A 72,089-nucleotide genomic window follows, 5' to 3' on the forward strand; every position below is an offset into this window, starting at 1 on the left:
TCATGTCACCATCTCTGTCCTAGCAAAGGTAGTGCCTTGAACTCCAAAGTTAATCCATAGACAATTACTGACCATACATGAACAATGATAGAACCTCTGAACGCTGACTTCACTGGAGAACTATCACTCTAACCCTGACCAAGGATCTTCCAAACAATACTCTTGTACAGATCTCGACAAAGATCCGAAATGATAACGGTACGTGTGGAACCCACTCCACAAGATACGTCCCTCTGTAGGTTCATCAAGGACCTTTCGGCATGCAAAATGGCATATACGGTCCTTGATAACCAAACACTAGCAGAAAACCGACTTATCCAAACTCGCTCACAATTCCAAAGCGATACGTATTCCCAACATGAATCGGGTAGCAGTAAAAGATGACATACTCGCAACATCTGGAGGAACCCTAGTCACCTCCAGTTGACATGATCAACCCTGCCACACCTGTAGCAGACTAAACCCTTGGAGTGATAAACTCCCTCATGTACTCTCTCGTACGCATTGCACTGACTCTGGCCCTGCTGGCCCTCCACCCGATGATCAGAAGTCATTAGTCTCTTCCCGGGATCCTCTACTATACCCGCCTAGCACAATCCTTTCTTTCTAGGGTGCTCCAAATCGATCTCGCATCTACAACCTCTTGGAAATCAGATCCTTCAGGGTCTGACACCCTGTCACACTCACTATCTCGCTTGCCAATGGTTAAGCTGCAACAACTGGAACATCCTCTGTCCCCAAACTAGGTCACACACTCTTCCCTGAAGCTTCTTCGATTCTCAAAGACTCTCACTGATTCGAGTATGGATCCTGTGCTTTCAGTAGTACGGGCCCAATACTACCTTCCATACCTATCCCTACTTTCCTCAACAATCCTCCCGAATGCTCCAAGTCACTTCCTCAAACTGGTACACCCAAGTCTCACTGAACCTCACTACTAACTCACTAGAATATATCCTAGGCTTCCTTAGATTCCCGTACCCACCCAGTCCTCAGCTGCTGAAACATTCCTAGTAATGTCAACTAGCTACCTCATGAATATAGCCACATGCAACAGAGATCAGATAATCCTTCGAGTAATAGACCCATCCCTAGAACGGTTGGACTCAAACAAGAGCTGCGCAATAGGGTCAAATCTATCACTCTAAGATTATCCAGCCTGTGCCACATGTGACTTAGCATATTCACTTAATAGTTATCTCACATTACTAAAAGTCCCACAAAGCACAAATCAAGCAGCATTGGGACAATGGAAACTCTAACCATCATATTCCAATCTAATCATTCTATCCTCTAATCAGGAATCTGTACATGCAATTCAAAGGCTCATACAATCAGGCATAACCTAAACAGGATATGACTGATATGTACTAGCATGCAAGTCTACAAGCACATACAATAGGCATATAAAGCATCCTCCTAGATCCTTAGCCCTAATCTAGCATTCAGTTCTCATAATCATATCATATCATATCATAACATGTATGGGTATCTTGGAGAAAACTTACTTGAGCTCGGTTGATGGCACGCATCACACACTTTGTTCTTCTCAAAGTTCTCTTCTCTTTTTAGATTCTTTTCAAACTCCTTTTATAAAATGGTTTTACTTTTGAAAACTTTCATACCAATCCCTTAGTCTGAGTTCAGACACACCCGAGAGTGTGCCCGAATCCCTCAAACCAAGGCTCTGATACCAACTTGTAACATCCCAAAATTCAAGGCCAAAAATTTCATTTTTAAATACATTATGATATAAAACCATCAGTATAAAAACATTAATATTAATATCTCATGTCAAAACCGAAGTGTCAATAATCAAAACATATTATCATAAAACCATATCAGAGTGTAATCCCAAAGATCTCATGTGCGGAAAACATAGTGTGATGCACTGCGATCAAGTCGGCTCCTTTCCTTAGAAAACGAGTACCTGAAACCAAAAATGTAAACCGTAAGCACAAAGCTTAGTGAGTTCCCCCATCATACCGCATACCATACAATCATATAACATACATATACTGTCAGGCATATCTGGGTGCCCGACCTACCCCTTCGGTCCTCTCGACCGGATACTGCCTAGCATACCTGGGTGATGGGCTCCCCTTCGGTCCTCTCGACCGGGTACTTCCTAGCATATCTGGGTGCTAGCCTCCCCTTCGGTATCTTTCAACCAGTAACCGGAGACTATTTCACCCCCTAACAGTACCACATAAAAGCATAGAATAAACACATAAGTCATATACTGCCTAGCATATCCGGGTGCTGGCCTACCCCTTCGGTCCTGTCGACTGGTAAGTGGGGACTATTTCACCCCCTACTACTACCACATAATATCATCACATATATCATAATCTGTCTAACATAGTTGGGTACTAATCTACCCCTTCGGCCCTATCGACCAGTAACCGGGGACTATTTCACCCCCTACTACCACTATCACATAGCATCATATCATGCTAGCACATTAACATAACAGGTAGTAGCAAACATAGACAATTATCACAAAGACAATCATCTAACAACAACTCCTATTGGTGGGCCGACATTGTGGCCGTAGACCCACCGCTACTGGAAGGTAACTCACCTCACACTGCTGAAGTCCCGTAGACACAATCCCACACTGCTGATTATCACAAAGACAATCATCTAACAACAACTCCTACTGGTGGGCCGGCATTGTGGCCGTAGACCCACCGCTACTGGAAGGTAACTCACCTCACACTATTGAAGTCCCGTAAACAGAATCCCACACTACTGATGTCCCGCAGACTCGACCCCAGCTGCTGGCTGACAGATTCCCGAACTATCAACACCAAAATAACACCTAATTAATAATTGGGTCCCAATACATATCCATAAGTATATTCTTTGGGTAATTGCTACATTACCCCTAACTTGGCTTATTCAAGCCCAAGGCCCAATCAATAGGCCCAAAGTCAATTAGAAATCAAAGCCCAACACATGGCCCAATTTTGCAAATTGGGCCTAGGCCTACACATGGTCTCATTCTAAGGCCCAAAACCATATAATCATTAAGGCCCAAACTATGGCCCATCTATGGCCCAATTTTCCAAATTGGGCCCAAGCCCCTTACATGGGCCTTACCCCAGGCCCATTAAATTATTCTAGCTCATTGGCTTGACTTTGGATGGCCCATTAATCACCCAACCCACAAGGCCCAAAAGAAGGCCCAACAATAAACCCAAGTGAAATTAGGGCTTCACATAAAATGATGATTAGGGTTAGGTTTCCTACTTAACCCATTAAGGACTTAATCCATTAAGTCCATTATCGCTTAGATTAATCTTTGCCAAAGTTTATTATTTAATATTTCAAGTTATTAATAATTCACGTGTGTGTATCCCGATTAATTCTCGAAATTAGGGTTTCATTTCATTAGGGTTTTCAAACCCTAATTAAGGTTTCCAACCCACATTAGTCCATTAGGCTGAATAGCTAAGTCATTAGATCCATTAGAGTTCACTAAGCCCATTAGACACATGTTTGGGCTTTAATGTCAATTAGGGCTTTATTGAGTCCATTAGAGTCCATTAAGCTTCATTGGGCCCATTAGGGTTTCAGGCCCATTAGGGTTTTAGTCCCTTGTCCAGACATCCCCAAACTAGCAATCCCAACACAACTAAGCACACCGCCACCCGACACGGCGGCCGGTGGCGGCAGCCACCACCTAAAGGTGGTGGTTTTAAATTTATTTTCATTATTCTTCTTTCTAGTTACATTTTACAATGATAACTCCAATAATCAACCACACACACACTAATACAAACACATATAGACAATGACATAGCGGTGGCCGACGGTGGTGAATGGCGGCTGCCACCACCTCACGGTGGTGGCGGTGGGGTCTATCTTCAGATCTCTAGCCTAGAATGCTCCTGTAGCCTTATAACATCACAAAAAATGAACACAAACACCACAACACGCCCACAACCACCTTTCACGGTGGCTTGTGGCGGCAGAAAAAGCATTCTCGGCGACAACCACCATGGTTGGCTGCCATGGTGGTCTTCTTGTGTCTTCCATCCAATATTTCACCCACAAATTGAAACACGCACCCCTACACGTCTATCGCTCGGAAAGAGAAGCCAACCACCCATGCCTGACATGATACCACCGCTTCCAACCAACGAATAGGCGGCTGGTGACGCTGGAACTAGCTGAGGTGGAGACCAAGAGCCATCGTCGGCGACAACAACGGTCCTTACATCGAACCCACAAGGAGAAATGAAGAATTGAGATGTTGTTGGCATACTGAGGGTCTTCTGGTTGCTCATGGCCAGCGCAATGTCGTCTTAAGCTCCAATCTCCAGTCTTCAGCGCACCTCTCAGCTGTTCACGACGTTGCCGGCAGGGGGTGGCGTTCCAATGGAAAGTAGCGACGACAGGAGGCTCGGTCTTGCAGTGGCGGCTGGCGAGTTCCTTAAGGGGGGTAGTGGCTGTAGATGCTCCCTTCAATTTAGGGTTTGTGTTTATCCACGATGGGGAAGGGGAAGGGGGTCACCAGGTATATCCCGTGTCCTCATACAACTTTGATACACTTTTCCAGGATCGGCCCCTCCTCACAGATTTTGTTTTCAATTTAAGTCTGAATTTTACCCTTTGGCCCTTGCTTCCATAAATTCATTTCAAATTCAATCGCTAATTTACCATACAACCCCTTAGCCTCGAAATTCTCTTCAAGTGAAGTCCTAGAAGTTACCATTTAGTCCCTACCTTCAATAATACTTATAAATTAAGTACGGATTTTATACTTTTAACCCCCAATATCTTAAAGTGTGACAATTAGCTCCTCGAGACCATCCTTTTACACATAATTATTTATTTTAGGGCTACGAGTTCTTCATTCATTTATTTATTTATGTAATAAATAAACAGGGTATTACAATAAAAGTACCTACTAGTCTTCAATTTATAACCTAGCAACCTCTAACTAACTATGAACCTATAGGCAGTGTACATAGTCAGATTATAATATATCTTAGGTAAGTCGAGTGTCAATCACAAGTAACAAAATTCATTTAAATAAATTAACTACTTCTAATTTTATACTATGAAACAACGATGATTTGGGGGATTTTTTACAGATTTTTCAAGATCATAATAACTTAATATCACCTAACAAGTAAGATTGAAATGAAAATAAAGTAACTTTAAGAATTAAAAGAATACTTCTGCCTGGATCCGATTTCACTTTCTTCGATGGTTGATTTCTAATGGATATATTATATTGATTACCAATTTACTAGCTATTATGATCAAATCTCTAGGCCTACCAATTTATGAATGACAAAGCAATGATCATGCGCAAGCTCAACCACAAAATGGATAATAGCACAATTGGACTATGATTGATATAAGTTACTCTCCTATTATGAAGTTAAGAAACCAAGCACTAATTAAGACTAATTATGCTCTCTAACATAGGTAAAGTTACTAGCTTTAATTACTTAAATTAAGTTACAATTAATCTTATCTCTAACTATTTAATGATTATAAACAATTAGGAGACAAATTCATGCAATTAGTATGATCAGTTAACACACAAAATCTGATTAATAAGCAATATAAACTAGAACTAAACATGTTATGGTTTATAAATGTTAAACACAATTAAAATGAAATATAATCATCTAATATCGAAATCAACACATATAGATCAAGTTCATCTGCACCAAACATAAGTAAAAGGTGTTTAGCCTCTAATTGTAGTAGAAAAACACAATAGATCTAAGTAAAATAAGCTAGAAATGAGTATAATAAGCAAAACAACTAGATCTATGTTGAATTCTTCTAAATCACCTTCAATCTTTGAGCTTCACTTGAATTTCGATCTTCTTGTGGGTTTCTAAGGGTTTTTAATCACAATTAACCTCATAAAACTGAATGCATGCCCCTGATATCAACCTAATGTCGTGGTTTTCATAATTGTAAAAATCTGATCACCATGTCATGGTTAACCACCACTACGATGTGGTATTCGAGTAAATCCCGTGTATGCCAAGTCAGCTTGATGGTTCGCAAATATTCTATTCGCCACGTCGTGGTCATTTCACCATGACGTGGTCTTCAATCGTCTTCTTTTCATCTTTTGTTTTAGCTCCCTTTTCATACTTCCATCTCCTCGTATTATCCTTTTTTGTCCTGAGCAAGCCGCTACAAAACATATTTTAAACATAATAAATATCTTTTGTTCCATATTAAGCATGATTTTAGCTAAAAGTGTTAGAAATATGCATTAAATATGTAGTTAATGATACACGTATCGAAATACCTCACACTTGGCTTTTGCTTTCCCACAAGCAAAACTGATTTTATTATCATTATATCAAGAGTTTAGCTACCAACATCGCACAATGCAATCCATTTGAGCCTCTCCATTACTCCAAGACCGCAATGCATGTATTTGTGTATATATTTTTCCTAAGAAATTCCCTAATCCTAAATACTCACAATATTCATAAACACTTCCCCACTTATTTTGAACAACACTCATTTTACACATCCCTTTAAATCCATCCCCAGAAAACTTTCTTAACCTCAAGTTATTTTTGGTTAAAGCCCCAAACATACATATGGAAAAATAACCTAGAAAATAAAAATACAATAAATAACTTGGCAAAATTTGCCTTATTCTTGAGTCTTTGATAATTTGGAGCTTTTCTTCATGATATTTCTTGATCTCCATAACTTTGTGGACTCTTATTTCTCAAACGTTGGCAACTTTTTTTTTCTATTTTTTCTCCTTTTTATTTTCTTTTTCTCACTTTTTTTTCACTCAAAACTGAAAACCTAAAACAAAAACATATGCTTAAGAAAGAGAACTTAACTTCAAACCTTACTGGTTAGAGGTATTAGTCTAATGTGCAATGACTACATAAGCTCTTTTGGATACATTTCTGGTACACGATGCTAAACATATTGTGGCCCTAAAACTAAGCAAGGTTGTGTTTTTGTTCCATGATTTCACTAGGACGGGGAAGCCACAATTACACTATAACATCTATTGTGTAACGCCCGTAGATCAGGGCTAGTCACTTTACAGACGATAAGCATCAAAAATGACTTTTTGATGGAAGATTATTTAGAAGGAGTAATCTTAACTAAGTTTTAGTATATTTCACAAGGTTTCCATGCATGTAAAGAACGCCAAAATCTGAGTAATAACGAAGAAGTTATGACCTGTCGAAGTTTCGCGACAGAACCGACACGACACAACGCGACGTACATAGTGAAATTATGTTAGAGTGATATTTAGCCCTTGTGATCTAAACGAAATTCATAGAGTTAGTTAAACCGAGAGCGTGCATAAAAATAATGCCTAAATCTAACTTCGTATGAGGAAGTTATGATTTTTCTAAGTTTCAGCTTAGCAGGATGCAGCCTGAAACTCGAATTCGAGATCGAGCGATTGTTGGTCGAAACAATCTAAACGAGAATTCAAGATCTCGTAGATATTAGTCCAATGGTAAAAAGACAGACGAAAACGGACGTCGGAGGAAGAAGTTATGAATTTTTAATGGATGTTTCCTGTCCCGGCCTGTTAAAAATATAATAATAAAAATAAAGTCAAAATTAGCGGATAGAGTCTAAATGAAAATTGTAGAGCTTAGTCTCACCTACGCGTGGATATAAAGAACGTGAAAAACAGAGCTCGTATGCGAAAATTTTGCTAGTTTGAAGTCTGCTTAATCGAGTACGCCCAACGTAATTTTGGAGTACGCCCAGCGTACTCGGAACCGCCTCAGCTACGCATGCAATGACATCAATCGAGTACATACACATGCAATGAAGTCACGTACGCCCAACGTTAGGCTTAGTATGCCCAATGTACCAAGATTTACGTTGAACATAATCCTAGATTCAGCACCCTATAAATAGAATGCGAGGCTGCCTTATTTCTTTGCTCATTTTCTCTTCTCTCTCTCTCTCTACCGTTTTGCCTCGATTTTCATGCAAGAAGTATCCTGAAGCCCCGGTATCATTCCCGAGCCCCGAAGCAAGTCCCGAAGCACCGAAGATCCCGAGAAGTAAAATTCCCAAGCAGAAGCTCTGCCCGTGAGAAACCAATTTTTGTGAAGATCTTCTAGATCTACCGAAGAATACCACTTCTACAAGCCATAGTGTTGACCGATCATCTTTTGATCAAGTGAGTGTGTAGTTACTTTCTTCTAACACATAAATATGAAGTATTTGCTACGAAATACTTGCTATATGTATATATATTATTTGTCTATTTTAGATGGGTGTAGAATTGAAGTTTTATACAGGTGTTAAATTATTTAAATTGTGTAAGTGTTTATATCTATGAAAATGTTGGGTAAAACATGGGTAGATGGGATAGTTGGTGACTACGGAGTTAGCGCCTATTGTATAAACCTTGGCAACGATGTGACTTCGTGCCTATTTGATGAACCTTGGCGACTATGGAGTTAGCGCACGTTGAGTAAACTTTGGCGACTATGGAGTTAGCGCTTGTTGAGTAAACCTTGGCGACTATGGAGTTAGCACTTGTTAAGTGAACCTTGGTGACTATGGAGTTAGCACCTGATAGCTATGGATTTAGTACCTGATAGATAAATATTGGCAGCAATGGACTTCGTGCCAATTCCATAGGTAAATCCTTAGGAACGAATGAATGAAGGATAGTAGGTTCTTAGGATAAAACCTGAAGAAATAAAGAAGATAAAGGGGATGGGTAATTGGGTTGGTTGTTTGCTGATTAAATATAATAATTATATTATTGTGGGTTGAAAACCCTATATGCTCACCAGGCTCCCAAGCCTGACCCACTCAGTTTTCTTTGTACCACAGGTATCAATACGAAGTCATATTTCACTGAGGGATTAAAGGAGATGTAAATCATTAGTGTAAATAAATGTAAGTTCTGTTTATGCTTATGTGTCTGTATAGGAACATGACATCCCGAGATTTTGTTATATAATGAAAAATACTTTTCTTTAAGAAATGCTTTGATAAATTTTTATCATATTTTGTTTTGGGAACTAAATCTGCAACAGTTTTCTTTTAACGATTACTCTGATTTTAAAAACAAAGCATAAACAAATTGGTCTTTTCTGGCCGTGAAATTGGGGATGTCACAGTTGGTATCAGAACATTAGTTTAAGCAAACTAGGAATTTTGTAGGAAAGTTATAGACTTAAACTTAGAATGCTAAGTGAAGATTATGGGATGTGTTTATGTTATATTTTAGACACGAGCACTAGTTTATTTTTGGAAAGTTGCCTAAAATTCTTTTATGTGCTAAATGTTATATGTTGTCATATATGATATTATTTGTTCGGATCTATGGTCTGTTGCCGATCGGATCGGGAAACCTTATGTGTTTAGGATTATAAGCGTATGATTTAGAACTAGCATGTAAACGTTTCGTAGTGATAAGGATGATATATGTATCTATCATGAATGAGGATCTTAATTCACCTTATTCGGTGTATAGATCAAGAATGGCAAGAACTAGAAACGGAGTTGGAAACGAAAATGAGAGCATGAATCAACCACCAATGATTGAGCAAATACTTGTTGTAGCTGCAGCACCTGAGCCAATGACGATGGCTGGTGTATAACCGATGATGCAGGAGATATTGGATTGTCAAATGGAGGAGACCAGGCGGTTGCTTCGACAGAATCGTGAAGAACTGTCAACTCAAGTGGAAGAGCCCGAAGTAAATGGAGGGCATTCGGAAGGAGGGAACTACAGTGGGACCGTTGGTCAAGCCAACCCACCAATAGTTCGCCGAAATAACTAGGATGGAGGAAATGACGGACGTGGGTGCAAGTACAAGGATTTCATTGCATCCAAACCACCGTGTCTTTCTGGGAGCCCGACACCATTGCAAGTCATGGACTGGATCTCCAAGATGGAGACAATGGTTGAAAGTTATGAATGTAGCAACATACAGAAGACCGCTCTTGCAATTCCTCTATTAAAATCTGGAGTACTGAGCTGGTGGAAGTTACTGGCTGGTTCGATGCCCAAGGGGGAAGCTAGCAAGATGTCTTGGGAAGAGTTCGTGGTGCAACTGAAAATGCAATACTGCTCTGAGCAGGATCTTTTGGAAATCAACTATGAGTTCCAGAATCTGAAGAAGGGAAAATTGAGCGTCACTGAATACGCTACAAGCTTTATGGAGAAGATGAAGCTTATTACATACCTAATTCCAACTGAACTTTCCAAGGTTAACAAGTTTGTCAATGGATTACCAGCGGACTTTGGTCCGATAGACAAGAAAGCAACCACTCTGAAAGCCGCCATCTGGGCAGCCACGAATGCTGAGACCCAAATAAAAGAAAAGGGTCTGGAAAGAGCTGAAGTTGGAAAGAAATGGAAACGTGAAGGATCTTTAATAATCGACAAAGAATGCAAATTCTCGAAATCTGGGGGAAGAGATGAAGTTAAGTGGTGTGTGAAGTGGAAAAAGAAACACTTCAGGAAATGTAGCGAGGAGATGACTTGCTACTAATGTGGGAAGACAGGGCATTACGCCAAAAAGCGCGCACCTATCAAGAAGGTGTGCTACAAATGTAACGAAGAAGGGCACATTTCTAAAGACTGCCCAGAGAAAAACACACCTCCACAGCCAAGGGCGTTCCACATTCTCCTCGACGAAGCAGAAAACGATCGGAGGATTAAAAGATAAAGACTTCATACCTATATATAAAGTCAGTAGCAGGAAGTGTAGCCTATTAGAGGCATAGTATAGGGTGAACTTGAACCTTTTCGAAATCGTTTCAAGAAATAATATAAACCTTGGTTTTGTTATCTGATGTGTTGAATGATTATATGACTTATGTATGGTGACTTGGTTGACTGCGAGACAATACTTGGGACGAGTATGAGTAGGTGTGAATAGTAGTAGAGATCTATACTACTAGAAGCATAGGACTCACGCTTGGATCAGGGAAGGTCTCAAGGTTACTAAGAAGCTAGTGATTGGTCTCGTTTTATTCAAGTATGTCATTACCATTGTTTCAGTAATGACTAGTAAGATGGTTGTTATTCCGACCCTAGTGGTCATATCAAATTGAGTCCGAATACGATGAATTTGTTACATGAGAACCAAGTTCAATGTAACATCTGACGTAATTCAGAAGATTGGAATCATTTTACAAGTCCTATTTCGTTGATGATTCCGGGACGTAATCATCCTAAGGGGTGATAATTGTAATGCCCGTAGATCACGACTAGTCACTTTAGAGACGATAAGCATCAAAAATGACATTTTGATGAAAGATTATTTAGAAGGAGTAATCTTAACTAAGTTGTAGTATATGCCACAAGGTTTCCATGCATGTAAAGAACGCCAAAATCCAAGTAATAACGAAGAAGTTATGACCTGTCGAAATTTCACGACAGAACCGACACGACACAATGCGACGTAAATAGTGAAATTACGTTAGAGTGATATTTAGCCCTTGTGATCTAAACGAAATTTGTAGAGTTCATTAAACCGAGAGCGTGCATAAAAAGAATGCCCAAATCTAACTTCGTATGAGGAAGTTATGATTTTTCTAAGTTTCAGCTTAGCAGTATGCAGCCCGAAACTCAAATTGGAGATCGAGCGATTGTTGGTCGAAACAATCTAAACGAGAATCCAAGATCTCGTCGATAGTAGTCCAATGGTAAAAATATAGACGAAAACGAACGTCGGAGGAAGAAGTTATGAATTTTTAATGGACGTTTCCGGTCTCGGCTTGTTAAAAATATAATAATAAAAATAAAGTCAAAATTTGCCGAGGGAATTTAAATGAAAGTTGTATAGCTTAGTCACTCCTACGTGTGGATATAAAGAACGTCAAAAACGGAGCTCATATGTGAAAGTTACGCAAGTTTGAAGTCTGCTTAATCGAGTACGCCCAGCGTAATTTTGGAGTACGCCCAATGTACTCAGAACCGCCTCAGCTACGCATGCAATGACGTCACTCGAGTACATACGCATGCAATGAAGTCGCATACTCCCAACGTAAGGCTTAGTACGTCCAACGTAATCCCAGATTCAGCACCCTATAAATAGAATGCGAGGCTCACTTATTTCTTTGCACATTTTCTCTTCTCTCTCTCCCTTTTTGCCTCGATTTTCGTGCAAGAAAATCTCGAAGCCCCGGTATCATTCCCGAGCCCCGAAGCAAGTCCCGAAGCCCCGAAGATCCTGAGAAGTAAAATTCCCGAGCAGAAGCTCTGCCCGCGGGAAGCTAATTTTTGTGAAGATCTTCCAGATCTACCGAAGAATACTACTTCTACAAGTCGTAGTGCTGACCGATCATCTTCTGAGAAGGTGAGTGTGTAGTTACTTTCTTCTAACAAATAAATACGAAGTATTTGCTACGGAATACGCGCTATGTGTATATATATTATTTGTCTATTTGAGATGGGCGTAGAATTGAAATTTTATATAGGTGTTAAATGATTTAAATTGTGTAAGTGTTTATATCTACGAAAATGTTGGGTAGAAATGGGTAGATGGGATAGTTGGTGACTATGGAGTTAGCGCCTATTGTATAAACCTTGGCGACAATGTGACTTTGTGTCTATTTGATGAACCTTGGCGACTATGGAGTTAGCGCACGTTGAGTAAACTTTGGCGACTATGGAGTTAGCACTTGTTGATTAAACCTTGGTGACTATGGAGTTAGCGCTTGTTAAGTGAACCTTGGTGACTATGGAGTTAGCACCTGATAGCTATGGATTTAGTACTTGATAGATAAATTTTGGCAGCAATGGACTTCGTGCCAATTCGATAGGTAAATTCTTAGGAACGAATGAATGAAGGATAGTTGGTTCTTAGGGTAAAACCTTAAGAAATAAAGAAGTTAATGGGGATGGGTAATTGGGTTGGTTGTTTGCTGATTAAATATAATAATTATATCATTGTGCCTTGAAAACCCTATATGCTCACCAGGCTCCCAAGCCTGACCCACTCAGTTTTCTTTGTACCACAGGTATCAATACGAAGTCATATTTCACTGAGGGATTAAAGGAGATGTAAATCATTAGTGTAAATAAATGTAAGTTTTGTTTATGCTTATGTGTCTGTATCGGAACATGACATCTCGAGATTTTGTTATATAATGACAAATACTTTTCTTTAAGAAATGCTTTGATAAAATTTTATCATATTTTGTTTTGGGAACTAAATCCGCAATAGTTTTCTTTAAACGATTACTCTGATTTTAAAAACAAAGCATAAACAAATCGGTCTTTTCTGGCCGTGAAATTTGGGATGTCACATATTGGCTCAAGTAAACATTGATACTCTTATCATATCGTCCCACACAACAATAGCAAGCTAGATCTCAACATAACTGTTTTTTAACTAGATTTAAATTTAAATTATTATTTCAAATCTTTCTAATAATAATAAGTTTTTTTAAATCCTAGTCATTTTTCAATACTATTTTTAATCAGAATGTTTGTTTTCCTATATTCAACCCCCTACCCCACACTTAAATGATGCAATGTCCCTATTTCATGCTTAAATAATTAAAGAACATATAATTTAAAAGGAAGAATTTGAATAGACTCCCCTTGGGTAGTAGTGGCAAGATTGAATTCTGAAATTTGTGTGGTAAGCTTGGAATTCTTGTATAATGGCTGGAAACAATACTTATTGACTCTTCTCATGTGAATGCAAATGTGACAGATCGACATAAATTTAAGAACTATTATTTAATAGTGTTTTGAACCTCAAACATCATGGGAAAGCTATGTCACAACGTGGTATAGAGCTCGAAGTCGTAAATGGTCGCATATTTTAAAATTCCCATGACTTGGTCTAGGGACGCCATGTCGTGGTTCAATCAGATGCAGTCGTGATAAAATCATTTTCCACGACATGGTTATGATGGCCAAGTCGTGGTGTCTTCTCAGATCATCTTGCAAGCTCGCAGTAATGCACTGACGCTTTGTAATATTTAGGACCGTTCTCGATCTTCTCTTCTAGTAATTATTCTTCAAAATGATCTTCTCTTCATTTCGAACCCCACACTTATTCAAAAACACGGTCTTCACTTATGATCTTCAAAAATTTGCATGACTTTTTATCCATTTAGCTCCTTCACCGCTTTTCACGTATCTTCCTTTTCCACTACAAAATAAATTTAGAAGACTAGAGGAACACTAAAAATCAAAAGGAAAATGAAAATGCAAACTCTAAAAATCGAGTTGCCTCCCAAAAAGTGCTTCTTTTTGAGAAGTCATGTGATGTATTCCTTCCCACTTTACGTTGTTGTGGTTAAGAGTGGGATCTCCATTTTATCCCTTTTCTCATTCCATTTTCGTTTATAAGCTTGAACCCTTCTCTTGTATGCCCTTTTCAAATTCTCTTTCTTATTTTTATTGGCACTTTCCTCATGTTTGCGCTTTACCCCTTTTCCTTGCTTCTTTGCCTTGTTAATCTTCTTGTCATCTTCCTTAGGACCTTCCTTGTCTACCTCCATCGTGACCATAGTTGGCTCCTTCAATTCCCCACCCATGTCTTCATCAATTATCTCCACTTCTTCATACGAATCCTCTTCCACTTCGTAAATTTCTTTATCTTCTAGAACCTTAGGTATAGTAAAAGCGATCACCTCAAATGTCATAGGAATTAAGGCTCTTGATTTCAAATGTTTGGCATTTTGACCATGGGGCGCCTCCTAAACCTTCAACTCTTCCTCCATCATTTTTTTCAATTGCAACAAGCTCATCAAAATCTTCTTCCATAGCATCAATATTTGACAATTCATCTTTTGGCGATTCATGACTGATTTTTAGGACTCATCTCAAAGGTAATTGCTGCATCTTCCACACGAAGTGTGAGCTTTGAGTCGTGGATGTCAACTAATTCCCTTGTGGTACTCAAAAATGGTCTTCCTAAAACATTGGGAAGTTCTTCATCTTCCTTTATGTCAAGAACCACAAATTCGACTAGAAAAACAAATTTTGCCACCGTTACTAATAAGTCTTCGATGATTCCTCATGGGTATGTGGTCGAGTGATCTGCCATTTGAATGGTCATCCTTGTGTCTTGGAGCTTTGGTAATCCGAGCTTTTGGTAGAAAGAGTATGGCATGAGGTTAATGCTTTCCCCCGAATCGGCTAAAGAATTAATAGAAGTAGAGTTACCAAATTTAAAAGGCAAGGTGAGTTCACCTGGATCTCCGATCCTGATTGGTAATCCATTAAAAATTATGGTTGAACACAACTCATTAAGAACTATTGTTGAGGATTTTTCCAACTCCTTCTGATTAGTCATCACATCTTTTGCAAACTTTGGAAGTTTAGTCATCGATTTGAGGAATCGGGAATTAATCGACAGTGAGAGCACTTGTTCCATAAATTTCCTTTGCTTGGGCTCCAGAGAATACTAGATTACTCGAGAAGGGAATGGAAAAGGAGGCTGATACGAATGAAAAGACGAAATTTTTTCATCCTCTCGAGACCACGATGTGGTGAATCATCAGAGAACAATTCACTTTTTGAACTTTTTGCTTCAGGCTTCTCTTATTCCAAACACAACTTAGGTTATATTGTAGCTGTTTCATAGGTCATTATTGGCTCATAATGAACCTCTTCTTCGGTGTAGATCGCAACGACATGAGATTGTGACTTTGGGTCTTGATTTTTCGGTGGTAATCTTTCATTGACAAGTGTAGCTAGTTACCCAAGTAAAGTTTCTAAATTATTAGTGAAAGCTTGTTGATTTATCACATTGAAATCAGTAGTATTATGTCTCATTTTAGATGCTTCCATAAGTCTATGCAGTACCGACTCAAAATCCATCTTTTTTTTTCGGGTGGTGGTTGCTCTTTTTGATAGAAGCCTCTACCGGTTTGTCTATACTTTTCATCGTTTTGTTTCTCGTACTCTTCATATGGAAACCACTCCTTCTTGGGCTTCCTCCAGTCTTCAACATACTTGTCACCACTTGAGTAGAACACTTGTGCCTTCTTATTCCCATTTTCATCCAATTCACAATCCTTAGTCAAATGTGGACCACTACAATTATCACTCCCAACTATTATTGCATGGATCCTTGGTTTAGCTATGATTGCAACCAAATTCTCGTTCCCTCCATCTCCTTTTCCTCTTGTAACATCGTCTCGTGGGTTGAGGTACTCACGTGAGTGCTTTGCAAATTCTTCAATTAATTGTTTTATAGTTTTCGGCTCCTTCTTCGTCATTAGCCCTTGTGAGTGAAGAAGTTTTCTAGTGGTTACATTTACCTTATCATAGAAGATGGAAACTTCTTTTTGAACGTTAAGATCATGTTGACGAAAACTTCTAAGCAACTCCTTATATCTCTCCCATGCTTCACATAATGATTCTCCAACCTCTTGTTGAAAGTTAGCAATTTTCTTTTTAAGCTTTGAAATCTTTGAAGTTGGACTAAATTGCTCAATAAAATCATCATAAAGGGTTTCCCATGTAGTAATGGATCCGGGTGGAAGAGACTTCAACCAAACTTTATGTTCACTAGTAAAATTCAACGGAAGCATCCTTAGTAACACTGGTAAAATTCATACTCTTTCCCAGCGAAAGGTATGTCCTTAATGTGACCTTTGATCTTAAATCTTCTCTCAACTAGTATCTCGGGTGGTACTAGACCAGGTCCATGTTCTTCACATATCCTCTTCTTGTAATCGCCAATCGCATTCTCATAATGTTCGTTGTCTCTTCAACCTCGCTTTTTATCGCTAAATCGTCTTATGTACTTTCTTTGGTACATGTTTTTGGATCATATCCTAGTTCTTTCTTACTTGGAGTCTTCTCAAATAGTTCGAATTTGTTGGATTTGAAAGTATTTCTTGATTCACCCTTCTTGTCTTTGTTCTTGTGGAAAGTGGATTATATATCTTCTAGTGGAGTAAAATTTGGGGTTTTAGATCCTCGGGTCATAAATCACTAATACAAAACAAAAACAAAACAAAAATGCATAAAAGGAATAAAAATCACTAAACTAATAAGTTAACTGAAGCGAGACCACGACGTGGTGAAAATAACCACGACGTGGTTGTACCTCGGAGAGAAAAGAAAAATTAACTAGGTGCAGAAAAGTAACTTCTTGTGATTCTTACCCCACAAAAAGGATCGAATGAATAAAAGAAATTAAACTATAAACCAAATAAATTGTTCCCCAGCAACAGTGCCAAAACTTGATATGCACAAAAGTACCTATTAGTCTTTAATTTATAACCTAACAAACTCTTAATAATTATGCACCTATAGGCAGTGTACCTAGTCAGATTATAGTTTAGCTTAGGTAAGTCGGATGTCGATCACAGGGAATGAAATTCAATTAAATAAATTAACTACTTCTAACTTAAACTATGAAACAACTACGATTAGGGGTTTTTTTATTGATTTTTTAAGATCAGAATAACTTAATATCACCTAACAAGTAAGAAAGAAATGAAAACAATGTAACTTCAAGAATTAAAAGAATACTTCTGCCTAAATCTGATTTCACTTTAACCTATGGTTAATTTCTAATGGATAGATTATATTGATTACCAATTTACTAGCTATTTTGATCAAATATCTAGGCCTACCAATTTATGAATGACAAAGCAATGATCACGCACAAGTGAAACACCAAATTGATAATAGCACAATTAGACTATGAATGATATTAGTTACTCTCTTATGATCAAGTTAAGCAACCAAGCACTAATTAAGACTAATTATGATGTCTAACATAACTAAAGTTACTAGGTTTAATTACTTAAACTAAGATATGATTAATCCTAGCTCTAACTATTTAATGATAATAAATAACTAGGAGATAGATTCATGCAATTAATATGATCAATTAACACATAAAACCTAATTTATAAGCAATATAAACTAGAACTAAACATGCTAGGGTTTATAAATATCAAACACAAGTAAAATCAAATATAATAATCCAATATCGTAATCAACACATATGGATCAAGTTCATCTTCACCAAATAGAAATAAAAGGTGGTTAGCCTCTCTTTGCAGCAGAAAAATACAATAGATCTAAGTAAAATATGCTAGACATGAGTATAATAAGCAAACCAACTCGATCGATGTTGAATTTTTCTAAATCTTCTTCAATCCTTGAGCTTCACTTGAAATTTGATCTTATTCTGGGTTTCTAATGGTTTTTAATCGCAATTCACCTCAGAAAGTTGAATGCGTGCCCTTAATTTTGACCTAGTGTCTGAGTTTTTATAATTGTATCAATCTAATCACCACGTCATGGTGACTGTCACCACGACGTGGTCTTCGAGTAAATCTCATGTCTGCCAAATCAGCCTGATGCGTAGCGAATATTCCACCCGCCACGTCATGTTCATATCACCACGACATGGTCTCCAGTCATCTTCTTTTCTTCTTTTGTTTTAGCTCCTGTTTCATGCTTCCATCTCCTCGTATGCTCCTTTTTTTCCCGAGCAAGTCTTCATCGCGCAAAACATATTTTAAATATAATAAGTATCTTTTGTTCCATATTTAGCATACTTGTATCTAAAAGTATTAGAAATATGCATTAAATATGTAGTTAATTATGTACATACCAACTACGATCCGTATCTCTTGCTCAAAATGATGTATGCGACAAAGGGATGACTGATTACTTACCTGATACACCAATTGTAGCTTTGTGCTTTTAAGGAACATGATGTTTGTAACAAAGGGATGGCTGATTACTTACCTGATGCATCAATTGTAGCTTTGAGCTTTTGGGGAATTAAGTTAGGGTGCAAAGTCACGCTTGGATGTAGAATGTTAGGCTTACCTTCTTGTATGTGTAAATAGGTTGAGTCTTTTCCTATAATTAGGAAGTGAGTGACTCCCATTATGCAAGGAACCATTTGGAGTGTTAGGCTAGAGAGAGAATTTGTACAAAACCCACTTTGTATGTTCTTTCTAGATCTAATATGAGCTTAACAATATTTATTTACTCCATGTGTTCTTGAGTTCGTATGATGATTCACTAGATATTTTCTTATTTCACACATTCCATCATAAACAACACCACTACAATTGGAATTAGAGATGGTTTTCTTGATTAGATCAAGAATTGACCATGGTGGCATTGTGGATTTGGTGATTCTTCTTTTTGATATTTGATCTTCGTGTTTTAGAGTGTTTGGATTCTAGAAATCGAATTCATCTTTGATTCTATTCATAATTCGATTTTCTTCACTAGAATTCAAGTGATTTTTGATTTCTCTCTCTAGAAAACCCATTCACAATCACTTTCTCTCTCTATAAAAACTCAAGATCTTATCGATTGATCAAATATGGTGGACTTGCCATATGATTCTTGGGTTGTGATCGTTGACGATGTCAAATACAAAGTCAACGAAAATCAATTTTATGGGTTATTGTTAAGCGTGTTGATTTCATGGAGTAATCAAGTTTCTTATGGAGGTTTTAAGGATGATCATGGAAGCTTGATATTTCAATCACTTTTTAGGATTGAATGGTTGGCTGAAATTGCCTTGTCCATGTTAGTCCTTAGTAGAATTCAAAAGGAAGGAAAAGAAAGAGATTAGTTTAATAAGAAATACATTTCTCTTATTGAAAACCCGAATGATCTTCTTGCTCTTAAGTTTGTTGAAGTTCAAGACTATGGAGTTCACTGTGATGTTCTTGATGTTCATGATAAGAAGATTCAAGTTGATTCTCATGAAGATGAAAAAGTTTTTTGCTCCATTGGAGTTCAAACCAATGATATTTTGTGTTCTTGTGATTTGTTTGAAGGAATGATTCCTTATCGGAAGTCGGTGATCCAAGAAATTCACAAGTATCAAACTCCAAAAGATTTGATTCAAACTTTCAAAGTTGAAGTCGTCAATAATGAAGGTGTCCTTGAAATCAAATCTGCAACATGCAAAAAGATGAGAAAGAAAAAGAAGAAGATGATTAAACGAACAAGTGGGTTTATTCACAAAAATCGTCAAATGTTGTTGTGCATCCAAAATTCATGAATCAAATTTGGGTTCCAAAGCTACAATCTCCAAATGTTGCATTAAATTTGAAGTCAAAATCCGAATGTGTTGGTGGTTCTTTTGAAGATGTTCTTGGATTGTTGAAGAACACGAAGAACGAGTTGTATATCACGCATAATGGGTGGTAGAATATTCAAATCAGAGATTTTCTCGTTCCAACAAAAGAACCAATATCTTCTAAATTTGATTCGTTCGTTGAAAGTGGAACTCGGTTCGTCAAAAAGGTATCACAAATTCTCAAATGGATTCCAAAACATTCTTGATTACGATTCATTCTTTATGTTTTTCGTTTTTGATCGATTTGTCTCATTGGATCGAATTCATTTCAACCCCGTTGATTGATCCAATTATTTTTATTTAGATCAAAATTCCAAAAATCAAAATCATTTTATCAAATTCGAAATTCACTGTTCATCATTCTTTTATTTTGAAATTCATTGTTCATTGTTTAATCCAAGCCCATTCCTAATAATTATTTGATCCGATATTGTTGATTCAAAGTCAAATTGTTGAACTCGTCATGTTGGGATCATGATGTTGCATCTTGGGCTCATTCCTTTTAGCCTAGTTTTGTAACCGGTTTGGGCTTGTCCAACCGTGCATTATTTTATTCTAGGGTTTTAGTATTTAAGGTGCATGCATGCATCCTTTGTTAGGAACGCTTTTGATAATTCTCATTATAGTATTGTAAACCCTAGCTTGCCTCTACAGTGGAAGTTCTTAATCGAGCTCTGGTGAGGCATGACTATGTTTGAATCATAAGCCTTATATTGATTCTATATTGTGTTCATTGTCCTGTTTGATTTAATAGTTTGTTCTTCATTGATTTACTTGTGAAAGATCTAAATGATCAAGAGATTATATCTCATCAATTGGTATCAGAGCAGGAGGCTGTGTAATTCATATACATCTCTTTTTTCGAAGAAGTTATTAGGGTTTTTCGCGTTGATTGATATTAATTGAGCCGTCATTCCTCATTGGTGTATCTCATTAATTGTTGATCTTTCCCTAACGATAAATTACAAGTCTGATCTTAAACAGTTTATCAATCAAACATCTTCACAATGTCTATGGACGATTCACAATCCAATCCGATCAATATATCTAATAACATTGGATCAACAACAAGGATTCCAATCCTATATACTCAGGATTATGAAGTCTGGACGCACCACTTCGAAGATTATTGTAACATCCCGAAATTCAGATAAAGCTATTTAACCCTTCTCCCTTTCCAAGTTGTCAAGTTAAGTCCTTTAAGTATATGTTACGCTTGTGAGTACGCTGCGCGTGCTCGCACGCTTATTTTGGACGCGGAGTTGCCTGGGTCCGCTGGGTGTACCCAGGTTACACCGGGCGTAATATGTCCAGATGTAAACCCTGATTTGGGGCTTGAGCACTATAAAAGGAATGCTATAGCTGCAACCTCATCCTCCATTCCAGAGAGAAAAACCCTAATAGAGACAGTGCCTTCGTTTTTAGCAAGTGTGTTGGTGTTCTAAGCTTCTAGTGTCATTTCAAGGTGGTGGAAGGAAAGTAGAGGTCATTTTGGAGGCTAGAAGCTTGTGGGAAATAGTAGATATGAGCTTTTCAGAGGTTGGAGGTTCTTCTTGAGCTAAAATGCTCAAACCTTGCCTTGTTATTTGAGTTATGTGCTTCTTGGACCAATTTCTAGGGTTTTTGGTCCCAAGATGGAGACTTTATGAGCAAATGGTCTCTATTGACCAAGATCTATCATATTTCTGGTCTATAAGTGTTGTATGTTCATAAAAATGCAAACTTGGACGTAAAGATGGAGCCATGCATGCAATCTAGACGTTTGGAGGGAAAAGGAAAGAGGTTTGAGGGTGTAGGGACCTTTACAGCCATGCAAAGGCTTAATGGTTCCGACTTTATGGATTAAGTGGTTGTAAGAGAGTCAGATCTGGAAGTTGAAGGAGTGTCTTAATCGTTTAAGACCAAAATCTAGGAAATGACTGAACTGGGACTTACACTGGGCGTAACTCCCAGTACGCGCAGCGTAATGGGTTGAAGCCCCGATTGTGGTTCGCTGGCGTACGCCCCGTGTACAGAGAAGGTACGCGCCGCGTACTGCCTTCTGTTGAATTTCGTTGACTTGTAGGGTTTTGGTCAACCTTTGGACTTTTGGGTTAGGGAGGGTTAAAATGGTCTTTTACCCTTCTATGGAAATTATAGAGTGGGTTTAATCTAGCCTTTGAGAGCCGTTATTTCTTTGTGAGTATTGTTATGTGTTTAGGCAGGGGCTAGATCAGTCTGATCGAGTACGAGACTATCCGAGATACCGAGGTGAGTCTTCTCACTATACTGTACCTGGAAGGGTACCTATGTGTGACCAGAAGGTCTTGTATGCTATGAGATGTATGTGTTATATGTTATGTGATATGTATGTGTTATGTATGTTATGTATGGTATGGACAGGAAGGTCAAGATGATATGGACCGGAAGTTCAAGAAGGTATGGACCGGAACGTCGATACGGGTAGGACCGGAACATCTATCGGAGTTCGGGACGGAAGTTCCCTGAGACACTCGGATCGGAAGATCCCATAGAGTTATTGCCTGGAAAGGCGTATGTGTGGTATGTGGTATTCTGGGGAACTCACTAAGCATTTATGCTTACATTGTTGTGTGATGTGTTTCAGGTACTAGTGACGACCGCGGGAAGGTGCCGGCATGATCAGTACACAGACGAGGAGTTTTACATGTTATGATCTTGGGATGTAATGTTATGGGTTGGTATGTGATACAATGATATTTTTATAACTATTATGAATGAAAGAATGTTTTTAATAAGTGAAAAATTGTTTCGAAATTTTATGTCGTTACAAGTTGGTATCAAAGCCTTGGTTTGAGGGATTCGGGTGCATCTTTGGATGAATCTGAAGTCAAACTGAGGATTTGAGAAAGTTTTCATAAAATAAACAATTTTTCTAAAAGAGTAAAAGGTTTTGAAGAAGACAGAACGGAGCAGTGTGTGTACGATCAGCCAGCGCCCGAACGATGGTTTCCCAAAATACCCTTACACTATGTGTTATGAGATATGTTATGATATGATATGCATGCTAGAGTTAGCTAGGTATTCATATTAGGACTAGAGTGGCCTGATTTTGTGATGCCTTAGCCTAAGAAGGATTGTGCTGCTATGTGATGCTTGAGAGCGAGTAGGTAGCAGTGAGGGTTGATAAGAGGTCTACCGAAGGGTAGCCTATGCCAGTGAGATATAGAGTACTTTTGATCTGGGATCCATGAAGGAGGACTTAGGGTGAATACTGATGTGGTGTAGTAAGAATCCTTTGGGTACTAAGGAACAAGTAGGGTCAAGGGTAGCGCCCGTACTACCGAAGACACCAGAGTAGTGCGCACTTTAAGTAAGAATCCTTTGGGTACTAAGGAACAAGTAGGGTCAAGTTATCGAGTGCGAGCATGCTCGAGCGAGTCTTTGATATTATTATGTTATATTTCAGAGACATCATGGTTGGGACGCGCCACAGACCTGAGGCGGGTGGTGTGAGTGATGAGGAGCTTCGACAGATGATCCACGATGAGGTGGCGACAGCGATTAGGGCCAAGATTCCGGAGATGTTTGGTCCACACTAATTGACACTTTCGATGAGCGGTACGCTGCGGTGACTGAGGTTGCTGCTGCTGCAGCTACCACAGCTGTGGTTGCTGCCAGGCCTCAGGGAGGTGACTCGTTGTTGTTTCGGGAGTTCAGCAACACGAAGCCACCCGAGTTTGATTGGACGTAGGATCCAATCGCTGCGATGAAAAGGATTGCTAATATTGATGGATGCTTCTATACGTGTTCATGTACGGAGCATCTGAGGGTTCGGTTCATGTTGAACCAGCTTCGCTTGGGAGCGAAGGACTGGTGGAAGTTCGTGACGGCAAGCTTCACAGTTGTAGAGATTTCTGAGGTGACCTGGGAGAGGTTCACCACCATGTTCAGAGATGAGTATGTTCCCCCGGTGGAGAGGGAACGGTTGGTTCAGGTGTTCTTGACCCTCAAGCAGGGTACTGATTCAGTTACTGTGATTACCAGGAAGTTTCATGAGAGGGCGATGTGTTGCCCTGAGCAGGCACGTATGAGCCGGTATTTGGGCATTCCGAGGAGAGACATTCGGGAGTTCGTGTAGAACTTGACGTACTGGACATTTGCTGAGCTCCAGGAAAATGCCCGGAAGAAGGAGATTGAGTTGGAGACTCAGGCCAAGGAGGAGGCCGAGTCTCAGAGGATGGATCGGTGGCCGGCTCAGTCTCAGCCGGCGGCCACGCGGACCAAGTCCGCTTATTTGAGGACTGGAGGCCAGAAGGGCCGCACTTGTGGCAAGTGTGGCAAGGGACATGATGGGGTCTGTCGATCGAGTGCTTTCCTCAAATGTGGCAAGGAGGGGCATATCGCCAAGGATTGTCCCAAGGGATTTATGGTTTGCTTTCATTGCAAAAAGACTGGCCATCGGAAGGCCGAGTGTCCGCAGTTGCATCAGGGGACAGCACAGGGATCTGCGCCTGCTGCTAGGGTTACCGAGGTTCGGCCAGTGAAGGCCGAGGCACCGAAGCCTCGTGGGAGAGCTTTCCAGTTGACAGTGGAGGAGGTCCATGCAGCGCCTGATGTTGTGGCTGGTACGTATTCTTTATTTATTTTTGTTGAGTTCAGATATTGTGCTTATATGATGATGTGCGTAGATACTTTTCTTGTGAATTTTGTACCTGCTTTGGTGTTATTTGACTCGGGTCCGAGTCAGTTATTTGTTTCCTTGACATTTGGTCAGCACATTAGTATCAGATGAGAGGCGTTGAGTCGACCTCTGTGAGTTTCTATAGCTGACAAGCGAGCGATGTATGCTAAGGATGTGATTCGAGGATGTATACTTGAGATCTTCAGTGTGGAGTTCCCGATAGATCTGATCCCGATTTCTATGGGGGACGTATGTGTTATAGTGGGCATGGATTGGTTGAGCCGATTTGGAGCTGTTATAGATTGCGAGCGTCAGTTGGTGACGATACGAGACCCTAGTGGGGGAGTACTTACGGTGTACGGCGAGGGTACCCGGTGCGGGTCAACGTTTTGTCCGGCTGCCAGGGTGAGACAGAGTTTGCAGCTGGGCTGCAGCGGGTTCGTAGCCTATGTGATGGACAAGCGAGTGGTCGCTGGGAGGCCGAGTTTGATTGATAAGGTTCCGATAGTGTGTGAGTTCCCGGGTGTTTTTCCTGAAGAATTGTCGAGCGTGCCTCCCGAGAGGCAAGTGGAGTTCCGTATCGATTTAATTCCGGGAGCAGCGCCTATCGCAAGGCGCCTTATCGCCTTGCGCTGCCAGAGACGCAGGAATTATCCTCGCAGCTTCAGGAGCTGCTGGGGAAGGGGTTTATTCGACCGAGTAGCTCGCCATGGGGAGCGCCGATCCTTTTTGTCAAGAAAAAAGATGGTTCACACCGGATGTGCATTGATTACCAGGATTTGAACAAGTTGACGGTCAAGAACCGTTATCTGTTACCGAGGATCGATGATCTGTTCGATCAGTTGCATGGGGCGTCTTGGTTCTCCAAGATAGGGCGTCTTGTTACCGAGGTCGGGTTATCATCAGATGAGGGTTCGGGATGAAGATATCCAAAAGATGGCATTCAGACCTCGTTATGGGCATTACGCGTTCGTGGTGATGCCTTTTGGGCTCACCAATGCACCAGCAGCGTTCATGGATCTCATGAACAGGGTGTGCAGGCTGATGCTGGATCGGTCGGTGATCGTGTTCATTGATGATATTTTGGTGTATTCGAGATCTAGAGAGCAGAATGAGGAGCATTTGAGGGAGATCCTTGGAGTTCTGAGATCGGAGAGGCTTTATGCCAAATTCTCCAGCTGCGAGTCCTGGTTACGAGAGGTCCAGTTCTTAGGGCATCTCGTCAACCAGAATGGGATTTTGGTCGATCCGGCCATGATTGAGGCGGTCATGAGGTGGGAGGTGCTGAGATCGCCCACCGAGGTCAGGAGCTTTCTAGGATTGGCTGGCTATTATCGGAGATTTATCAGAGATTTCTCCAATATTGCCGTGCCACTCACCAGGTTGACCCGGAAGGGTGTTTCTTTTTCATGGGGTCCGGAGCAACATACCTCGTTTGAGACACTTCGCCATAGATTGTGCGAAACCCCGGTGCTAGCCCTCCTGGAAGGGATGGAGGATTTTGTGGTGTATTGTGACGCATCAATATCGGGGTTGGGTGCAGTACTTATGTAGAGGGGGCATGTGATAGCTTATGCATCAAGGCAGCAGAAGCCTCATGATACGAGGTATCCTACCCATGATTTGGAATTGGGGGCTGTGGTGTTCGCCCTCAAGATCTGGCGACACTATTTGTATAAGGTTCGGTGTACCATCTACACGGACCACAAGAGTTTGAAGTATTTGATGGATCAGCCCAATCTAAATATGCGCCAAAGGAGGTGGCTGGATGTGGTAAAGGATTGTGATTGTGAGATCCTGTACCACCCGGGCAAGGCTAATATCGTAGCTGATGCCTTGAGCCGTAGGGCGGAGAGCTCCCCGATTCGTGATATTTGTATGCGGTTGACAGTGACGACTCCGGTGTTGGACACCATTCGGGAGGCCCAGGCGGAGGCTGTGAGACTAGAGAACCGCAAAAGGGAGAGAGTGATTGGTCAGGTGCCGGAGTTCGTTACCGATAGTCGCGGGCTGATGACCTCTCAGGGTCAAATTTGGGTGCGATATGCAAGCGGAGCGCGCACCACTTTGATGGAGGAGGCGCATAGATCGAGATTTTCTATACATCCCGGGGCCACTAAGATGTATTTGGATTTGAAAAAGGAGTATTGGGGGCCATGTATGAAGAGGGATGTAGCATGGTTTGTTGAGACGTGCTTAACCTGTCGCAGGGTTAAAGCCGAGCACCAGCGACCGCATGGCATGATGCAGCCACTGGAGGTTCCCCAATGGAAGTGGGAACAAATTTCTATGGATTTCATCACCATGTTGCCGAGAACCGCAAGGGGTGTTGACGCAATTTGGGTGATCGTCGACCGGATGACGAAGAGCGCTCACTTTCTTGCTATCAGTGAGAGCTTTTCTGCTGAGAGGCTAGCAGAGTTGTATGCGAGAGAGGTGGTATCGCAGCATAGGGTACCTTTCTATATATTATTGGATCGTGATTTACGTTTTACTTCCAGGTTCTGGAAGACGTTCCACAAGGAGTTGGGCACGAGGCTATATTTCAGTACCGCTTACCACCCACAGACGGACGGACAGAGTGAGCGGACGATTCAGACACTCAAAGACATGCTTCGGGCATGTGTGTTGGACTTCCGAGGGAGTTGGGACATGTATCTGCCTTTGGCTGAGTTTTCCTATAACAATAGTGTCACACCCCCAAAACCGATGAACGGCGTAAACGTTCTGGGGTGGAAGACGTCATGTACATTATCATAACAATGCAAAGTAGTAAACAAGCAATAACATCATCCATTTCATTAATAATTTAATTTCATACAAGTGTGTTCTGTCAAGTTATATAGACACCAAAAATTATATACATCAAAATAAAAGAGGAGTCTTGAACTAGCTCCTTCTTCTCAAAACCTGGCACCTGTACCTGTCTACTGGTGACCTGAGAATACAAGTTATTTTGAAAGCGAGTATCAGCTTTAACGATGGTGAGATCATAAGTATATTAGTGTCTGTGTTTGTATGAAAGCATTTGTTAGATGTTTGTAAGGTGTGATGTATAAGTTTTCTGAAGTTTGTATTTGTTTGAACTCTCCTAGAAAACCCTATGTTTTCTACTAAAAGTAGCCTTCTACCAAGGCATCTAGTATTCTGTGTGTGTGTCTCATGTAAGAGTGTGTACTTTCCCGAATCCAACTATCATTAACCAAAAATATAGTTTTTTTACATTATCGTGCATCGTGTGCATGTTCACGAAGTGAATGTAATGGGAAAAATATTATAGTGTCGTAGTGTTGTATTAAGTAACTACTGCTGTACTAACTACCTTAAGCAATTGTAAATTTTAAGGTAACATGTGATCGGCCTGTATCTTGCTACCGACTCAATAGTAAAACGACAATGTAAGATGCCGTAGAAATGACGTTTGGCACCCGTAGACTTGCAAGTCCTACTATAGCGAGCAGCAAGGTGTAGGATAGTCAATCCAGTATAGATCTATACACAAACTCTTACACTCCCCAATTAAGGAGATTCTGGTACAAAAACATTCACGGAAGGTAGTGTGATGCCCTGTTTAATGGCTCACATAAATGTGTTAATGTATATGTAATGTATATGTTTGCTAGCTGTATTGTGACTTCTCTCTCTGTCTAGCGTGTATGTTTGTTTCTCGACATAGTGTCTATTGTTTGTTTCTGGTCATAGTGTTAACATGTTTGTATACCCTTGCTACCAAAGGGCATTGTATCTTTTGACTCATGTATGAACTAACTCATTGTAGGTTTCATTGTTCTATTAATAGTATTAGTATCTTCCTAAACTACTCCTATAGTAGTTTACTAGGAATGTATGATCATGTTTGTGTACCCTTGCTACCCAAAGGTATAGAACTGATTGAAGGAACTTTTATGACTATGTAAGTATACATGATATACAACTAATATTTAAACGACCTTCGGAGGGATAACCAATGCCCTAAAGCCACATCCAAACAAGGAAAAGGAATTAAAGCGAGCTGGAATTCCTAAGTCTTTTAAACATTTCTTATATAACTATACATACATAGACATGCATTTGACAATATATAAGTTTTTAACTTGTATCCCCCCATAAAAGCATTTAAAAACATTTAAACCATTGATTAAGGGGTTTGAACTCACCTGTAGTGAGTGGTTTGGATGAAAGTGTCGGATAGGCTGCTATGTGTCAAGCTGAGACTTGAACACACATGCAGATCCTATTTAACATATAATGATACATATATGAATATCATTAGTGTTTAAAACAACTAATTATTGAATTGGACCACCTTAGGGACTAGTAAACACTTATATTGAAGTGTTACAACCATATATGATTGTATGAAGGGGGTATATGGCTTTGCAAGGGAGTTTATGGCCGAAATACACACTATATGTGTGTGTGCGGCCAGGTGTGCGGCCATACATGGCGTGTGCGGTTGGGTGTGCGGCCATACATGGTGTGTGCGGCCTAACACCTAGTGTTCTTGGTGTTCTTGGCTAAATATGTTACCTTGTATGAAGATCCTCAAGGAGATTTGGATAATACTTGAGAGGATTTTCGGGTCCTAGCTTTGTTGAAGTGTAGAAAAGTGTTCCAAATGGCTAAGTGTTGAATATATAGGAGGGAGTGTGCGGTTGGGATGGGTGTGTGGCCGCACACTCTTGTGTGCGGCCGCACACACCTTGTGTTGGTGTGATTGGCTCAAATGCAAGGCGATACACCCACAATACTTATCCCACGGCTGAAATGCAAGGCGATACACCCACAATACTTATATCGATCTCGTCGAATGGAATTACAAGAGTCTCATCGGACAGACACTTTTTCAAGTTCGAGACCTGGAAAGTAGAATGTACGTTACTGAGTTCGTTCGGTAAGTTTAGTTTGTAAGCTACACGGCCGATTCTTGCGAGAATCTCAAAAGGCCCAATGTACCTTGGATTTAGCTTTCCACACTTTCTGAAGCTTATCAAGCCCTTCCAGGGTGAGACCTTCAATAGAACACGGTCACCCACCTGAAATTCCAACGGTTTCCTACGTTTATCAGCGTAGCTTTTCTGTCGGTCTCTGGAGGCTTTCAATCATTCGCGGATCTGAACGATCTTCTCCGTCATTTCCCGTATGATTTCCAGACCTGTGAGAGTGCTGTCAGGAACTCATCCTTTAGCTAACTGGGTATCACCCACCTCAGCCCAGTATAGAGGGTATCTGCACTTTCGGCCATAGAGGGCCTCGAATGGAACAGCCTTTATGCTCGTGTGATAATTGTTGTTGTAGGAAAATTCGACAAGGGGTAAATGAGTATCTCATGCTTTCCCAAAGTCTATCACATAGGCTCGCAACATATCTTCCAAGGTTTGGATAGTTCTCTCACTTTGCCCGTCGGTATGTGGATGGTAGGTTGTACTCATGTCCAGCCTAGTTCCTAGGGAACTTTGTAACGACTGCCAGAATCTCGAAGTGAATCTACTATCTCTGTCTGAGATAATGGATAAAGGAACACCGTGAAGTCGTACAATCTCTCTAATGTAAGTTCTTGTAAGTTTCTCCATCTTGTCTGTTTCTTTGATTGGCAGGAAGTGCGTAGACTTGGTCAATCTGTCGACGATGACCCATATATTATCAAGTCCACCCGTTGTCTTGGGCAACTTGGTTATGAAATCCATAGTTATCCGCTCCCACTTCCATTCCAGTATCTCAGGCTATTGTAATAGACCGGAGGGTTTCTGGTATTCGACCTTGACCTTTGCGCAAGTAAGGCATTTACTCACGAAGTTAGCAATCTCTGCTTTCATGTTAGGCCACCAATATAACTTTTTGAGATCCAGATACATCTTATCTGAACCCGGGTGCACGGAATAACGAGTGTTGTGTAACTCGTTCATGACCAAGTCTTTGAAACCACCGAGTTTCGGGGTCCAGATCCGGTCCATGAAATAATAAGCTCCGCCACCCTTAACCTCCAAGTTCTTATCCATTCCTCTTAGGGATTCACCCGCCACATTTTCAGGCTTCAAAGCGTCGAACTGAGCTGCCTTAATTTGTGTGGACAAGTGTGAATGGATAGTCATAGTCAATGATTTGACTCTACGATTAGAATATTCCTTCCGACTCAGGGCGTCAGCTACTATGTTGGCTTTACCCTGATGATAACGAATTTCGCATTCGTAATCACTGAATAGCTCGACCCACCATCGTTGTCTCATGTTGAGCTCCTTCTGGTGGAATATGTGTTGTAAGCTCTTGTGGTCTGTGAAGATAGTGCTTTTCGTTCCATACAAGTAATGTCTCCAGATCTTCAGAGCAAACACAACTGCTCCTAGTTCAAAATCGTGGGTCGTGTAGTTGACCTCATGTGTCTTTAGCTGTCTCGAGGCATAGGCGATGACCTTACCTCGCTGCATTAGAACACATCCGAGTCCTTGATTCGACGCATCACAATAGACGACAAAGTCTTCTATTCCTTCTGGAAGGGATAGTATTACTGCGGTGCACAAGGCTCGTTTGAGCGTTTGGAATACTCTTTCCTATTTCTCTTCCCAGTCAAAGGCCACGCCCTTCTGGGTCAGTGTTGTAAGAGGTTTCGCTATGCGGGAGAAGTTCTGAATGAACCTACGATAGTAGCCAACGAGGCCTAGAAATTAACGAATATCTGTAGGCGTCTTCGGTGCTGACCAGTTCTCAATGGCCTTGATTTTGGAAGGGTCCACGTGTATACCCTCTTCGCTAACCACGTGCCCTAAGAATTCGACTCTTCAAATCCAAAATTCGCATTTCGAGAACTTCGCGTAGAGTTTCTCCGAACGTAATGTTTCAAGGACTTGACGCTGATGTTGACTATGCTCCTCCTTACTACGAGAGTAGATAAGTATGTCATCGATGAAGACGATGACGAACTAATCCGAGTAAGGACGACACACCCTATTCATTAAGTCCATGAATACAGCGGGCACGGTTGTCAATCCAAACAGCATCACTACGAATTCGTAGTGCGCATAACGAGTTTGGAAGGCTGTCTTCGGAACATCCTCCCCTAGCACTCGTAATTGGTGATATCCAGATCTCAATTTGATTTTTGAATAGAAGTTCGCCCCTTGAAGTTGGTCAAATAAATCGTCGATACAAGGCAATGGATAACGATTTTTGACGGTCAGCTTGTTGAGCTCCATGTAGTCGATGCACATACGAAACGATCTGTCTTTCTTCTTGACGAACAAGACTGGAGCTCCCCAGGGTGAGAAGTTTGGTCTTATAAAGCCCTTGCTGACCAGTTCATTAAGTTGACCGGACAGTTCTTACATCTCTGCAGGTGCTAGATGATAGGGCGATTTGGCTACGGGGTTAGTCCCTGGAACTAAGTCGATTCGAAACTCGACTTTTTGTTGTGGAAGTAATACTGGGAGTTCTTCTGGAAAGATGTCGGGAAATTCGCGTACTACTGGGATGTTCTGAATGTCCTTCGTTTCTTGGCTCACATCGACCACATGAGCAAGGAATGCACGACATTCCTTTCGCAAGAATTTTTGAGCTTGAATGCTCGAGATGATACGAAGGTTCGTGCCGGGTTTGTCGCAATAAACTACTAAGGCTTCGCCATACAGCAGATTAAGGCGAACAGCCTTTTCGTAACACATGATATTGGCACGATGAAGACTCAACCAATCCATGCCGATAATGACGTCGAAACTTTTAATGGAGACCGGCATGAGATCGATCAAAAATGAATGGCTATCTAAAGTTAGTGTACAACCTATGAATATACTGCTAGTGCTCTCTGTCCTTCCATTAACCATTTCTACAGTGCACGGTTCATTAAGTGCTCGTGATTCTTGCTTAAGTAAATGAGCAAATTTTTGGTTCACGAAACTGCTCTCCGCTCCACTATCAAATAGAATGCATGCATAAGAGTTATTGAGGAGGAACGTACTAGTGACCACTGTGGGGTCGGCAACCGCTTCCTCATGGCCTATGGCGAGAACTCTTGCCGCTCCACCAGCAAACCCTGCCTTCGGGCAGTTTCTTTTGAAGTGGCCTACCTCACCACATCCGTAGCAAGTTTGGCCCACAACAGTACCGGGGGATTGGTTGATTGGCTTCGCCGGAGCTTTACAGAAACGGGTTATGTGCCCCTTCCCATTGCAGTTCAGACACTGCATCTCCTGGAATGTGCCGACGTGATGAAAGTTGCACTTGTTGCACTTAGGCAAACTTCCAGCGTACTGCTTTACCGGAGCAGCAGCGGCAGGTGCTATCGCAGTATGTATTGCCATGACCTGCTACTTTTTGGCAGCCTTAGCCTTCTTCTTGTTATCCTAAAACTTCCACTTGGAGTCAGCGGTTCTTGCAGGTTCAAAGATGGCCAGGGTAGTTGTTGCGGCCGGGGTACGAACCCCATGGTCTATGAGCCGTTGTGCTATTCGCTTGGCACTATCAAATGTAGTGGGGTGTGATGCCCAAACATTTCCCTGGTATGGTGGCACCAGCCCCCATATGTATCTCTCGATCTTCTTTCCCTCTGAATGAATAATGTTGGGACAGAGGGCCACCAGTTCACAGAACCTGGCAGTGTAGGCAACTACATTGGAGCCCGTCATGGTTAGGCTCCACAGTTCTTCCTCCAGCTTTTGGATCTCGCCCCTCGGGCAGTACTCCTCAATCATGAGGTCCTTTAAAGTTTCCCAGCCTATAGCATTAGCCCCTATAAGAGATAGTGACTTAACATGGTCATTCCACCATGTTAGGGCTTTCGTTTCGAAGGTGCAAGCAGCGAAATTCACCTTGCTCTCCTCGGGACAAGAGCAAATTTCGAAAACCGATTCTGTTTTCTCGAACCATTGCGAGAGGGCAATGACTCTACCAGTCCCCGTGAAGGACAATGGTTTGCAGTTCGTGAATTCCTTGTATGAGCACTCTTTCAAGCGCATCGGGATTTCACCATGAGTTGACAGGACAGGGGTTCCTCCTCTAGTGGAACCAGATGAATGATATTGAGCCATGGCTGTAGCCACAGCTGCAGCTACAGCAGCATTTAAGGCTGTCGTGTCGAACTGAGGAGTGGGTGGTTGAGGAGGCATCTTTGATCTATAAGTTTATGAAGATGAAAACATTGATAAGAATTTAATGGAAGAATTGATGTGAATGACTCATGGACCAACTCTTCATAACCCAACTATACGATTGAATAATATACTTGAACGAAGATGGAAGCATTTCGATAATAATTTCCATTAGATTAGATATCTGCCAAAGGTACTGGGATTACCAATGTAATAAGTTCGGGAAAAGTGACCTAGAAGTAGGTCTTACATCAACCAATATGGAAAATTTTGACATAACTACGACCTAGTCAAGACCTAACAGGTCTAAGATTTACAAGGATAGGAATTTAACTAGGGTTGTTAGCATAAATAAGTTCTATCCAAAAGAGAAGTTGATGATAATCTATCGGCGCCGAGAGCTGCTAGAGTGAGTCCTGGATTCCGACAGAAGGCGTTCAATGTCCCTCACATGCCTATCAGACCTAACTTGTTGAGCTCAAAGTTCTCAGACTTCAGCTCGGGTTTCAGCGAGTTCCCTCTGGAGCATTACATTGCTGACCTGAGTCCTTTCCTGAGCGGACTCTAGTTGGCGAATGCGGAAAGTGTTAACACCAGAATTGGCATCAACCTCCATTACTCGGTCGATAGCTGCTCGACCTTGCTCGGTGTTCCGAGCAATCCTATGTACCATGATGGGTAGGACTTTGTCAGCTGAACCTCCCTCAGTGAGGTTGTAGAAGCTTCTGTCTCCATTGTAGGGAATGGGTTGTCTTTGTTCCTGACTCCACGTATTCAAGTTTGTGGCCCACAGAGGTGTGGGTCCTTGAAATGCTGGATGAGGGTTTGGGTTTTGATTAGCTGGGGGCAGGTTGTTGAGTTCTGGCTCTGAGTCAGAACCATCAGAAAAGCCTTCAGCTTCATGATCATCCAAAGGAATTGGGTGATCATCTTCTGGTTCATCTTCTAGCCATCCTGCATTGCCGTGGTTGGGATAGTACGGGTCTCCGGGAAGGTGGAATCCAACCATTAAATCTACGCGAGAAGGGAGGTATAAGAATCTAGCACATAAGTAACTTACAGTAATGCAAAATACTCCTATAGTATTTTAAGTTTAGTTTCTATTGTTCTCATTGTGGTATTGTGGGAAAGTTTTTAGACTTGTTACAACCTCACAACCACACTTAGGCACATGCTAGTCATCCCTCGGATAATATAGTTGATCAGGCTATATCTTCCTAATTTTGACCATATGTCTCTAAGCCTAATTGTGTTGCCCAACAATCGTAATACTTTTGTATTGTTTTAGTGATACTTATTTTAGTATGAATGCATGCATGTATACTTAATTAAATATTTTAATATTTAAAGTATAAACTCTTAGTCAGAGTATTTTAATCCCAATGTATTTACAGTTAGTATATCTTTTATGGGTTGATATACTGAATTCACTATAAATAATGCTCTGATACCAATTTGTCACACCCCCAAAACCGATGAACGGCGGAAACGTTCTGGGGTGGAGGACGTCATGTACATTATCACAACAATGCAAAGTAGTAAACAAGCAACAACATCATCCATTTCATTAATAATTTAATTTCATACAAGTGTGTTCTGTCAAGTTATATAGACACCAAAAATTATATACATCAAAATAAAAGAGGAGTCTTGAACTAGCTCCTTCTTCTCAAAACCTGGCACCTGTACCTGTCTACTGGTGACCTGAGAATACAAGTTATTTTGAAAGCGAGTATCAGCTTTAACGCTAGTGAGATCATAAGTATATTAGTGTCTGTGTTTGTATGAAAGCATTTGTTAGATGTTTGTAAGGTGTGATGTATAAGTTTTGTGAAGTTTGTATTTGTTTGAACTCTCCTTGAAAACCCTATGTTTTCTACTAAAAGTAGCCTTCTACCAAGGCATTTAGTATTCTGTGTGTGTGTCTCATGTAAGAGTGTGTACTTTCCCGAATCCAACTATCATTAACCAAAAATATAGTTTTTTTACATTACCGTGCATCGTGTGCATGTTCACGAAGTGAATGTAATGGGAAAAATATGTCGTAGTGTTGTATTAAGTAACTATTGTTGTACTAACTACCTTAAGCAATAGTAAATTTTAAGGTAACATGTGATCGGCCTGTATCTTGCTACCGACTCAATAGTAAAACAACAATGTAAGATGCCGTAGAAATGACGTTTGGCACCCGTAGACTTGCAAGTCCCACTGTAGCGAGCAGCAAGGTGTAGGATAGTCAATCCAGTATAGATCTATACACAAACTCATACGCTCCCCAATTAACGAGATTCTGGTACAAAAACAGTCATGGAAGGTAGTGCGATGCTCTGTTTAATGGCTCACATAAATGTGTTAATGTATATGTAATGTATATGTTTGCTAGTTGTATTGTGAGTTCTCTCTCTGTCTAGCGTGTATGTTTGTTTCTCGATATAGTGCCTATTGTTTGTTTCTTGTCATAGTGTTAACATGTTTGTATACCCTTGCTACCCAAGGGCATTGTATCCTTTGACTCATGTATGAACTGACTCATTGTAGGTTTCATTGTTCTAGTAATAGTATTAGTATCTTCCTAAACTACTCCTATAGTAGTTTACTAGCAATGTATGATATTGTTTGTGTACCCTTGCTACCCAAAGGTATAGAACTAGTTGAAGGAACTTTTATGACTATGTATGTATACATGATATACAACTAATATTTAAACGACCTTCAGACGGATAACCGATGCCCTAAAGTCACATCCAAACAAGGAAAAGGAATTAAAGCGAGCTGGCCTTCCTAAGTCTTTTAAACATTTCTTATATAACTATACATACATAGACATGCATTTGAAAATATATAAGTATTTAACTTGTATCCTCCCATTAAAGCATTTAAAAACATTTAAACCATTGATTAAGGGGTATGAAATCACCTGTAGTGAGTGGTTTGGATGAAAGTGTCGGATAGGCTGCTATATGTCAAGCTGAGACTTGAACACACACGCGGATCCTATTTAACATATAATGATACATATATGAATATCTTTAGTGTTTAAAACAACTAATTATTGAATTAGGACCACCTTAGGGACTAGTAAACACTTATATTGAAGTGTTACAACCATATATGATTGTATGAAGGGGGTATATGGCTTTACAAGGGAGTATATGGCCGAAATACGCACTATATGTGTGTGTGCGGCCAGGTGTGCGGCCATACATGGTGCGTGCGGTTTGGTGTGCGGCCATACATGGTGTGTGCAGCCGTACACCTAGTGTTCTTGGTGTTCTTGGCTAAAGATGTTACCTTGTATGAAGATCCTCAAGGAGATTTTGATGATACTTGAGAGGATTTCCGGGTCCTATCTTTGTGGAAGTGTAGAAAAGTGTTCCAAATGGCTAAGTGTTGAATATATAGGAGGGAGTGTGTGGTTGGGATGGGTGTGTGGCCGCACACTCTTGTGTGCGGCCGCACACACCTTGTGTTGTGTGATTGGCTCAAATGCAAGGCGATAAACCCATAATACTTATCCCACGACTCTTACCCTGCTTATACTGAGCTTTAAACACTTTATTTGACTCCAAATAGTGCTAGAAAATAGCAAAAATGAGTTTAACTTTGATAAGAAATGAAGAATGTAAGCTAGAAATTTTCGGGTAGCCACAAACAGCCACCATTCGAGCATTGGTATGCCTCCCTTCGAGTTGTTGTATGGGAGGAGGTGTCGGACTCCCATTTGTTGGGAGGAGGTAGGGCAGAGAGTAATGGGCAGCACTGAGATAGTGCTTCAGACGACAAAGCAAATACAACAGGTTAGACAGAGATTGCTGACGGCCTAGAGTCGTCAGTTTAGTTACGCAGATAGGCATCGTTCGGAGCTCGAGTTTCAGGTTGGGGATTTTGTTCTTCTGAAAGTATCCCCTTGGAAGGGAGTGATTCGTTTCAGGAAGAGGGTCAAGCTGGGGCCCCGGCATATTTGGCCATTTAGGGTAATCGTGAGGGTGGGCAAGGTAGCATATCATTTGGAGCTACCTACGGAGTTGAGCCAGATTCATGATACCTTCCACGTGTCTCAGCTGAGGAAGTGTATAGTCGATGAGTCGGCAGTGGTACCGTTGGAGGATATCCAGGTGGACGTGAGTCCGAATTATATTGAAAGGCCGACAACAATCTTGGTTCGGAAGATCAAGGTTCTGGGGAACAAGGAAGTGCCCCTGGTTCAGGTCCAGTGGCAACATCGGAAGGGGTCCGAGCTGAATTGGGAGCCAGAGTCGGAGATGCGGGAGCAGCATCCAGAGTTATTTTCGGCATGAGACTTCGAGGACGAAGTCTGGTTCTAGTGGGGGAGAATTGTAACATCCCGAAATTCAGGTAAAGCTATTTAACCCTTCTCCTTTTCCATGTTGTCAAGTTAAGTCCTTTAAGTATATGTTAGGCTTGTGAGTACGCTGGGCGTACTGAGGAGTACGCTGCCCGTACTCGTGCGCTTATTTTGGACGCGGAGTCGCCTGTGTACGTTGGGCGTACCCAGGTTACGCCGGGCGTAATATGTCCAAATGTAAACCGTAATTTGGGGCTTGAGCACTATAAAAGGAATGATATGGCTGCAACCTCATCCTCCATTCCAGAGAGAAAAACCCTAATAGAGAGAGTCCCTTCGTTTTTAGCAAGTGTGTTGGTGTTCTAAGCTTCTAGTGTCATTTCAAGGTGGTGGAAGGAAAGATGAGGTCATTTTGGAGGCTAGAAGCTTGTGTGAAAGAGTAGATCTGAGCTTTTCAGAGGTTGGAGGTTCTTCCTAAGGTAAAAAGCTCAAACCTTGTGTTGTTATTTAAGTTATGTGCTTCTTGGACCAATTTCTAGGGTTTTTGGTCCCAAGATGGAGACTTTATGAGCAAATGGTCTCCATTGACCTAGATCTATCATATTTTCTGGTCTATAAGTGTTGTATGTTCATAAAAATGCAAACTTGGACGTAAAAATGGAGCCATGCATGAGATCTAGACCTTTGGAGGGAAAAAGGAAAGAGGTTTGAGGGTGTAGGGACCTTTACAGCCATGCAAAGGCTTGAAGGTTCCAACTTTATGGATTAAGAGGTTGTAAGAGAGTCAGATCTGGAAGTTGAAGAAGTGTCTTAATCGTTTAAGACCAAAATCTAAGAGATGACTGAATTAGGACTTATGATGGGTGTAACTCCCAGTACGCGCAGCGTAATGGGTTGAAGCCCCGATTGTGGTTCGCTGGCGTACGCCCCGTGTACAGAGAAGGTATGTGTCGCATACTGCGTTCTGTTGACTTTCGTTGACTTTTAGGGTTTTGGTCAACCTTTGGACTTTCGGGTCAGGGAGGGGTAAAGTGGTCTTTTACCCTTCTATGGAAATTATAGAGTGGATTTAATCTAGCCTTTGAGAGCCCTTATTTATTTGAGAGTATTGTTATGTGTTTAGTTGGGGGCTAAACCAGTGTGAATGAGTACGAGACTATCCGAGATACCGTGGTGAGTCTTCTCACTATACTGTACCTGGAAGGGTACCTGTGTGCGACCGGAAGGTCTTGTATGCTATGAGATGTATGTGTTATATGTTATGTTATATGTATGTGGTATGTATGTTATGTATGGTATGGACCGGAAGGTCAAGATGATATGGATCGGAAGGTCAAGAGGGTACGGACCGGAAGGTCGATACAGGCAGGACCGGAAGGTCTACCGGAGTTCGGGACGAAAGTTTCCTGAGACACTCGGATCGAAAGATCCCATAGAGTTATGGCCTGGAAAGGTATATGTGTGGTATGTGGTATTCTGGGGAACTCACTAAGCATTTATGGTTACAGTGTTGTGTGATGTGTTTCAGGTACTAGTGACGACCGCGGGAAGGCACCGACATGTTCAGTACACACACGAGGAGTTTTACATGTTATGATCTTGGGATGTAATGTTATGGGTTGTTATGTGATACAATGGTATTTTTATAACTATTATGAATGAAAGAATGTTTTTAAAATGTGAAAAATTGTTTCGAAAATTTATATCATTACAATTTGGTATCAGAGCCTTGGTTTGAGGGATTAAGGTGCATCTTTGGATGAATATGAACTTAAACTGAGGATTTGAGAAAGTTTTCATAAAATAAACAATTTTTCTAAAAGAGTAAAAGGTTTTGAGGATAACTGAACGAAGCAGTGTGTGTACGACCAGCCAGCACCCGGATGATGGTTTCCCAAAATACCCTTATACTATGTGTTATGAGATATGTTATGATATGATATGCATGCTAGAGTTGGCTAGGTATTCATATTAGGACTAGAGTGGCCTGATTTTGTGATGCCTTAGCCTAAGACGAATTGTGCTGCTATGTGATGCTTGAGAGCGAGTAGGTAGCAGTGAGGGTTGATAAGAGGTCTACCGAAGGGTAGCCTATGCCGGTGAGATATAGAGTACTTGTGATCTGGGATCCAAGGAGGAGGACTTAGGGTGAATACTGATGCGGTGGAGGCGGTAGTATAAGGGCCTGTACTACCGAAGACACCGGAGCAGTGCGCACTCTAAGTAAGAATCCTTTGGGTACTAAGGAACAAGTAGGGTCGAGTTATCGAGTGGCCGTGTATGAAGAGGGATGTAGCATGGTTTGTTGAGACGTGCTTAACCTGTCGCAGGGTTAAAGCTGAGCACCAGCGACCGTATGGCATGATGCAGCCACTGGAGGTTCCCCAATGGAAGTGGGAACAAATTTCTATGGATTTCATCACCAATTTGCCGAGAACCGCGAGGGGTGTCAACGCAATTTGGGTGATCGTCGACCGGATGACGAAGAGCTCTCACTTTCTTGCTATCAGTGAGAGGTTTTCTGCTGAGAAGCTAGCAGAGTTGTATGTGAGAGAGGTGGTATAGCAACATGGGGTGACGATCTCTATTGTATCGGATCGGGATGTATGTTTTAGTTCCAGGTTCTAGAAGAAGTTCCACGAGGAGTTAGGCACGAGGCTATATTTCAGTACCGCTTACCACCCACAGATGGACGAACAGAGTGAACGGACGATTCAGACTCTCGAAGACATGCTTCGGGCATGTGTATTGGACTTCGGAGGGAGTTGCGACACGTATCTGCCTTTGGATGAGTTTTCCTATAACAACAGCCACCATTTGAGCATTGGTATGCCTCCCTTTGAGCTATTGTATGTGAGGAGGTGTCGGACTCCAATTTGTTGAAGAGAGGTAGGGCAGAGAGTAATGGGCAGCACTGAGATAGTGCTTCAGACGACAGAGTAGATACATCAGGTTAGACAGAGATTGTTGACGGCCCAGAGTCGTCAGAAGATTTACGCGGATAGGCGTCGATCGGAGCTCGAGTTTCAGGTTGGGGATTTTGTTCTTCGGAAAGTATCCCCTTGGAAGAGAGTGATTCGTTTCAGGAAGAGGGGAAAGCTGGGGCACCTATATATTAGGCCATTTAGGGTGATCGTGAGGGTGGGCAGGGTAGCATATCATTTGGAGCTACCTACGGAGTTGAGCCAAGCACATGATACCTTCAACATGTCTCAGCTGAGGAAGTGTATAGCCGATGAGTCGGCAGTGGTACCGTTGGAGGATATCCAGGTGGAAGGGAGTCTAAATTATATTGAAAAAGGATTATTGGTGGCCATGTATGAAGAGGGATGTAGCATGGTTTGTTGGGAGGTGCTTAACCTGTCGCAGGGTTAAAGCCGAGCACCAGCGACCGCATGGCATGATGCAACCACTGGAGGTTCCCCAATGGAAGTGGGAACAAATTTCTATGGATTTCATCACCAAGTTGCCGAGAACCGCGAGGGGTGTCGACGCAATTTGGGTGATCGTCGACCAAATGACGAAGAGCACTCACTTTCTTGCTATCAGTGAGAGTTTTTCTGCTAAGAGGCTAGCAGAGTTGTATGTGAGAGAGGTGGTATAGCGACATGGGGTGACGATCTCTATTGTATCGGATCGGGATGTACGTTTTACTTCCAGGCTCTGGAAGAAGTTCCACGAGGAGTTGGGCACGAGGCTGTATTTCAGTACCGCTTTAACCCTGCGACAGGTAAAGCACGTCTCAACAAACCATGCTACATCCCTCTTCATACATGGCCACCAATAATCCTCTTAATAAGAGTTCTACCGAAGGGTAGCCTGTGCCAGTGAGATATAGAGTACTTGTGATCTGGGATCCAAGGAGGAGGACTTACGGTGAATACTGATGCGGTGTAGGCGGTAGTATAAGGGCCCGTACTACCGAAGACACCGAAGCAGTGCACACTCTAAGTAAGAATCCTTTGAATACTAAGGAACAAGCAGGGTCGAGTTATCGAATGCGAGCATGCTCGAGCGAGTCTTTGATATTATTATGTTATATTTTAGAGACATCATGGTTGGGACGTGCCACAGACCTGAGGCGGGCGGTGTGAGTGATGAGGAGCTTCGTCAGATGATCCACGATTAGGTGGCGGCGGCGGCGATTATATTTTAGAGACACTGATTGAGACTTTCGATGAGCGGTACGCCGCGATGACTGAGGCTGCTGCTGCTGCAGCTACCGCAGCTGTGGCTGCTGCCAGGCCTCAGGGAGGTGACTCATTGTTGTTTTGGGAGTTCAACAACATGAAGCCACCCGAGTTTGATGGGATGCAGGATCTGATCGCTGCAATGAGATGGATTGTTGATATTGAGGGATGCTTCTATACGTGTTCATGCCCGGAGCAGCTGAGGGTTCGCTTCGCATTGAACCAACTTCGCTTGGGAGCGAAGGACTAGTGGAAGTTCGTGACGGCAAGCTTCACAATTGCATAGATTTCAGAGGTGACCTGGGAGAGCTTTACCACCATGTTTAGAGATGAGTATGTTCCCCCGGTGGAGAGGGAACGGTTGGTTCAGGAGTTCTTGAACCTCAAGCAGGGTACTGATTCGGTTACTGTGATTACTAGGAAGTTTCATGAGAGGGCGATGTTCTGCCCTGAGCAGGTGTCTACTGAGCAGGCACGTATGATCTGATATTTAGGCGTTCTGAGGAGAAACATTCGGGAGTTCATGTCGAACTCGACGTACCGGACATTTGCTGAGCTCCAGGCAAATGTCCGGAAGAGGGAGACAGAGTTGGAGACTCAGGCCAGGGAGGAGGCCGAGTCTCAGAGGATGGATCGGTGGCCGGATCAGTCTCAGCCGGCGGCCAAGTGGACCAAGTCCGCTGATTCGAGGACTGGAAGCCAGAAGGGCCGCACTTGTGGGAAGTGCGGCAAGGGGCATGATGGGGTCTGTCGATCGGGTGCTTGCTACAAATGTGGCAAGGACGGGAATATCGCCAAGGATTGCCCCAAGGGATTTATGGTTTGCTTTCATTGCAACCAGACTGGACATCGGAAGGCCGAGTGTCCGCAGTTGCATCAGGGGACAACACAGGTCCGTGCAGCGCCCGATGTTGTGGATGGTACGTATTCTTTATTTATTTTTGTTGAGTTCAGATATTGTGCTTATATGATGATGTGCGTAGATACTTTTCTTGTGAATTCTGTACCTGCTTTGGTGTTATTTGACTCGGGTGCGAGTCGGTTATTTGTTTCCTTGACATTTCGTCAGCACATTAGTATCAGATGAGAGGCGTTGAGTCGACCTCTGTGAGTTTCTATAGCTGACAAGCGAGCGGTGTATGCTAAGGATGTGATTCGAGGATGTATACTTGAGATCTTCGGTGTAGAGTTCCCGATAGATCTGATCCCGATTGCGATGGGGGACGTATGTGTTATAGTGGGCATGGATTGGTTGAGCCGATTTGGAGCTGTTATAGACTGCGAGCGTCTATTGGTGACGATACGAGACCCTAGTGGGGGAGTACTTACGGTTTACGGCGAGGGTACCCGATGTGGGTCAACGTTTTTTTCGGCTGCCAGGGCGAGACAGAGTTTGCAGCAGCGCTGCAGCGGGTTCGTAGCCTATGTGATGGAAACGCGAGTGGCCGCTGAACGTCCAAGTTTGATTGATGAGGTTCTGATAGTGTGTGAGTTCCCGTATGTTTTTCCTAAGGAATTGCCGAGTGTGCCTCCCGAGAGGCAAGTGGAGTTCCGTATCGATTGATTCCGGGAACATCGTCTATCGCCAAGGCGTCTCATCGCCTTGCGCCACCAGAGATGCAGGATTTATCCTCGCAGCTTCAGGAGCTACTGGGGAAGGGGTTTATTCGACCGAGTAGCTCGCCATGGGGAGCGCCGATCCTTTTTGTCAAGAAAAAGGATGGTTCACACCGGATGTGCATTGATTACTAGGAGTTGAACAAGTTGACGGTCAAGAACCGTTATCCGTTACCGAGGATCGACGATCTGTTCGATCAGTTGCATGGGGCGTCTTGGTTCTCCAAGATAGGGCGTCTTGTTACCGAGGTCGGGTTATCATCAGATGAGGGTTCGGGATGAAGATATCCAAAAGATGGCATTCAGAACTCGTTATGTGCATTACGAGTTCGTGGTGATGCCTTTTGGGCTCACCAATGCACCAGCAGCGTTCATGGATCTCATGAACAGGGTGTGCAGGCCGATGCTGGATCGGTCGGTGATCGTGTTCATTAATGATATTTTGGTTTATTAGAGATCTAGAGATCAGCATGAGGAGCATTTGAGGGAGATCACTGGAGTTCTGAGATCGGAGAGGCTTTATGTCAAATTCGCCAAGTGCGAGTTCTGTTTATGAGAGGTCCAGTTCTTAGGGCATCTCGTCAACCAAAATGGGATTTTGGTCGATCCGGCCATGATTGAGGCGGTCATGAGGTGGGAGGTGCTTAGATCGCCCACCGAGGTCAGGAGCTTTCTAGGATTGGCCGGCTATTATTGGAGATTTATCAGGGATTTCTCCAAGATTGTCGTGCCACTCACCAGGTTGACCCGGAAGGGTATTGGTTTTTCATGGGGTCCGGAGCAGCAGACCTCGTTTGAGACACTTCGCCAGAGATTGTTCGAAGCCCCGGTGCTAGCCTCCCGATGGGGATGGAGGATTTAGTGGTGTATTGTGATGCATCAATATTGGGGTTGGGTGCAGTACTTATGCAGAGGGGGCATGTGATAGTGTATGCGTCGAGGCAGCTGAAGCCTCATGATACAAGGTATCCTACCCACGATTTGGAATTGGGGGTTGTGGTGTTCGCCCTCAAGATCTAGCATCACTATTTGTATGTGGTTCGGTGTACCATCTACACGGACCACAAGAGTTTGAAGTATTTGATGGATCAGCCAAATCTAAATATGCGCCAAAAGAGGTGGCTGGATGTGGTAAAGGATTGTGATTGTGAGATCCTGTACCACCCGGGCAAGGCTAATGTCATAGCTGATGCCCTGAGCCGTAGGGCGGAGAGTGCCCCGATTCGTGATATTTGTATGCGGTTGACAGTGATGACTCCGGTGTTCAACACCATTCTGGAGGCCCAGGCGGAGGCTGTGACATTGGAGAACCACAAGAGGGAGCGGGTGATTGGGCAGGTGCCGAAGTTCGTTACCAATAGTCGCGGGCTGATGACCTTTCAGGGTCAGATTTGGGTGCCGTATGCAGGCGGCGCACGTACCAATTTGATGGAGGAGGCGCATATATCGAGCTTTTCTAACCATCCCGGGGCCACTAAGATGTATTTGAATTTGAAAAAGGAGTATTGGTGGCCATGTGTAAAGACGGATGTAGCATGGTTTGTTGAATCGTGCTTAACCTGTCGCAGGGTTAAAGCCGAGCACCAGCGACCACATGGCATGATGCAGCCACTGGAGGTTCCCCAATGGAAGTGGGAACAAATTTCTATGGATTTCATCACCAATTTGCCGAGAACCGCGAGGGGTGTCAACGCAATTTGGGTGATCGTCGACCGGATGACGAAGAGCTCTCACTTTCTTGCTATCAGTGAGAGGTTTTCTGCTGAGAAGCTAGCAGAGTTGTATGTGAGAGAGGTGGTATAGCAACATGGGGTGACGATCTCTATTGTATCGGATCGGGATGTACGTTTTACCTCCAGGTTCTGGAAGAAGTTCCACGAGGAGTTGGGCACGAGGCTGCATTTCAGTACCGCTTACCACCCTCAGACGGACGGACAGAGTTTGCAGATGATTCCAACACTCGAAGACATGCTTCGGGCATGTGTGTTGGACTTTAGAGGGAGTTAGGACACGTATCTGCCTTTGGATGAGTTTTCCTATAACAACAGCCACCATTCGAGCATTGGTATGCCTCCCTTTGAGCGATTGTATGGGAGGAGGTGTCGGACTCCCATTTGTTGGGGAGAGGTAGGGCAAAGTGTAATGGGCAGCATTGAGATAGTGCTTCAGACGACAGAGCAAATACAGCAGGCTTGACAGAGATTGTTGTAAGCCCAGAGTCGTCAGAAGAGTTACGCGAATAGACATCGATCGGATCTCGAGTTTCAAGTTGGGGATTTTGTTCTTCTGAAAGTATCCCCTTGGAAGGGAGTGATTCGTTTCAGGAAGAGGGGCAAGCTGGGGCCCCGGTATATTGGGCCATTTAGGGTGATCGAGAGGGTGGGCAGGGTAGCATATTGTTTGGAGCTACCTACAGAGTTAAGCCAGATTCATGATACCTTCCACGTGTCTCAGCTGAGGAAGTGTATAGCCGATGAGTCGGTAGTGGTACCGTTGGAGGATATCTAGGTGGACACAAGTCTGAATTATATTAAGAGGTCGATTGCAATCTTCGATCGCAAGATCAAAGTTCTGAGGAACAAGGAAGTGCCCCGGGTTCAGGTCCAGTGGCAACATCAGAACGGGTCCGAGCTGACTTGGGAGTCGGAGTCGGAGATGCAAGAGCAGCATCCAGAGTTATTTTCGGCTTGAGACTTCGAGGACGAAGTCCGATTCTAGTGGCGGAGAATTGTAACAACCCCAAATTCAGGTAAATCTATTTAACCCTTCTCCTTTTCCAAGTTTTCAAGCTAAGTCCTTTAAGTATATGTTAGGCTTGTGAGTACGTTGGGCGTATTGAGGAGTACGTTGCGTGGAGTCGCCTGGGTACGTTGGGCGTACCCAGGTTACGTCGGGCGTAATATGTCCAGACGTAAACCCTAATTTGGGGCTTGAGTACTATAAAAGGAATGATATGGTTGCAACCTCAGCCTCCATTCCATAGAGAAAAACCGTAATAGAGAGAGTCCCTTCGTTTTTAGCAAGTTTGTTGGTGTTATAAGCTTCTAGTGTCATTTCAAGGTGGTGAAAGGAAAGAAGAGGTCATTTTGGAGGCTAGAAGCTTGTGGGAAAGAGTAGATCTGAGCTTTTCAGAGGTTGGAGGTTCTTCCTGAGGTAAAAAAGCTCAAACATTGCCTTTTTATTTGAGTTATGTGCTTCTTGGACCAATTTCTAGCGTTTTTGGTCCCAAGATGGAGACTTTATGAGCAAATGGTCTCCATTGACCTAGATCTATCATATTTTCTGGTCTATAAGTGTTGTATGTTCATAAAAATGCAAACTTGGACGTAAAAATGGAGCCATGCATGAGATCTAGACCTTTGGAGGGAAAAAGGAAAGAGGTTTGAGGGTGTAGGGACCTTTACAGCCATGCAAAGGCTTGAAGGTTCCAACTTTATGGATTAAGAGGTTGTCAGAGAGTCAGATCATGAAGTTGAAGAAGTTTCTTAATCGTTTAAGACCAAAATCTAAGAGATGACTGAATTGGGACTTACGCTGGGCGTAACTCCCAGTACGCGCAGCGTAATGGGTTAAAGCCTCGATTGTGGTTCGCTGGCGTATGCCCCGTGTACAGAGAAGGTATGTGTCGCGTACTGCGTTCTGTTTACTTTCGTTGACTTTTAGGGTTTTGGTCAACCTTTGGACTTTTGGGTCAGGGATGGGTAAAATGGTCTTTTACCCTTCTGTGGAAATTATAGAGTGGATTTAATCTAGCCTTTGAGAGCCATTATTTATTTGAGAGTATTGGTATGTGTTTAGGCGGGGGCTAGACCAGTGTGATCGAGTACGAGACTATCCGAGATACCGAGGTGAGTCTTCTCACTATATTGTACCTGGAAAGGTACCTATGTGCGTCCGGAAGGTCTTGTATGCTATGAGATGTATGTGTTATATGTTATGTGATATGTATGTGCTATGTATGTTATGTATGGTATGGACCGGAAGGTCAAGATGATATTGACCGGAAGGTCAAGAGGGTACGGACCAGAAGGTCGATACGGGTAGGACCGGAAGGTCTACCGGAGTTCGGGACGGAAGTTCCCTGAGACACTCGGATCGGAAGATCCCATAGAGTTATGGCATGGAAAGGCGTATGTGTGCTATGTGGTATTTTGGGGAACTCACTAAGTATTTATGCTTACAGTGTTGTGTGATGTGTTTCAGGTACTAGTGACGACCGCGAGAAGGTGTCGGCATGATCAGTACACACACGAGGAGTTTTACATGTTATGATCTTGGGATGTAATGTTATGGGTTGTTATGTGATACAATGATATTTTTATAACTATTATAAATGAATGAATGTTTTTAAAATGTGACAAATTGTTTCGAAAATTTATGTCGTTACAATTATGTAATCGGTACAGAAGATAATGGGTATTTGATCTGGGAAGCAATCACAGTTGGTCCTTTTGCTCACTCAAGCACTTCAAAAATTGTCAAAACTCAAAAGGAGTACAATCAGCTAGTGAATGATGTGAAGGACATTCCTCAAGACGAGAAAGAGAAGTTTTAGTGCGACATTAAAGCTTTGAGAATGATTAGGTTTTCTTTGCAATCGGACACATTTCGATTGGTGAGTTCATGTGCTACAACGAAAGTTATATGAGATAGGTTAAAGGAATTGTATTCTACTGATGAAGATCTGGAACATTCGATTCAAACTTTGTTACTTTCTGAATTTGGTGATTTCAAACAGAAGCCCGAAGAGAAACTTATTCAGGCTTTTGGTTGACTTAATCATCTTCTCAGTAAGATGATAAAGCATGGGATCGAAAGGAAGGTTATTGAGCAGAAGGTTACCTTCATGAATGGTCTTAGACACAAATAGAAGGCAGTTGTGTTGTAACACTCGTGTTTCTAGGCTAGGCATTAATATTGACATTATAGTCTAGGTTAACCTTTGTAAATCATTTTGAAGAGATGAAAAGGAATTATGTGAATATTATGTGAATTATGTGTTTTATGCTTAATTATTAGGGTTTAATTAATTAAGAATAAAAATAAGCGTCAAAATTAAAGAGTGAGATAAGCCTGATATCTTTAAATAAAGTTGTAGTGGTCGAAACAAGGATTTCGAGGATATAAAGAATACCAAAATCCGAGTTATAACGAAGAAGTTATGAGCTATCAAAGTTTCACGACAAAACCGGCACGGTGCTGAATGTCGTAAAAAGTGAGTTTTTTATAAACTACTTTTTAGCCTTAGTGATCTAAACGAAAGTCGTAGTATTCGTTAAACCAAGAAGTTCGATAAAAAGAACGCCCAAATATGACTTCGTATGAGGAAGTTATGATTTTTCGAAGTTTCAGCTTAGCAGTAGACAGCTAAAAACTAGAATTTTAGATCAAGTGATTTTTAGCCGACATGACCTAAACGAGAATCAAAGGTCTCGTCATTAGTAGCACAGCGGTAAAAAGTCTGACGAAAACGGACGTCAGATGAAGAAGTTATGAATTTTTAACGGATTCCATGTCCCGGTCTGTTAAAAATAATAATATAAAAATCAAAGTCAAAATTAGCCAACAAATTCTAAATGAAAGTTGTAGAGCGTAATTTTACGTACGTGTGCATATAAAGAACGTCAAAAACAGAGCTCGTATGCGAAAGTTATGAATTTTAGAAGATTTTGGCACAAAATTCGAGAAATTTCGCATAGATAAGCTTCACCCGGAAATGCCACGTCACCCTCGCTGCATGCTTGCCACGTATCAAAAATGGTTGAGGCATCCGAGCAACTGGCAGTCCCGTGCCACTTCCGGATTCGACCGAAGTCTCGGCCCTCGTACATCCGACGCGTGCATAGTGACTCATCACATCTGAAGCCTTCGCATGAGCCACGACCCACCCACCTCAGATCCGAAGTTAGGTCCAATCATATCCCTCCAGCGAGGCCCTCGCATGCGCAACCCATGTACGAGCAAGTGCTACCTCCTTCGGATCTGATGCCGCGTGGCTTCTCTCCTGACTGTCCGATCAGCAGCTCGCAGCCTATAAATAGGAGGGTGCGAACCCTCCCGGCTAGAATTTAGAAATTGGCAATTTTGGCCCCTTTTTCACTATTTTGGCTATTTTCACATCCCCCAAAGCCCAGGTACTTATTCCAAAGCCCGGAATACTCCACGAAGTGCCCGAGAAGCTCGGAAATTTTATCTTTTCGGTTTCGAAGCCCGACCTTCGCAAAGCCCGGTTTCTCAATAAAACTCCCGGTTTTATTAGAAACGATCGTTTTAAGCAACGAATTGCTGCCCGATTATCATCAAATCATGTGAGTGTGTAGTCACTCTCATGTTACACCTAGATATGAGGTATTTTCTATAAAATACCTACTATGCGTAATTATATTAAGTGTTTATTTTAGGTGACTGTTGAATAAATGTTTTATACAAGTTTTAAACTATATATGTATTTTATCTACAAAATATGTTGGGTAGAACATGGGTAGATGAAATAGTTCATGTGTGTTAAAATGGTGAGAGGCCTCGATGTTGTTGTTGTTATTGTTGTAGTCATCTATCGGAGTATAGATGACGACCACGGACCTTTCTAGACCGTCCAGTGGAACACTAGCAGGTTCGCAACTTGTAGGTGTTGATGAATTAAATGTTCTTTAGCGTACTCCATCCCCCTCATGGTTGCCTTTAGGATATGTATGGCTGAGGAAACCCCTTAGCAGTAGTGTCCATCCCGATGATATTCTTTAGGCTACGTCCCTTGTGATAAGTGTTTAGGGACGTAAAGTGAGGATAATGGGAACGGGTAATCAGGGTTATTATTGATTGGTGAACTTAATAAGTTTATTATTATTGTGGGTTGAAAACCCTATATGCTCACCAGGCTCCCAAGCCTGACCCACTCAGCTTTTTATGTTACAGGTAGTGGACCCCGAGCATAATCGGAGGACGAGGAGAGATTTTTGGATTATAGGCCAGTAGTTGTAAATAACTGTTGAAAGGCTTATAATGTCTTGTTTATGGTTTTGATCTGTATCGGAACATGACATACCGAGGTTTTGATTTGAAATGAAACTATACATTTCTTAAAGAAAGGTTTTCCTAAACTTTTATCATGTTTTGTTTTGGGGACTAATTCTGCAACATCTTTTAAAAGGATTTATCTGATTTTATTTTAAAAAGCATAAATTAAATCGGTCTTTTCTGGCCGAGAAATTTGGGGATGTCACACGTGTCTATGGTGAAGGCACACGTGTTATTCAAATCCTATTCTCTGGCGAAACTAGTGGGAATACTGAAGTCCCATGAAAGTGCAGTGTCAAAGGAAACGAATGTGGTTTCCATCTGGGGTTCGTTAGCTCTTATCTCCAAAGGAAAAATTGCCTGTTGAAGAAGAAGAAGAATTAGATCTTGCTGAATATGATCTAACTGGTGAAGAGTATGCCCTGATGGTTTCCAATCCAAGAAAGTTTGTCAAAAGGTAGTTCCCCGCCAATAAGTACCGAAACTGGCAGGGAAGTTATAGTTCAAAAAAGGTGAAGGAGGAACCGAAGATGGGTTCAAAGTCTGAAGAATCTAAGAAGGAAACAAAGATTGGTGGTGACTCATGTTTTGATTGTCATTATTGTGGATGCAAGAACCACTTTGCTAAAGACTGCATGCTGAAGAAGAATTATGAAAGAGTTGATGAAGACGATAAGGAAGCGAACCTCCTGAGACGATTGGAGGAGATCAAGAAAAATAAATCAGCAGCTAACAATAACACCATGAATACTTTGGTTGTGCAGGATATAGGTGATAATAATGAATTTGGTGGAGTGCAGGTGTGGTCCATAGATTCAGAGGAGGAAGAAATGAGAAAGCCCACTCATGGAAAGGCTCTGCTAGTGAAAGAAGAAAAGGTTGGGGGAAGATGTTTGATAGTGACGGATGGTGTATCTCAGTTGCGAGGATACACAACAGATGGTGGACTGAATGATGAGAAGGAGCGAGAGGACAGATGTTTCGCTGCGAAACCTGTCAGTGAACAAATCAACGAATGTGATGAGTTGATCAAGAAGGTACAAAATATTCTCATTTCTATGAAAATTCCTATTACTAACTATGAAAAGGAACTAAATGAACTAAAATCTAAATTTTCTTGTTTAATTAGTAGTCTTACCCAAAATCGTGTCACAATCTCTAACCTAACTGATCAAATTAGCAGGATATCATCGAAGATTGATGAGAGGAGAATCTAGATTGAGCAGAAGGAGAAGGAATTAATTAGGTCTAGCGATGAGTCAATCTATTTGCAACGAGATAATCTTAAGCTTTTAAAACAACGAAACGTTTTTTGTTTGATTGCGAAAAAATTATATTTTAATATCACTCAGTTATGTACATCTCGATTGTGAAATAGGAAAGAAGATACATCGCATGATTTTACCCTTCCTCGAGTTGAAGGAGGATGAAGTCGATGCCGAAGCTTACAACTGTGAAAATGTTGTATCTTCTGATGAAATATCTCCTGCCTATAAAATTGGTCTTGACAAAATAGAGTCCTACATTAAGTCAAAAGACCATAAGGACATGCTCAAAAATCTGTTGGATGAAAGCGATAAACTAAAACTGAGAACCGAAATTGTACAGAAATTTGACTCGTTGAATGCCAAATTAAGTTCAGAAAAAAAAATTGATGTTGAAAATTCTTCTGAACTTAATGAGGATGATGAAATGAGAGAAATCTCTGTAGAGGATGTGGTGGACTGTTCTGAATTTGTCAAGAGCAAACCCGAAACAAGTAAAAATCTCATTTCTGAAAACTCTGTTGAGTTCGCTCGCTCATCGATAGACAAGACTTAAATCCTCAAAGCAAAAGCTGTTGTATATCAAAAGGTTCAAACCACTCCAAATCAAGTTTACACAGTTCAAGGAGTCACACCACAACAAACAGCCACACGAAAGAGACCCAAAAGCATGTAGACTTCAAAACCTCATATCCTACATCTAAATCAACTGAGTCCAAGTCAAAGAAAATTAAAGTTTTTACCATAAAAAGAAAAGATGAAACAATGGTTATAAAATGAACTTATCTAGTTAGTGTTTCTCTTACTATTCATTGTCCTGTAAAAGACTCACAAGGACCCAAGAAACTTTGGGTTCCTAAATCTGCTTGATATTTTGCAGGTTATTTGTGCGAGCAGTTTGACGAAGAATGGTACATTGACAGTGGTTGCTTGCGTCACATGACATGAAGGAGGGAAGAACTGAGGGAGTTTCGATCTCTCAAGGATGGTGGAACGGTGAAATATGGAAATAATTCATTTGGAACAATCAAAGGATATGGTATGATTACAAATGGTGACTTCTCGATCAGAAAAGTTGCATACGTTGAAGGGTTGCAGCTGAACCTCATCAGTGTCTCATAGATGGTGGTTGGCACCGGATTGAAGGTCTCTTATGATGACAAAGGCACAGAGATTGTTGAAACGATGTCAAATAATATTCTGCTGAAGTCGAAGTGAAAGTGTAACATCCCCCTTTGGCACGTATCACAATATTGTCCACTTTGGGCCGCTCGGCATGAGGACTTCCCAAAAAGAATGGAAGTTAACACTTTATCAAACATATAAGGACTGATTCTGTAAATTGAAATTTCATGAAAACAAGTGTTGCAAGTCTCGATCTTTGACATGTCCAATGACCCACCCAAATAAAATTAAAACCCATAAACACCTTTTCTTCTTAACCCGGAATTTTAACTCATTTCCACCATTTTTAATCTGTAAAAACTTTTAAATATCCTCCAAATTGTTTCAAATAATTATATAAAAACCAAAATACTTCTTTTCGTTCTTTTCTTCAAGTTATCTATATTCATTTACCAAAATTTTACTCTAAATAAGATGGAGTCAAACATTTGTTTCAAACAAAATTTATTCCTTTAAAATTCTCATGAAACTGTGACTTATTGGCTTGAATCGAGACATGGGATTGAAAAAGACACAAAATGCTTACATATAAACCTATTTTAACAATTATAACGAGCTGAAACTAAAGAATCTTACCTTAATTTTGAGCACCACTTCCGAAAATACTTTACGAACTTCAAAGCCCGATTTCTACTTCATTTCTCCAACCTTTCTTGCAATTTTGGTGGGGTTTCTAGTCGATTTTTCGAGCTCTTTATAATTCCTAAGGCCTTGGAAGTTATAAACCCTTCAAATGCTCGAATTTATTTCCACAATGAAGGTGACGGGTTTGGACATTAAACCTCATAACTCGCTACTAATTAACTCATTAATCCTTGAACTAATTATTTTATTATAATAATATAATCTAATTACATATATATTTATATATTTTAACTTTGAGTTATCACAAACTTCCCCCCTTCGAAAAATTTCGTCCTCGGAATTTCAACTAAATAACCAGAAAAGGGTATTTGGTCTTCTTATCGCATATGTTTCCCCATGTCGCATCTGACCCTTTATGTTAGTTTTATTGAGAATTCATGAGTTGTATCTCCACATTCCCTAACTTCTTGACCAACTAATCCATTTCTCGTTGTAATCTCTTCCAAAATTATGACATGAAACTAAGGTTCTTATCATAAATAGACAAGCGAATGATCTCATTAATAACTTTTCCCACAATTATATTTCACCCGATGACACAGTTTAAGGGAGCATTTTATATATCCAGAGAAAGAACCAATGGTCCGCTTCCCTTCCCACTTGGCACAACCCGTCCGTTGTGCTGGCACAACCCGTCCGTTGTGCTCAAGCATTTAAATATCCAAGGAAATGAGTAACGTCTCAATTTCCTATCTCCCGCCGGTCATACCACACTCGTTATGTTCCTGACTATCACACACCCATGTCCTCATTAAACGTGTCATCATATATTAGGAAAACAATTCTAAAAAATTTTCCACTTCTCCTCTACCGAGGATTCTTCCGACTCCTCTTCAGTCCACCCAATACACCGAAGGTTACATCATCCTCATCAAATAAATCATACTTGGTTCCTTCCTTACATACGACTTAGTGAATAAGTGACAACATTAATCTTCCGTAATTCATAACGATCTTACACCTTCTTTGACTTTTGGTAATCCATGCGCATATATATCGTCCCCTCTTTTTTTCGTGATGAGCACTACTAGTGCACCCCATGGTGATGTACTATATCGAATAAAAACTTTATCAAGCAGATCCTCCAACTGCTAAACAAATTCCTTCATCCTTATCGGTGCTAGTATAATATATCACTGTCACATTTCCTTGTTCCAGTCTCAAGAATGTTTCCTCTAACTACTTGATTGCCGTTCAAGGACAAAACATCTCTTTAAAGATTCCTACAAACTCATCCCATGAGATCCTATTGGTTGTATGCGAGACCCTAATTGCTTTTACCCTCCCCATCAGTATAAAGCCTTATTTCCACACTTACCGGTATCTAATGTTTCCTCTATCTCCGTGATCTACATTGATGATACGATAGGATCAACGTCCCCGCGACACGTTTGTGGTTTACAAGTCATGAACGTCTTGTAACAATTACCTCATCATTTGTCGTTTACATCTTTGCGTGATCGTAGTGCAACACTAGGGTTAGAAATTGAAACTGACATACCATATCCATAGCCTTCCTCTTCATCAACCCTGTTACCACCGTTCGCATTCTATAGTGCATCTCGGTCCTGAACATTTACATTCAACAATGTAGCTTGCATATCTTGAGCAATCTCGTCAATTAATTACTCTCGCGTAACCATATTTGATGCACGACCTTGTCCGCAATCTTGACCCGGACCACAACCTCGATGGGAGTTAGAGCTCAGTTTCACAATTATGCTCGTCCGTTGCTATGATGAATCCTAGACCTCTTCCCTTACACCTGCCTCTACCTGGAACCTAACCGCGCCAACAAATGGAAATAGGGTTTACGGGAGTCTCCAGTTCTTCTTTGGGTGCAGAAACATCGGCTCCAAATTGGAATGTCTTCCCGAACTAGTGTTACCTTAGTAAGCCTCCCTAATATCCCTGAGGATATGATGCCTACAAGTAACATATGGTGTAAATTAGTTGCTAGCTTACTTCTCGCTCCTTCCGTCTAAGCTTAAGTGTTTACGGAAACACCTAATCTACTTAAACAACGCTCTGATACCCACTTGTAACACCCCAATTTTCAAATATCGATTAAATGGCAAATTGTCATTCCAACATCTCTCAAGATCAATTATGAATTTACTTATAGACTAAACTACAGCGGAAGCAAAATAAAGTAATATAATTTCTTCAACCGAAGAGCTTCGGGTGTTACGTCTTTGTGGAAATCCTTTGTCGCCTTGTTGATCAATCCTTCTCCCTAGCCTTCTTACTGCCACTTGTTAAATAGTTCCCTGGGTTGCGCACATTTAAAGTTTCTAAATGGGTAAGCCTAGGGCCTAGTGAGTTCGTGTTGCACATACATGTTCATCACTTAAAAAAAACAAATAGTTTTATCATATATGTTCAATAAATCATACAACAAACATATCACCTGATGACATAATTTAGGGGAACGATTAATTATCCTGAGAAAGAACTAAAGGTTCATTTCCCTTCTCCTTGAGACAACTCATCATCCATTGTACTCAAGTATTTTAAATATCCAAGGAAATGAGTATAAATCTCAATTCCCATCCCCGCCGATCACACACATCCGTCATGCTCACGGCGATTAAACACCCCACCCGTTCCCACTAGACATGTCACCCAAAAAAAACGCACAATAGATAAACAACTCAAATAACATTTTGACACAACCATACTTATCATAAAATATACTATGAATAAATAAATAAATAAACCACATAATAAACGCATGACAAATATTTATGTGCGAGCAACCACAGAACACGAGAAACTCACCTTGCAAACGATAAGTCCTAACTGAAGCTTTGTTGCTAATTTGCACCCTACATTCCACGAACAAATTTTCTAAGGCAATCGTCCTAGAAAATATCCTACACGTCCGTTTCGATTCAAGTATCCACATGTCTCATTTGGCCGACCAAAATAATTTTACATTGACGTTCGCAATTAAACTATGCCTCTCTCTTTCCAACTAATTGATTTCATTTTTAATACTTAAAAGTTAAAACAATTTAAATCTTAAAAACACAAGACAAACTTGTGTCTCTTTTTTTATAAATAAAAGAAAATACATAGAACTAGCAAGTAATCAAAACTCTATACCTCATTTACGTAATTTTTATTAAAATGCAATGGTTTTAAATGTAAGAAAATAAATATTGAGACATCATTAAAACTATAAGGACCTTTTCCATAAATTGATATTCCAGTTTAAATGAAAAGGAAGAAACGTACATTTTCCCAAAAAAATATACTTATATATGTAATTAGATTATATCATTATAATAAAATAATTAGTTCAAGGATTAATGAGTTAATTAGTAGAGAGTTATGAGGTTTAATGTCCAAACCTGTCACCTTCATTGTGGAAATAAATTCGAGCATTTGAAGGGTTTATAACTTCCAAGGCCTTAGGCATTATAAAGAGCTCGAAAAACCGACTAGAAACCCCACCAAAATTACAAGAAAGGTTGGAGAAATGAAGTAGAAATCGGCGTTTGAAGTTCGGAAAGTATTTTCGGAAGTGGTGCTCAAAATTAAGGTAAGATTCTTTAGTTTCAGCTCGTTATAATTGTTAAAATAGGTTTATATGTAAGCATTTTGTGTCTTGTTCAATCCCATATCTCGATTCAAGCCAATAAGTCACAGACCATGAGAATTTTAAAGGAATAAATTTTGTTTGAAACAAATGTTTGACTCCATCTTATTTAGAGTAAAATTTTGGTAAATGAATATATATAACTTGAAGAAAAGAATGAAGAGAAGTATTTTGGTTTTTATATAATTATTTGAAACAATTTGGAGGAAATTTAAAAGTTTTTATAGATTAAAAATGGTGGAAATGAGTTAAAATTTCGTGTTAAGAAGAAAAGGTGTTTATGGGTTTTAATTTTATTTGGGTGGGTCATTGGACGTGTCAAAGATCGAGACTTGCAACACTTGTTTTCATGAAATTTCAATTTACAGAATCAGTCCTTATACGTTTGATAAAGTGTTAACTTCCATTTTTTTTTGGGAAGTCCTCATGCCGAGCGGCCCAAAACGGACAATATTGTGATACGTGCCAGAGGGGGATGTTACAAATGGTATCAGAGCCAGGGCACGGGTCGATGTGTTCGACGGGGACGTCGAACCCTATAATGTGGGGTGAAAGTGGGTTAGATCTAATCCCACATCAGCTGGGAAGGAGAACTAAACATTCCTTATAAGGGGTGTGGATACCTTCCCTATCACAACGCGTTTTAAAGTCATGAGGGCAGCAGATCCCATAAGAACTCTGCAGTTAAGCGTGCTCGGGTGGGAGTAGTACCAGGATGGGTGACCCCCTGGGAAGTCCTCATGTCGAGTGGCCCAAAGCGGACAATATTGTGATACGTGCCAGAGGGGGTGTTACAAAAAGGAAGAAATGTACCCATTAAATCTCAATCCAGTTCGAGGGAAACCAATTGTTTGCTTGCTAACAAAGGCACACTCGGACGAAAGCTTGTTATGGCATCGAAGGCTCTCACATCTCAATTTCTAAGATATCAACAAGCTGGTACTTGGAGATCACGTTTGAGGTCTTCCAGTTCTCAAATTTGACAAAGAACATTTATGTGCAGCTTGTGAAATGGGAAAGCAAAGTCGACAAAGTCATCCTTCTATTATCAACACAAAGGTGATAGAACCGCTTGAGCTACTACATATCGATATATGTAGTCCTTCCTCTATCGAAAGAATTGGTGGAAACATGTATATACTTGTTATCGTAGACGATTTCTCACGCTTCACATGGGTATTTTTTTGAAGAAAAAATCAAAGGCCACTCCCAAGCTCAAACTGTTTATAAAGAAAGTAGAGGTTCAACTACTAAAAGTGGTTCGTAATGTGAGAAGTGAAAACTGTTTGGAATTCAAGAACAAGGATTTCGAAGATTTTCTAGTTGTGAAGGGAACGACTCACAATTTTTCTGCTCCATATACTCCACAACTGAATGGAATCATTGAATGGCAAAACTGTTCATTGTGTGAAGCTGCCCAAACTATGCTGAACTTCGCTTCTTTACCATTGTATTTCTGGGTTGATGCTATTGTTGCTACTTGCTACACACATAATAGATTGTATCTGAACAAGCGCTTCTCACTCGCTCCTTATGAGATCTTGAACAACCGCAAGCCTAATGTGAAGTTCTTTCATGTGGTCAGTTCACGATGCTTCATCTTCAACTCAAAGGAGAACCTAAACAAGTTTGATGATAAGGCCGATGAAGGGATCTTTTTGGGCTACTCCTTGAACTAAAAGGCATATAGAGTTCTGAATAAACGATCGAAGAAGATTGAGGAAACATACTATGTCACTTTTGACGACAACTATGTCAAAAAGTTGAAGGCAAAAGAAGGTGTTTTGCATGAAATCTTTCCAATGTCCGGTCAAGTCACAGTGTCGATTTCAAATCTTTTCGAGCAATACATGCTACTCTTTGATGAACCACAAAAGGCTATTGATTCTGAAGCCAAGGCTAAAGATAACCAGGTCGACCATCTGAAGCAAATCATTGACGATGTTGCAAAGAAGATGGTAGATGAACACCCGAAGGCAACTGAAACGCCCACCTCAAACGAACCTTCCGATGATAGTCCTTATATCCAGGGGAGGGTTTGTCTCTATCAAATAATCAAGATTCATCATTCCAGGAGGAGAATCCATCATCATCATCATCATCCAGTTCAACCGAAAGTCCAAATGAAAGGGAGAGTTCTGATCCTGAAATTCAACTCGTGTCATCATTCGAGGGGGAGAATACAAATGCTAATGATGATGATACACAATCAGAACTTGAAGAAGAAATTAATGCAAAACTGGATCCCTCTTGTGATCCAAATTACCCTCCTCTTATCAAATTGACCAAAGACCATCCTCAAAGTCAAATCATTGGAGAATCTGCTGAAAAGGTCTTAACTCGATCACAGCTGAAAGCAAAGTAAGCTACACTATTCTCTCAAGTAGAGTTCTGTATGTTCAACTCGTTTGTCTCCAAAGTCGAACCGAAGACGGTGAATACAGCTCTTGATCATTCTGATTGGGTTCAAGCCATGCAAGATGAGCTGAACGAGTTTGAAAGAAACAAAGTATGGCGACTAATTCCAAGTCCAAAGGATACTTCAGTTGTCGGTCTCAAATGGGTATTCAGGAATAAGATGGACAAGGAAGCGAATGTGATTTGCAACAAGGACCGGTTGGTTGCGAAAGGATACTGTCAAGAAGAAGGTATAGATTATGAAGAGACCTGCGCTCCAGTTGCAAGATTAGATTCAGTTCGAATCTTTCTTGCTTACGCTGCACACAAGAATTTTGAAGTCTATCAAACGGACTTGAAGTGTGCCTTTCTTAATTGAGAACTTGAGGAAATGGTGTACGTAGAGCAACCACCAGGCTTCGTGAACGAGAAGTATCCAGATCACTGCTATATTCTGGACAAAGCAGTATATGGCCTGAAGCAGGCTCCCAGAGCATGGTATGAAACTCTTACTCGATTCTTAAAAATGTCCAAATTTAAACAAGGTTCGGTTGACCCAACCTTTTTTTGTAAGAAAGAAGGTAACCACCTTATGATAGTCCAAATTTATGTTGATGATATCATCTTTGGCTCCACGAATTCTAGCCTAATAGCTGAATTCAGGAAGTTGATGGAAACTAAATTTGAGATGAGCTCAATGGGTCCGATTAACTTTTTACTTGGCTTGAATATTAGACAGGGAGCCGAAAGCATTTTTATTAATAAGGAGGCGTACATAAAGTCACTGCTTGCCAAGTTTTGCATGATGGGAGATTCAAAGGTGAAAGCTCCTATGACATTTGGAACTAAGCTTACACCATCGTTGGAGAAACCAGCTGCTGACATGACACTTTATCGTCAGATGATTGGGTCACTGATGTATCTCACAGCCAGCCGGCCAGACATCATGTTCTCAGTCTGTTATTGTGCCTGATTCCAAGCTAACCCACGCAAACCTCACATGCTGGCAGTGAAGAACATCTTTTGCTATCTGAAGCGAACCTCCTTTCTTGGTCTATGGTATCCAACCAACTCAGAATTTTTTGTCCAAGCATTCTCAGACACTGAACTAGGGGGTTGTGGATTAGATCGTAAGAGCACTACTGGAGGATGACAATTTTTGGATGGCAAATTAGTAAGCTGGCAATCAAAAAAACAAACATGTATTTCTCTCTCCACAGCTAAAGCTGAATAGATTGTTGCAGCATCATGCACATCTCAAGTCATTTGGATACAAAGTCAGCTTAGAGACTATGGGTTGAACATGAAGAAAATCCCACTATATTGTGACTCAGAAAGTGCAATTAGGATTTTTCATAACCCAGTGCAACACTCAAAGACAAAGCACATAGCACTGAGGTATCACTTCATCAAAGATCATGTGGAAGATGGTAACATAGAAATCCATTTCGTCAGAACCACTGATCAATTAGCAGTCATCTTTACTAAGGCCTTACCTGAAGCAAGTTTCAATAAGATCCTCCAAGGCCTAGGAATGATGGAAGCTGAATCAGTACCGAAATGCCTTCGCTTCATTAAAGGTTAGAAGCAAAATAGATCGAACGCTCGGTCTATTTCGAGTTCGGTTCACCCGGGAACCGAAATGAACCGAACGCTCGGTCTATTTTGGGTTCGGTCCTACTGAACTCGGTTCGCTTTCTTTTTCTCAAAGGAATTTTGGTTGTATTCTTTTTTACACTCTTTTTCATACTCATTTTTTTGTTTTTGTTTTCAATTTTTTTTTATTTTTTTTTCATAAAATCCAAAAATAATTTTCTTTTTGTTCTTATTTTTCTTTCTTTAGAAATTTTTCACAAAATACAAAAATATTTTCCATTTTATTTCATTTTTCTCCTATTTTTCTTTCTATAAAAGTTTCTTTCAATGATGGAGCTGGAGCAGGTATAAATTCTTTTCTCTTGATTAGTTAAGTGTCCCTAGATGCATGTTGCAGCATGTTGACCAAAGCCTCTAAACATTATGAGTGAAGCCTTAATAATGTGATATATACAAATTATATTTTCCTAATTAGGTTGTTACATTCACTCTAATTGTGAGCTACCTTACTCTTCTCATATTGAGTTTAGAGTTTTCTGCTTGGTCCTACTTTTATAGCAGAGGTACATTTGGTTCTCAAACCACCTACATCATTTTTCTCCATCTCACTTCATATCATTCATGTAACCCTTGAGACTCTCAGCGCTTTGAGGTTTATGGTTACACAAAACTCTGTGTTTATGATCTTAGTCTCGTGTCACTACGTACTAAGTGAAACCCACAATTCATTACCCTTAATGCATTGACGGTTAACAAGTACTATGTTCTAGCTTTCACCAATGAAATCTCTTTTTATTTTAAGTGATCATTTTGCAATTGTTTATCACCAAGGCTTTTCTTCCCCAAGGATCCAGTTTTATTTTATTTTGTTTTTTGAGATTTCTTTCTTCTCCACAAGTCACTAAATACATGTCAAACCTACTTGTTCAATAGGCCTCATTGGTCTCACAAGTACTTCATTCTTTTTCGGTCTTATATCAAGAACTAAAAATTGAATTGAAGCGAAATCCACCCTTACAAGCCTAATATATAAAATATGCCTTTCATTGTGTCTTAAAAGGCACTTGATCGTATTCTAATAGGAAACCATACTGACACTTTGAAGTCTCTCTTGACTTGAAAGGAAGAGATTCGTGCCCGGGATCCACTGTTTCATGTCTGAATTTACATCACAATATCCCACAAAGTTCGTTTTATTTCTTTATCATTCACACTCTATGCACGAAAATATTTGATTTTCCAAAAATCTAGTTCTATTTTATATGAGCTATTTTTCACATAGCTTGGGTTCTAAAAGCATTATGGTGGTTCTCGAATGAAATAATCAGGGTGATAAGGGTTCATGCTATTTCTGTTGGTGACGTTTCAGATAAAGTACAATGGATGAGTCAGTAGTTATCCAAAAGTGTCGTCGATTTTAAAAAGGTGATATCTATGGAAAGGCGCGTAAAAGTGAAACGTTTTTCTCTCTCCTGGGTCATCATCGGGGTTGCCACCTGTCTAATCCCCATTGCATCAGGATTTTTCTCTCTCCTACTCTCATGTATAAAAGGGTTTCTCACAATCAACTTTACTCTTTTACCATTCTCAATTCTTCCAAAAGCAAACGACGATCTCTATCACTATTCATAATCTTCTTCTCAAGCTTCATCCATCGCGGAGTCCTCTTCTGTTAAAGATCATCAGTTCGTTCCACTCTTCTGACCATCAAGCCTCAACAAAACCTATTGGTTGACCTAACGTCCTTCACCTATGAACCATACATGTTGCAGGTTGTGGAATGTCTCAAATATCTTCCTCTTTTCAACACTCTTACAAATGTGGAAGTAGTTCCCATGTCCTATCTCTCTCATATCTACCCCACTGCCCACTATGATAAAGTTGCAGAACGAATCCACTTCGACATTCACAATGTAAAGACTTCGATTTCCAAAAATCGATTCTTCTCATTCCTAGGTCTTGCCCATGAACCGACTATGGTAAACCCTGATTCCATCACTACTGGTCAATTGTTCTCTATGTTCTACAACATGGGGTACACTGAAACCCTAACCACTGTAACAAAGTTCAAGAAATCCTACCTTCCCCCACAATGGAACGACCTCTTGATTGTCTTGTTCAAAGGTCTTTCAGAACGCAGTGTTGGATCAGATGGGGAGAGTAAATCATTCATGACTATCCTTTATGGATTGTACAATGGGGTACATCTTGATTATGGTTCAATCTTATGGCAGCAGATTGTCCAGATCTTAAATTCCTCCTCTCGCCAGTCAGAAGTCTCATGTGGTAGGTTCTGGTCGATTGTCACGAAGTGGGCGATGGATTGGTTTCATGTTCCAATTAGGGCCGACTCGCTTCTCTCCTCCATTGCCACTTTCCATACGACAAAGATCATTGTCACTGATCCATCAAAATTTTCGTTCATTGGGTCCATTCCGTCATCCATGTATGCTTGTGTGTCTGAGGCGAGCCTGGTTATTCAAGAGTACAAGAAGCTTCCTTCTTCAGGTCCAAGGGAACTCACACCTGCTATGATTCGCTCCATAGAGGAAGCAGACAAGCCGGAAAAGAGGGGAAAGAAACAAGAAAAACAAAAGGAAGTGAGGGTTATCAAAGCAGCTAAGAGGCAAACTCCAAGGAAGCGAAAGTTAGAAAAGGAAGCTCCTTCGCAACCTAAGTGGAAGAAATCCAAAAAGCCAGCCCGGAAGCTTATCCTTCAATCTTCCAGCGACTCAGACTTTGAATATCTTCTTACTGGAAATAAACAACCTTCTCCTACTTCATCTGAGAGTAAAAGCTCTAATGATGAGGTTTCGGTTCGTGGTGATACTCCACTAAGGTCACCCACACCCGAGGTACCTGTTCGCTCCCCAGTACCTTCTTCTCCACCTGCTTCTATTCCTATTTCCTTACCAACAACCGTCCCAATTATCACATCACAACCCACCTCTACCATTCCCATTCCCACTCCTCTATTTTCTGAAACAACAACAACAACCACCACTGGAGTTCCATCCAACGTATCTGATATGGGGGTTCGGTCTTTAGTACCCGAGACAACCAAACCACTATCTCCCACACCTTCAACCGAAACCAACACTGTCCTTGGTGGCGAAGACATGGAATTTGATTCTTTCTACCACAACCCCTACCGTGTTCAGAGTGATGAAGATGATGATGCTCCTATTACCAAAAAGCACATCAAGGAGCTGAATGCCAAAATCGACACTCCATGGCCTCTTCTTCATCTCACCATCCATATTCTGAAGCTGCCATTCAGACTATGCTTCACTCGTTTGTCAAGGCTCATGATGCTTCCATCTCTAACGTCACAGCAGCTATTACCGCTTCAACCAAAGTGTGTACAATCGCTGAAAAAGTCGATAAACTAATTCAAGATGCTAATATTTTTCTTGAGTCCTTACAGGGAGCAGCTGAGTTGAATGCTTATAAAGTGACCAGCTCAATCACCATGTTCGAAGAAACATTTGTTGTTGAGAAGAAAAATTTTGCCACTCTTCGCCAAGATATTCAAAAGGACAATGCTGCTCTTTTATCCTCTCTCAATGAACGTTTCACAAAGCTTCAAGCTGGTCTAGCCATGGAGAACTCACTCAGGCGAACAACGAGGTCAATCAACTTCGCTCTGAAAGGGCTGTCGTCAAAAGATGTGTCTCAGACGTACACGCCATTCTATCGAATGTCATGGAGGCTCATGATCCTATTCCGACAATCTCAATTCGACGTCATCTTCCTGACAAATTCCGTCCTACCCTTGGGATGTTAAGCCGCATTGAAGGTGTTTCAGAGTCTATGGTCCCTCTGAAATAAGGGAGAGAAGGACTAACATCTTCGTCTCAACCTCCTCCTAAGTCTCAACCTCCTCCTACTTCCTAGCCAAAACCAAAGAAAGCTGAGCATGCTTCGGGTTCGGGCTTTATGGCTAAAGGCAAGGGTACTGTGGATGATAGTGATGAGGAAGAGGAGACAATCGCTGAAGCCTTGAAGTGAAAGGCAAGGGAAAGGGATATCGATCTCAATGCCAAGATTGTAAAAGAAGCTGAAGATAAAGAAAGAAGATTAAAGGAGGCTCATGATCTCCTAGAAAGCAAGAAACCCCTCTTTCCCTTTTGGACTCTGGAGAAGCTAATCAAAGAAGCCATTGAATACCCTATCACTCATTGGCTTGAGCCAGTAGTGTCTTTGGATTGTGAAAACACAAAGGACTCTCAATTGGATATGTTGATCACCCGAAAGGCGTTTGTGTTTCATTGCTTCCTTCCCATTGCAGAAGTCCCACATCCAGACCCGAAGGTCGATCGTGATCAAATCGACTATTATTTGGAGTTCGCTCAACCTCAATATCTCACTTGGAGTGCTCAGAAAATCATCACAGTTCGGTTCCTTAAGCCTCAAGCAGCAGGGAAATATATCAACATCAAGTTCAAGGTTACCAGAGGTTCGGCTATGTCTGAGCATACCTTCTCCCTTTCTGATCTACCCAATCTCAATCCTCATGATTGGATTGCTCTGCACAACATTCTACTCTCCAACCCAGTTGAGTATGAGCCAATAATTGATCATCTTAAAAAGATTGCTAGTCTGCTACATTCTGGAGGTAGCTAAGATGGATTAGGAGATCGCTTCGGTTCTTCGGAAGAAGCCTACCATTTTTCCTGTTGGTTCTGCAAGTGATGTCAACAAGATGAAGATGGGAAAGATTGACCCAGTGTTAAACTTTGTGATGTTCACCAAGCAAGATGGTAAGAGGTGCTTTTTCGCTCTGACTGATAAACACCTCTTTACTACTTCATTCTTGGAGTATGTTTTGGGAATTATCCACAGATTATAAAGACTTTAACTAGCTAGAATAGGGAAAGTATTGTTTCATGGGAATAATAATTATAAAGACTTTAACTAGCTAGATTTTAATCATGTTCTTTGATTTAAATGTTACTCACAACATATTGGACTTCTAATGGACCATTTCAACATGTTATTTACAAGTTATTGAAGAGATGATGTGGCTTCCACTACTTCTCTTTCTTCTCTCTTAAAATCGCCAACTAGGAGGAATATAGTTTGGGATTGCTTCTTTGACATTCTTACACCATCACCTTGTTTCTTGCAAGTACTTGATGTATTAAATAAAAGCATGGGGTTTCTTATAACTCATGAAGTATATAATAAGAGAGATAACTTTTGATAGTTACTTCTTCTTCTTCTTCCTTTTTGAGTGCAAAACCAACAGCAAAAAAAGAGTCCCTTTCCTCTCTCATTTTCAAGTTTGTTGCTATTTTGTGCTTACAGTTTGATCTCCTTTCAAGGTTTATTTTATATAAGTTTGAAGGCTTAAGATAAACTCTAATCAACTGAAGAACTAGCATTCATTAGTGGCTTGGAGACTTATTTGGGTGGATACATATAGAGAGCTCCTAGCTTGGATATTTGCCTTCTCCATCAACTACCAAGCGTCCCCTTGAGGAACCAAAGGACATCAAAGGTAGTTATTATTATAACCCCTTTATGGTGGTTGTTTTTGTTTCCAACTTTTGCAAGATGATCCTTGGTGGGATTAACTAGTTATATTGTTCAATGTTTTAAGTCTTCCATTTGCTAAATCTTGAGTTTTTGAAACCCATTTTGAATAAAATCCCAATATATATATATATATATATATATATATATATATATATATATATATATATATATATATATATATATATATATATATATATATGATACATTTATTTGTTACATTTGTAGGCATACAAGTTCTAAACAATGTCATTGAAAATAATGCATTGATAAATGTAGAAAATATTATGAAAAGAAATTGTTGCAGCTTACATAGATTTCATGAAATGTCATATCCGGTTGCTGATACATTTTTACTAAATCAAAATAGCTAGCTCAGTCCAAATTCAATTAGCATATGATCAAACAAATTTGACAATTGTATGAAATGTTAGTGGATCAACTCACACATGAACTAAAGGACGCATACAATATAATCATAATTGTTATAGAATATAATAATTGAGGAATGGTTTATAAATATATATATATATATATATATATATATATATATATATATATATATATATATATATATATATATATATATATATATATATGTGGTGCAACTGGAATACATATGTTTGGATGTAACAATTACAATAACTGTCTCCAATCGATAATTACGGAAAGTGACAAACGTCGTAATATATAGCAATCTATAATAAAAATATAAAGTTTTGTATTAACATAAATAGGAAAAATCAACTAAATCATCTGTAAACCGTAAAAATAAGTGAGCAAAAAGTTATGTTACTTATAACATTTTTCAAAAGTACACGTTGTTTCGATCCCGAAAATTTTAATTTCGTAGAAATCCAACACCATATGAATTAAATATGATTTTTATAAGATATAAAGGCAATCACATACAAGGAATATGTGACATCAAAAACTACGATAATAGTGATTGAATTTTAGCTAAACTACCAAAAGGAGAATCGTAGTACTCCTCAAGATTAGAATTTAGAGAAATAGAGCACAAAAATCGGAGTCCGTACGAGAGAGGTATGATTTTTGAAAAATGATTAAATCGTATAAAATATGGAATAAAAATAAAGTCAAAATTAGCCGATACAACCTAAAGGGAAGTTGTAGTGCTTGTCGATAGCTATGTGTGGATATAAAGAACGTCGAATATAGAGTTCGTATGAGGAAGTTTCGGAATTTACAAAATCTGCATTTTGCGGGGCGCGTACAGCATGCACGACGTGTGTAAGTTTTAGAATGGCAATGTGGACCTACCAGAATCTGACACATGGCAGCAGCTGACTGAAGCGACGTAGGAAGCACGCAACGTGCACCCAAAATGCATGGGGCGCATCTAGAAAATTTTCACTATAAAAGGCGTTGCCTGCTACATTCATTTCTCACTCCTAAAAACTTTTTTCTCTCTCGTTTTTATGTAAAAAATCATTCTAAAAATATAGAAAAATTCCTATTTTAATTATTATTTAATATTTTCCCTCAAACCCGGTCAATCTCGAGCCCCCAACGCCACCAGCCGTAGTCTAGGGTCTAGTGCATCATGCTACAAGGGTGAGTTTCATGGCCCCTTTTTCCAACTTTTATCAAATATAGGGGGAATACATAACTAATTATTTTATCATTATTATCATTGCGTTATAAAAGTTTATATTTAACAAATGTACTTTATATCACTATTATGTTCAAATAAAATAATAGAAATTATACTTTATTGTTATTCTACTAAACCGTTATGGTATAATATTATGTCTGGTAGATACTCTGACCAGTTTTCATGAATAATATTATACCTAGACGTTATACTGGCCAAATCTCTAAGATAACTTAGTACCAAGCTGTTATTCTGGCCAAACCTCTCGGATAACCAAATAACTAGTCGTTATACTGGACAAATCTCTTGGATAACTTAGTACCTAGCAATTATTCTGGCCAAACCTCTCGGATAACCTAAAATCTAGTCGTTATGTTATCCATTTCTCTAGAGTAATATATTACCTAGTGTCGGCCTAATCTAAAGAAATTGTGTTATATCTTTATACTAGCCACTCCTCTAGGGTAACATATTACCTATGGCTAGCCAAATCTAAAGAATCAGATAATACATAATCATTATACTAGCCCATTTCTCTAGAGTATCATAGTACCTATAGCCAACCAAAGAAATAGCATTGTATCCGATCAATACTCTCTTCGAACAGATAATGGTAATAGATTATACCGTCTCTATGACTGATTTAAACGTATAATAGTAGTATGTTAGGCCGTCTCTCAGGTTTTATAATGGCTATATCGCCACTCTGCCAATTTGGATTTGCTAATAATATCTACTTCAAATAATAATTATAAAACCGTTAAGATTCGAATGGCATCATAAGTATACTGTTATATAGGTTAAGATTGGACGATATATGATTAACTTATATGGACCATGGAAGTTCACTCCCAGTCACCCTACCTTATAGATAAGAATACTCACATTTCCGTAAAATAAACTCCTAAAGTATGAATACACGAATAATACCTATAAGAAATAAGAATTTCATAAGCCATAGTACCCATAAATAGTAGATTACTACTTTGAAGGAATCAAAATACTTTTACAACCCTAACAAGGTTATAAAAAAAGTATTTTCAAAGTATAAAAACCTGTGAACTCACTAACATTATGTTGACATTTTGAAAACCACATGTATTCTTAGAAAACCAAGAGATGGAAGATTGCACCTCCGAAAGCATCGGTTGATCAACGAAGCTACTGAAGAGTTATTACCGTTATAGTTATGTCTACCGTCAATGCACCTTTTGTATTAGAATTTATAGTATTTTAGAACTACATTTTAATGTAATATTTTTGTCCATAATGGAATTGATATTTATGTTTTATATTGTTTTGTATTGTTTAATGTATGTTCAATATTTGTTATCCAACATTCTAATGTTGCACAGCTTGGCGTTTCCGCCACCGACCGAGGGTGTGACATTGGAGGACCTAATTTGCAAGTATGCATTCCAAAGGACATATTATTCTTATTGTTGGATCATGTGGAATAACTTCATTATTGCTTACGGGAGGGTACAATGCTTTTTCAAGATTCAGAATTCCAGTTAATGTTGACGAAGACTTAGCATGACCCATTATTATTAACAGTGACATGTGTTAATTGGTTAAGGAGACAAAATTGATTATTTGGGATGAGGCTCTGACGGTGAATAAACATTGTGTTGAAGCTTTATATCGCACCCTTTTTGACATTTTAGGAGTCCAAAAAACTTGGTTGAAGTACAAAAATTTGCATAGTGGATACTCAACATTGGTGAAGGTGTCATAGGTGAGGATAATGATAGGCAAGCAGAGGTTCGAATCCTGAAGTACATGTTGATTAAAAATGTTTGTGATCTTATTAAGTTAAGTGTTGATTTTGTGTATCTTTCTTTCTTACCATAATTACAAAGTATTGATAGTATTAACTATTTTCATCAACATGATATTTTGGCACCTTCAAATGAAGAAGTTGACAAGATAAGCAAGTATATGCTTAATCATATGCCTAGCGATTTGCAAACATATTTAAGTTCCAATAAATTATGCATTTCTATGTTATACATTTCTCTGACCAAAGTGTTGTACTCACCTGATTTTTTAAACTCCATAAAATTTTCAAGAATACCAAGTCGTGAATTAAATTTGAAAGTAGGTGCACCAGTAATGTCATTGAACAATCTTGATCAATCTCTCAAAATATTTAATAGGACATGCATGTGTGTAATCAACCGATCAACGTGTGTGATTGAAGTAGAAATCATCTCGGGAAATAATGTTAGAGCTCAAACATTCATACACAGGATCCATTAATCCATCTAACAAACGAATGTCATTCAAACTCATTCACAAACAATTATCATTGGTGTTGTCTTAAGCAATAACAAACAATGAAAGCCAAACTCAATCACTTTCTATAGTTGGGTTATTCTTACGAAACTCATGATCACCCACGGAGAACTATATGTTACATTGTCTAGAGTAAATACCAAGGAGGATTTAAATATGGTAATCATGGATGAAAAGAGGAACATATCAAACACAACGACCAACAATGTCTATAAGGAAGTACTTCAAGGTTTAAAAACAATTAAATACTACATTTGTCATCAAGATTTGGTTGATGATGTTTGAGTGTATGTTACAATATATGGTACATAGATAGATATTTATGTTTCATACGGTTTGTAATTTCTTCATTTTAATTCAAATAATATATGTGTATGTCGTAAAACATTTTTCAAGATCAATATTATTACATTCATGTTCACACGGTCGTATGACTTAGTATGTGTGTGTGTGTGTGTGTGTGTGTGTGTATATATATATATATATATATTAGTGTTATAAAAATCTTGATTAGGTTCCGATTAATCTCTGATTAATAATCCCTAGGCGCTACTCGACCGATTAGAGAGCGCATAGCAATTAATCCATGCATACACAATGACTGAAACAGTAGAACCCGATGAAATTTTAACACGTTGAAAAATTTATATCTCAATAAAAACTATTTGAAGAATGATTAGAGTTATGTTTATCATATTAACCTATTTTGTTATGATATTAGTGGCATTTACGAACTTTTATATGTTATTAGTCATATTTAATATTTTTAAATCTAACAAATTAACAATTAATGGTCCCCGATTAATCTCCGTCTAGCCGATTAATCCTCTACCCCCAGTCCACCGACTAGCTAACGTCGAACGATTTTTACAACCTTTATATATATATATATATATATATATATATATATATATATATATATATATATATATATATATATATATATATATATATATATATAGTGTGAGAACCAATAGAAAATACATAAACCTAAAAAAACTAGAAACTCCAAAAATAGATTTAAAAAAAAAAAAAAA

General features: G+C 40.4%; 1 non-coding gene across 1 annotated transcript; it reads left to right on the top strand.

Annotated features, from left to right (window-relative positions):
- Nucleotides 1-16,279: 16,279 nt before the first annotated feature.
- LOC145071542 (small nucleolar RNA R71) lies at nucleotides 16,280-16,386 on the top strand. Its single transcript, XR_013690551.1, has one exon. It is a non-coding gene; the product is annotated as a small nucleolar RNA R71 (small nucleolar RNA).
- The last annotated feature ends 55,703 nt before the right edge of the window (nucleotides 16,387-72,089 follow it).

The sequence above is a fragment of the Lactuca serriola genome, chromosome 8 (assembly GCF_051521515.1).
Source record: "Lactuca serriola cultivar US96UC23 chromosome 8, Lser_US96UC23_V15, whole genome shotgun sequence".
Lineage (NCBI taxonomy): Eukaryota > Viridiplantae > Streptophyta > Magnoliopsida > Asterales > Asteraceae > Lactuca > Lactuca serriola.